The sequence below is a fragment of the Saccopteryx bilineata genome, unplaced genomic scaffold (assembly GCF_036850765.1).
Source record: "Saccopteryx bilineata isolate mSacBil1 unplaced genomic scaffold, mSacBil1_pri_phased_curated manual_scaffold_96, whole genome shotgun sequence".
NCBI lineage: Eukaryota > Metazoa > Chordata > Mammalia > Chiroptera > Emballonuridae > Saccopteryx > Saccopteryx bilineata.
The window spans coordinates 1-71,756 of record NW_027095514.1 but is presented as its reverse complement, the minus strand read 5'-3'; the positions used below and the strand labels follow the sequence as shown (position 1 = coordinate 71,756).

Genomic DNA, 71,756 nt, shown 5'->3' with positions numbered 1-71,756 from the left:
ACAAAAACAAAAAGAAACAAGAGAGAGAGAGTGTGAGAGTAGTGTTTTGGAGTATAACCTTAAAGGAGGGTGAGGATGAAGAGAAAAAAAAAAAAAAAAGCAACACTCATGGGTTATTGGAGTTCAAGAAAGGGGGAAGCATAAGATGTGGCAGAGAATAGAAGGACCAAGGTGGAGGAAATAAAGGCAAAAAAGATAGAGAAGAAAAACAACAAAATAAAAATAAAGAATTAGATGGATTCAAGTTGTAAAGTCTGTGGGTTTTTCTTGATTTTGAGAGGTTAACTTCTTCCTTTTTCTTTTCTCTCCCTCTTCCTAGTGGTGACTCTGTACCCCAGGCTCTGCCCCTGTGTCACTCTTAGGTAGGGATTGCAGTTGATGGGATTCTAATGGCAATGTCATATAATTGGCTATAGTCTTGCTGGGAAGTAAAGGCTTGTTGCGGTTTGCAGGGTCCAACGATGAGAGAGTTTGCTTTCCTGGATTCTCCCTCCTGGTCCCCCCTTTCTGAATTAGCAGCCTTTTGATCCAGCTATAAGGCTGCAACTGCTTCTTCCTGGGGAGTAAGAGGCTCAAAGAGCTGGGAAATCCCCACTCTATCCCACTCAGTGCAAGGCTTTGGGAAAGGCTCTTGACAGTCAGGGCCTCCAGTGTAATCGGCGGGGGTGGGGGTCAATTGTTATCAAGGTGACTGTTCAGCGCCTATCATTTAGTTGGACCTCTCACCCAGGCTTTCCAAACTTGTAGCCTGTTTTTGCAGGAAGAGGAGGCACTAGTCTCTGCTTGCGACTAGTGTAGTATAGACCTATTATCTGCAAGTCCTTCTTGTAGCGTTTATCCCTGAATATGGGGGCTCTATCAATCAGAACTTGCCCCCGCCCCCTTTAGCGAGAGGCACTTAAAAAATATCACGCCTCTTGTCTTGGATCGCTGAATGAGAGAGATCTTATCAATTAGAACCGAAGGTGCGCACATTTTATGGGTTAAGCTAATTTCAGTGATTGGGTCGAAGTGTGCTCCAGAGAGTATTTCAGGTGCCTACTGCGCCCCTCGCCCCAACGCTTGATTGATAGCTCCAAATGGCTGGGTAAGGTGCCCCGTTCACGGAGAGAATCTCCTGAACTAGGAAAGACAGGTTTTGGCGCCCCTCCCAGACTATGGCACGGGCGCCGCGGCTTCTCAGAGCACGCCGGTGGTCGCCGGCACGGGATGTGGCCGCTCGGGGCGCTGCGCGCGGCTTCCAGAGCACTCCGGAGGTCGCCGGCACGGATTGTGGTCGCTCGGGGCGCATGGCAGCGGCTTCCCCAGAGCACTCCGGAGGTCGCCGGCACGGATGTGCCGCTCGGGGGCGCCGCGCGCGCGGCCCCCTCAGAACGCGGTTGGGGGGGGGGGCGCGTGGCCTCTCAGAGCACGCCCGCGGCTGTGGGCACTCCCCAGGACACGGCAAGTGCGGGGGGCGTGCGGCTTCTCAGAGCAGGCTGGTGTTTGCTGGCCCTCCCCAGGACGGGGCGCGGGCAGCTGCACGCGTGGGTTGACTCACCACAGGCGTATTCCCTCCTCAGCAACAGTCCTTTTGCTTTCAGTGTGTGTGTGGAATTCTAGGATGCTCCGAAGATAAATTTTTCTGTTTCTAGTTGACAAATTTGTTGAGATTTTGGGGAGATCTGTCGGTCGCGCTGCTCACGGCGCCATCTTCGTGACGTCACTCTTCAGAGAGTTTTTAAGTTAGTTAAGAGTCAACAACCTGCTCAAACCAAAACTCAAACAGTCCTCACAAATTCTCAGGACAGTGGACCTTGAACAAGATAAATTGAAATGTGCTGGTTCACCTACACGTGGATCTGTTTTTTTCAATAAATACAGTTGGCCCTTTGTACCCTTGGGTTTAGCATCTGTGGATTCAACCAATCTCGAGAGGAAACAGTATTTTCACATTTACAACCTCAGGTAGAAAATACAGTTTGAATCCTTGGATAGGAAGGGCCAGCTGTAGTTAAGTTTGTGGGCAGTCAAAAGTTATATACAGATTTTCTATTGCGCAGGGGTCAGTACCCCTAATCCCCACGTTTTTCAAGCATCCGCTGTATTTATAATATAAATATCCCCCTGCCCACGTTGCTTCTCCACATGTTCTCATGGATATTCCCCCATTGCAATCTCAACAGGTCAGCTTAGTGCGTATCAAGCACGACAGACGAGATGATGACATCCTGACATGACTGACTTTATCTTTACAGCAAAACAACTTTACTAAAACCAACTATTTTTATGTTGTCATTAACAAGTGGATTGAAACAACCTGTTATAACCAAATGGATTGGAAATCATATTCAACCAATCTACAACAAATGGTGTTTCTTTTGTAACATGGATTCTATTCTTTCCAAGAAATGTTTTCATTGCCAATTTCAAATTCAGAGTTAAAAAAACACACAAAACTTTCCGATACTATTAACAGACCCAATCAAATCAGGTGGCCCAAACGCGATTTTGCATTCATTTCCTTGTTAAGTAAGGAATGCAAGAACTGCAGCCCATTTCATGAACATCGAAAGCTCCGTTGAAGAGTGGGGGTGTCCGCTCTGGGCCCCGGGTCCTGGCTATTCCCCAGGTGTTGGTGAGGACAGAGACGGGCTCCGTGTGAAAGGAGAGGAGCGGCGAGGGACGGAGGACAAAGGAAACCGGGAGGAACCGAGGGGGCTCATTCTAGGTACTCAGACATCTAGGTTCCGGCCTCACCTGTGCCGGTCACTCTCCATCCCTCGGCCTCACTGAGCATCAAATTCCTCGCAGAAAAATGAGGCCAATGGCGACCAGTTCTAATCCTTCCACCGGTGGTTCTAATCGTCCCGGATGCTTGATCCAGGAGTTCCCAGGTGACTCACATAGGCCCCGCCCCACTGACGTCAACCTCAGGGAGCTCCGCCCCACTGACTTCTAACAGTCACCGGCCTCAGCCCGCGCACCCGCCTCCAAGAGCGCGGGGACCCGCCGCGCGCACCCGCGGCCATGTGACCCCTGAGCGCGGGGCCGCGCCCAGGCGGCCAGGGCAGCCATGCTTGCGCATCCCGACTCCGGCCTGCCGTGGGCGCGCGCTTCTTGTGCACCGCGGGTCGCAGCTCAAAGCCCTTTCTGATGCGGGAGTGCAGGTGCGGCTGCAGGCCACGCGGGTGAGCAGCCTCCTCGCTGCACCCCCTGGGGGCGGAGGGAGGCCTAGCCCGCTTCCCTCCCAGCCGGGTCGGTCTCAGACCTGGAGAAGCAATGCGACCACGCTCACAGCAGCAGACCCGCCGCGGCGACAGCCCAGTCCGCTTCCCGGCAGCGGATTCTTTCATGACTGCTGGAAAGAACCGCGGATTTTCCCTGCACAGCTGTTACCGCATATCAGTCATGGCTGAAAGTTTTAGAAAACAAGTTATTTTCTGGATTTCTTCAAAGACAATGTTTCATGGTGCCTATCGTGAAAATAAGGCCTGCCGGAGTCGACCCCTGTCCCTGTCCTTTAAATACAAGTGTTATCCTCAGGCTCCGTTACTTGTCACTTTCCTGACAGTGATGGTACTTTCTGTTTCGTTGGGAGGATTAAATGATTCTCGAGTATATAAATCAATCCTTAAAAATACAAGAAATAGAAGTTAGACAAATACTCTTGGAGGCTTCTGTCCAACATTCAGAGAAAGTTAATAGTTTCTGGTATTTATAGGTTGTTGATTTCAAGGACATGAACAAACTTTCAAACATCAGCTTTGGTTCATGTAGAATCTGCTGAGCTGGTTTCTTGAAAGCAGAGGAAAAAGATGCAACAGAAAGTCCAGTGTCTTGATGGGTAATATGACAGGGAAAGCTTCCTAGGTGAAATCGATGACTCCAGCAGCTCCTCTGTTATTGGAAACCCACAAAATTAGTTTCTGCAGTAAAGGGGTGGGGTGAGAGGAGGACAGAGGTGGTCATGAAAGTAGCATCAGTCTTTATAGATAGAATACCTGCCTATCGTGGTTTTGGCCACAGACTTTAATAAAGTGCTGGATGTAGCTAATCCAAAAAACAATGTAATAACAGCAGCTGACATGCAGTTAATATGTCAGGCACATGTTCTCAGGTACTCATTCTGTGTTCACTTGTTTAATTTTCACAACAATACTATCAGTTAGACTTCATATTTCACAGAAAAGGGAAATAAAACATGGTTAAATCCCATAAATTCTTCAAGTCATGCAACTGAAAATGATAGAGCTGGAATTCGAACCCAAGCTGTCAGGTGAACTGAATCCTGGGTCCAGTCCTTGACCACTATGTGCCCATTACATAATGCTGCACTAATTTTTTTAATGTTAACTTAGAGTTCTCAGTATGACGAATAGAAGGCTTGACCCGATCTGGGTGTGTCAGATTATTAGAAGAAAGAAAGACCCTCTCTGCTTGTTCTCCATCTTCTCTGCAGACAAAATAAGATTGGGGTGCAGGGCACACGTTTTAATCACAGCAACAAAGTTCAGCTTATCATAGAGAAAAATTTTTTGGCAATGACAAGAATTAAATGACAAGAGACTTGGGACCTTGTGTTTTTTTTTTATTTATTTATTCAGTTTAGAGGAGTGAGAGAGAGAGAAGGGGGAGGAGCAGGAAGCATCCACTCCCAATGTGCCTTGACCAGGCAAAGCCCAGGGTTTTGAACTAGCAAGCTCAGCATTCCACGTCAATGCTTGATCCACTGAGCCACCACAGGTCAAGTAGAACTTCTGTGTTTTGATATGTGTTTTAGGGATAATATGCCTGGAGATGGAATCTGAACATATAACCTCTGAAATTCCATCCCAATTTCTCTAATATAAACTCTCAAAATTAAGGCCATCCTGAAATAATAATGACAGCATCTAACATTTATGAAGCACTCAAAATATGTCACACACTTTATGTGCATGTTACAATTTAATTCCCTATGTGAAAGGTCATTTTTACCTCTATTTTAGGAAGAAAGAAAAAAGAAAAAGCCAACGCTGAATGGTGGAACTGGTATCTGAATCTCTCTAGCTTCGAAACCTGTGTGCTTTAACCACAGTTTACTGTGGGAAATGGCCCTGGAATACTGCGTATAGGTTATTTCTGTAACAGCGTGGTGAAAAGTATATGTAGGCTTTAGAATGAAAAGGTATGTTCAGATCTTATATCTTTAAAAGATTAGTAAATTGGGGCAAATTACTCAGATATTTGAGTCCCACTTTCCTTGAGTAGAAAATAGAGATGATAATGCCTATTTTGAAGAGGACGAGTGGATAAAAAAGCTTTTGTACATATATACTATGGAATACTACTCATCCATAAGAAATGATGACATCAGATCATTTACAATAACATGGATGGACCTTGATAACATTATATGAGTCAAATAAGTAAATCAGGAAAAACTAAGAACTATGTGAATCCATACATAGATGGGACATAAAAATGAGACTCAGAGACATGAACAAGAATGTGATGACAATGGGGATGGGGGTGGGGGGAGGGGGATGGGAGAGGAAGAAGAGAGGGGTTGGGGGAGGGGAGGGACAAAAAACCAGATAGAAGGTGACAAAAGACAATTTGACTTTGAGGGAGGGGTATACAGCACAAATGTCAAAATAATCTGGAGATGTTTTCTCTCAACATATGTACCCTGATTTACTAATGTCACTGCATTATATTTAATAAATAAATAAAATAAAATTTAAAAATAAATAAATTAAAATAAAAAGGATTATTGCATTCCTTGAGACAAAGCTCCATAGCACATGTAGCACGATGTATGGCAAATAGGGACTCCATAAATGTTCCCATGGAATGAGTTGCATAGGAATTCTTAAAATCGTTCCTGCAGTAAGAGAAACTAAGAAACTTTGGTTTGCTTCAAGAAGAGTAATAGTGTAAAATCTTAGCACAAAACAAATCAATTCAGAAGTAATTGGTTAATTTTACAAAGTATTCATTCTATTCTGATTAGTGTTTTTTCCAATTTTAGTGAACATAAGAATCACCTAAGGAGGAGCCTGTTGAAAATGCATGTCCCTAGTTGCCAGCCCCACAAGGTAAGTTCAAGGTGTTTGCATTTGGACTCACAAACGCTCTTCTCTCTCAGGTGACTCTGATAAAGGTGCTTCTTCTACCACAGAACTGGAAATAGAAAATTTCTTGTGTATTCTGTTTAGCATTTTATCATAGAGAATTTCAAACATACACTGAAGCAGACAGAACAGTGTGATGAATCTGCTCCACAACCCATGGTGAATTCTGCTCCACTCACACTTTTTCCACTTGCTCCATGTTATTCTAAAGCAACTCCTACACATCATTTCACCTGTAAACATCTGCTTGATTGTCTACAATATTGCAGCATAATGTATGCAGTATAATGTAAAAAAGATAATAAACATGGCTCTTCCTAAAAATAGAAGCCATAATGTAATTATCACATCTAAAATTTAGTAGTTCCTTGTCATCACATATCTAGTCACTATTCAGATTTCAACTTGTCTCACAAATGTCATTTTTAAGGCTCTTTTAATCTATACATTTTCCCTCCTCTTTATTTTTCCCATGGCAATTTGCTTGTTAAAGAAGCTGAGTTATTTGTCCCACAGTCTAGAACAGCGGGCAGCAAACTTTCTGTTAATGGGCCAGAAAATATGTATTTTAAGTTTTGTGGACCAACAATGTGGGTTTCTTTTAAGCTTTCTGGATAACTTTGTGGTTTCTGTTTAATTTTATTATTACTTATATTATAAAAGTGTAAGAAGCATTCTTAGCTCACTAGGCCTAGTCTTCCGACCCCTGGTCCAGAGCTGTGTGTCCACTAAGATCATCACTAGCCACAATGGATATTTAAGTTAAAATTAATTAAAATTTGATGCAATTTAAAAGTTCCCATTCCCAGGTGCACTGGTCACATGTCTAGTGCTCAGAAGCCACCTGTGCTGTGGTGACAGTACTGGCATGGGCTATGGAACGTTTTCATCACCACAGACAGCTGTTGAACAGCATGCTGGGGCTCCCCCAGTCCAGATATTGCCAGTTGTATCTCTACAGTGTAGTTCACCTTGGCCCTCTGCTCTGCATTTCCTGTCAACTGGAATCCTCTAAGTTGTGTCTAGAGCTTGGTCAGATTCAGGTTGAGTTTTTTACCTTTTGGTGGTAGGGAAAATTTCTTTTTAGGCTACTAAGTATTTTAAAATATTTATCATGTATTTTATATATAATATATTTATATAATGTCTATATTTTGTATATAGATCTATTTTTTACTCAGACTATTTTTAAGAAAAATATCAGGAACAAGTAAGCTTTGCTTTGTAACAGTATTTAATGTATTAAATACTTATACTTTTTCTTATTATAAGAATAATAGTAGCCCTGGCCATTTGGCTCAGTGGTAGAGCATTGGCCTGGCGTGCAGAAGTCCCGGGTTCGATTCCCAGCCAGGGCACACAGGAGAAGCGCCCATCTGCTTCTCCACCCCTCCACTTCTACCTCCTCTCTGTATCTCTCTTCCCCTCCCACAGCCGAGGCTCCATTGGAGCAAAGATGGCCCGGGTGCTGGAAATGGCTCCTTGGCCTCTGCCCCAGGCACTAGAGTGGCTCTGGTCACAACAGAGCGACGCCCCTTGGTGGGCGTGCCGGGTGGATCCCAGTTGGGCGCGTGCAGGAGTCTGTCTGACAGTCTCTCCCCGTTTCCAGCTTCAGAAAAATACAAAAAAAAAAGAAGAATAGTAGGAACAGTAATTTTTAATATAAAATACCACATAGTGGAGGTGTTTTGAATGCCTGCTAGCCAGAACGTCCCTGTCAGGTGATTCATCTGTCTCTATAAACGCACATAGCAAAGACTATTAACCCAAGTGAACAGGCCAGTCAGTTTTTCATGGGGTCATGATAGTAGAAGGTAGCAGGGTAGAATTAAGCACATAGTCTACTTATTTCAGGTAATGGGATGAGAGTATAAGGTTGCTTTTTTGAAGATTCTAGGCATTCCTTTCAGATTGGATGATTTTTAAAAGTGAAATAAAAAGTATTTTAATTCTCTCTTCTAAAATGAACCAAAGAAGCTTACACACCACCTCAACTTTCTTCTCTTAACACTTTTACATTCATTCTGAGACTAACTGGCATCTGTAGACTTAGGGAAACTTTGGTGTCTCCCTGTATTATGTACACTTTAACTACACTCAGACTTTTTGTGTTGGACCTGAATCTATGAATTTTACTTATCTATTAATTTATTTGTTTATTTATTTATTCTTTACAGAGACAGAGAGACAGAGAGAGGGACAGACAGACAGGAATGGAGAGAGATGAGAAGTATCAGTCATTAGATTTTCATTGCGACACCTTAGTTGTTCATTGATTGCTTTCTCATATGTGCCTTGACCGTGGGCCTTCAGCAGACCAAGTAAACCCTTGCTCGAGCCAGCAACCTTGGGTCCAAGCTGGTGAGCTTTGCTCAAAGCAGATGAGCCCACGCTCAAGCTGGGAACCTCAGGGTCTCGAACTTTGGTCTTCTGCATCCCAGTCCAATGCTCTATCCACTGTGCCACCGCCTGGTCAAGCAAATCCATAAATTTTAAAAAAAATTAAAAAATGCTAACTGCTTAGATATGCTAGCTGATAATAGTTGTTTTTACTTTAATAAATGTTGTTGTTTCATCTTTGGAAGTGTTAGACATAAAACCAGCTGGTTTTAGATGCTTGATTATGATTGAATTCCACATGGAATAAACAGATTGTATATATAAATAAAATACCTAGTAACAAATGTTAGGATGAACTATTCTAAAATGCTATATTTCTCTCTTAAAATTATAATTGAATATCATTACTTTCAAGCAATAAACTAAGAAAAAAGGATAACACTAGCTTCAGCCATTTTTGAAATCATAAGTACCAAAATTTATTCTCCCTACTTCTTTAAGCTGTAATACCTTATCTTCATAAAGGGCATACCATTAAAGTGCTTTCATATATGTGATTATTTCATTTCATAGTGACTATTTTACAACTTAGTAAACTACTTCTAAGTATGTAAATAAAATAAATGTAGACTTTATTTTAATTTTTAAATGAAGAAAATAATGTTGATTTTGAGACTGTACTTAGCATGTTAAAGCATCAACACATACTATTCTTATGATTTGACACCCTGAATTAGTTAAACCTTCTACATCCTCTTAACTAACCTGATAGTCAGTCATGTTCTTTTTGACAATATTTTCCCTTCCTCCCCATAAAATGAGTTTTTAGAAAAACTCATTGTAGCCTGACCAGGCAGTGGTGCAGTGTATAGAGCAGGGGTCCCCAAACTTTTTACACAGGGGGCCAGTTCACTGTCCCTCAGACTGTTGGAGGGCCGGACTATAAAAAAAAACTATGAACAAAATCCTATGCACACTGCACATATCATATTTTAAAGTAAAAAAAAAACAAAATGGGAACAAATACAATATTTAAAATAAAGAACAAGTAAATTTAAATCAACAAACTGACCAATATTTCAATAGGAAGTATGCTCCTCTCACTGACCACCAATAAAAGAGGTGTCCTTCCAGAAGTGCAGCGGGAGCCAGATAAATGGCCTCAGGGGGCCACATGTGGCCCATGGGCTGTAGTTTGGGGACCCCTGGTATAGAGCATAGGCCTGGGATGCTGATGACCAAGTTTCAAAACCCCAAGGTTGCCAGCTTGATTGTGGTTCACCAGCTTGAGTGTTGGGTCACTGGCTTGAGGGTGGGATCATAGACCTGACCCCATGGCCTCTGGCTTGAGCAAGGGGTCTCTGGCATGGCTGTAACCCCCAGGTTAAGGCACACATGAGAAAGCAGTCATTGATCAACTAAGGTGCCACAACAAAGAATTGGTGCTTCTCATCTCCCTGTCTGTCTCTCTCACTTAAAAATAAAAAACTCATTGTATATAATATTTCCTTTGATAGTCAATAAGAAAAGATTTTTGTACAATTAAGTAACTATAAGATAATATCTAGATCACTGGCTACTTAGGTTAAAATTACTGGTCTAGATGTTGTATCAGTTTGTTTATAGGACTTGAATCTTAAAACTATCTAGTGAAATATTTCAGTTCCCCCAGAATCTTGTCAAGTTATTCTATGTTCATTACTTGTTTTGTGGTGACTTTAATATCAGCTGCATTTTTATGTCAGAAAACAAAAACCTGAAATTTTTTAAATTTACTTTAAAAAATTTTGCTTTCAAGCTCTAAGCATTTTGAGGTATATATTTAGTTTGGAGCTCAGTGGAAAATGTCAGCTTCATAATGAGAAAAAGATAAATTCTAGAAACTGGAAATTTTTGTTTTAACTATTTCATTATCCCCTTAAATATTACCATATTTTCCCAATATGGTATATGATGCACCATTTTTCTGGAAAAATTTGGGGTCTGAAAACTGGGTGCGTCTTATACAGTGCTTGTAGTTTTCTTACCTGCATTTCCTGCTTATTTGCATTTGTTATCATTTTCTGAAATTTTGGACCCCCAAATTAAGGTGTGTCTTATGCATGGAGGCATCTTATACATGGGGAAATATGGTACTTTACAACCTTACTAGTTTTTTTTTTCCTTTTGGGGTGAAATTTTGAAAAACATAATTCATTCCTCTATACTATTTCAGCTGCAACAACAACAAAAAAGCCATTGTCATTTTTTAATTTTAATAATTAATGTTAGAGAGAGGAAGGGGGAGACAGACAGACAGACAGTCAGAAACATCAATCTGTTTCTGTATGTGCCCTGAACAAGACCAAACCTATGACATTAGTGTATGGGGGTGATGCTCTAACATACTCAGCTTTCTGGTGAGAGCAAGTCATTGTCTTTTGGAAGTAAAAAAGTACTAGAGAAAAGCTGAGGTCATTAAAAAATAAAATAATAATCTAGTCTGCTGTGGTGACAACACCAGAAGTCTTTTCTTTGCTCTTAACAGTCAAGGGCATAAACACTATTTGTAATTGTTTAGCACAGAGTGGCCCCTTTTCTAACATGTACTTTTTCTTGTGCCATGGTCATAGTCCAGACTAAGAGACCTACTAAGCTCTGGGCATCCAGAATTTACCTGAGCCTGGGTCACCACTTACAAATTCTTTTGGTCACAGAACACCTTCAGGGTCCTTGTTTCCTCACTTATAAATTTTCTCAGCTTTATAGCTGAGAACATGCATTTCTAAAGGACCAAGACTTAGGCCTCATCTCTGCCTTCCGAAAAGCTGAGGTACAGGACCTCGCCACGATCAAGCAAAACTGGGACCAAAGGCATTGCTCTGCCAAATCCAATGCAGATTGGTGACACTTCAGCCACTGAGCTGCATATGCATCTGAGGCTCCCCACAATGAAAACCCAACAACCCAACTCCCTCATAGAGAGAGTGCCTAGCTAGCAAAACACTCTGGTAACAGCTGATAGATATGTGTATTCCAAACTGCCCTCTTGATGTTCCGCTTATCTGTCAGACCTCACCCTTACTGGACTATCACCCCTGAGACAAAGGAATTCCAAGAAGCTGACAAGCCACCCCAAGGAGGGGCTCCGGACACACCAGGACTTTTAATTCAACACCCACATGCTCGAAGCTCCCCAAGGAGGAGCATTCCAGACATACCAGGACTTTTGCCTCAGTATCCACTCAGGTTCTTCCAAACACTATAAAACTTGTCCCTTGTCTGTAACTGGTGCTCTTCTCCCCCAGGAGAAGTGCCCGGCAGGGTTCCTTTCTTCCTTTCAATAAAGCCAACACCAGCTGCAAGAATATTCGACCCAGATAAAGTGCAGAGATAGTGGGTCACTACTGGCATTCCCATCTTGGAAAATGGGGAGCCAGCAAATGGGTTATGGTCTGCATACTGGACTGTCTGATCAGATAAAGTTCAGAGATTGGGGGGGGTGCTGCTGCTCACACTGGTCAGGCAGCTCTACCCAAAGAAAGTACAAAGCTAGCAAAACCTTGTGGCCCAGTGTAGAGTGAGGGGGGCCATGCTGTGCATGTGCACAGGGCTGCCAAGTCCCGAGAAGGTGAAGAATGAACAAATTAAGGCTCTGTGTTCACCCAGGCTACCCTACCAGAACAAAGGGTGGATCTATTGGGGGTGAGATACAAGAAAAAAATTAGGTAACCCACCGCAGACCTTGTTTTGCCAACAGATAATTAAAACAGGACACGCAAAGCACACACCATGCAGCCCCTTTTACACCAGGTGCCTTGCCCAGATTAAATCTGCAAGGAGGCTCACACACCCCAGGTGGCCCATTCAGAACCCACACCTTCAGGCCAGGTGACAGGACAGGCACTTCATGCACCTCCTCCCAATGACAACCCAACAACCCTCAGGCTGAAACTATTCAACACACAATGTAACAAAGATAACATGTTCAAGGCTGGGCGAGATTACTAATTCCATTCAACTCAAAGGAACAAAAACTGACATAGAAAATGGGGAGACAGAAGAATATACCCCAAATGAAGGAACAAGAAAAAAACTCCAGAGAAATATCCAAATGAAATGAACATGGGTAACTGGACAGATAAAGAATTCAAGGCAAACAGTCAAAACGATGTTCAATAAACTTGAGAGTAGAATAAAGGATCTCAAGAGAGCGCTTGAACAACAAGAAAATGTAATAAGTTCATCCGGCTTCAGCGCGGACTCACAGGCTTGACCGCGGGATCATAGGCATGATCCCATGGTCACTGGTTGAGCCCAAAGGTCGGTGGATTAAAGCCCAAGTCGCTGTTTTGAGCAAAGGTTCCTCTGGCTTGGCTGGAGTCCCTGCCCTGGCCTGTCCTAGCATCCCTGTGGCTGGTCCCTTGTGTCCCCTCTCGGGGATAATCCACCGTGAGCGTCCACGCACGTGCCAAAATGCTCTCGGAAGGCCAAGCAATCTTCCTCAGCGCCGTCTCCCGCACAGGCACATAGGGGCCGGGCGTGCGGGGTGGCGGGAACAGAGACGTAGACGGGAGCCTGCAGGGCGGCGGAGGCAGCGCCGCAGGTGAGGGGGGGCAGGGAGGGGATCGGACTGGAAGCAGCTTGTACCCAACAGGACGAGAAGCGGTTCCGCCAGCCGCTGCAAGGGGTCACGAGGCCGCGTCTTCCCTCAGGCACCGGAGGTTTTCAGGGACATCCATGCCTACTTCTCTTGGGAGGGGTGGCTGCCATGGGTGACTGGGAGAAGGCATGCTGCCCCAAAGTGGAGAGGAACCAGGACGCGCTGCTGCGCAAAGGTGACGGTGTGGAGATGGGGGTGCGGGAACCGGGCTGGGGCCGTGGGGCGGCACAGGGGGCAGCGAGTGTCGGGGCTACTTCTTCAAGAGCTTCGCTTTGGTGACCACGATTTTGTTTCTCCCCAGGCCTCAGAGCCCCTAGGCCTGCTTTCATGGTTCACCGCCAGCAGGCCACTAGAACCCCAGCAGAGGACACTGAGGACTCGCATGAAGAATGGACTCGGAGGCAGCAAGGTGAGGGGTTGCAGGCATGCGCTGCCAATTTGAAACTCACCCAGGGTCAGGTCCCCAGCCTCTCAACAGCTAACCGAGGACAGAGCTTGTGTTTAGCAAACAAGTGAGATGCAAACAGTGCAATGTGCAGTAAGGGGCAATTTGATACACTGCTTCCATGTGTAAATAATTACACATATTTATGGATGTGTTCATGAACAGGAACATATAAAAGTATAAAACCATGTAAGAAATAACTCATTCAGAGCACTTGTCATCACAAAAGGAAGAGGAAGGTCTGTCAGGTGAGGAGTGTTCCAGGACAGCTCTGTCTGGCAGCCCTGGCCTCATTGCAGGCAGGAAAGGATTAATCATGATTAAGGCAGCTGGGGTTGTGGGCCAGGGTAGGGACCATTTTATCAGGCCCTGTGTCAGCCATCTCTTCAGTGTGTCTGGTTTTATGAGGATGTGGTCAGCAAGGTCCTTCCACTTTCATGGGTCTAGCACTGAAACACAGCTAAAGTAGAGATGTGATCTCTAACTTGAGCCAAATGGTTTCTGTGGTCCACAGACCTGAGGCTGTGTTCCCAAGACTGTTTGGTGCTGACCAGACTCTGATGATTAAGGAAGAGCAAGGATGGCCAAATGTGTAAAGGTGAGAGGATAAGAAGGAAAGGAGGTAAGGTGGTCACTTTACCATTAGACTGGACAAGGCCACTCTGAAACAAGAAGACAGAAAGGAGCCCTGGCCAAGTTGCATAATTCGTTAGAGAGTCATCCCCATATACCTAAGTTGTGTGTTTAATGTCCAGTCAGAGCCCATATAAGAATCAACCATTGAAGCCTGACCAGGTGGTAGCACAGAGGATAGAACATCAACCTGGGATGATGAGGACTCAGGTTCCAAACCCCAAGGTTGCAGGCTTGAGGGGGTTCACGGGCTTGAGTGCAGGGTCGCTGGCTTGAGCATAAAATTGTAGACGTGACCCCATAGTCACTGGCTTGAAGCACAAGGTTGCTGGTTTGAGCAAGAGGTCACTGACTGAGCTAGATTCCCCTGGTCAAGGCACCTATGCAAAAGCAATCAATGAACAACCAAGATGCTGCAGCTGTAAGTTGATGCTTCTCATCCCTCTCCCTTCCTGTCTGTCTGCCTATAGATAAAAAAAATAAAGAATAAAAAAAGAGTAATTAACCACTGGATGCATAAATGAGTGGAACAGCAAATCAATATTTCTCTCTCACTCTCTTCCCTCATATCTCTCTAAAATCAATAAAAAATTTAATTTATTGATTTTAGAGAGAGGAGTGAGAGAGAGAGAAAGAGAAGGTAGAGGCAGACAGGAGCAGGAAGCATCAACATGTAGTAGTTGCTTTTTGGATGTGCCTTGACAAGGCAAGCCTGGGGTTACAAACTGGTGACCTCAGTGTCCAGGTCACTGCTTTATTTACTGTGCCACTGCAAGTCTGGCAAATTTTTAAAAAAATTTTAAAAAAGACATGCCATGAACCAGCGTGGCTCCTAATAACAGTACGGAATTAAGGAAACACACTTATCAAAACAAAAATGATGGGACCGGGAGGACTCTTCAACATGCCTGGCAGTATCTGAGTGCCCCATAGCCCCAGTTTGCTTTATTATATAGCCATGTGCAAATCAAGGACCTTGATACAAAATTGCACTTCCAAGGCTAAGACAGGAATTCTCCCAAGGCAAAAAAAAGGATACATTAGTGAAATCGACCAACATCTGAAACAAACAAAAAGTCAGAGGAAGGGCATCTATATTGCTTCCAGCAACCCAAGAAAGCAAGTAGAGTGGGTACAAAAAAGCAAGCATCACAGCCAAATATAGAAATGGAGGGGGGAGAACTGATCCCTGTGCTAAGCCTCAAATCTACAATGGCTTTTTGCCATTTACAGTCCACAACATATCCCCCTTTTTTATTTTTAATTTGTGTGCTGAGATTTGCACTCATCTGATTTTCTAATTTCCCAGATTATAATTTGGAGGCATACTAAAAAAATTAGCATGCCTAATTAGTATACCCAATACTAACAAGATACCCAAATATTCTAAAACATTACAGTGATTAAAGCCTTTAAGCAAACTCTTGGCCAATACAACAAGAATCTATAAAAGAGTAGTGTCCTTAACATGTTCACCAAGTCCAAGTTGGCACCAACACCATTCCAAATTTCTGCAAATGCAACCCATCCCCAGTTCAGTCCATCAAAAGCTGTCACAAAAGCAGGAGTCCAGGAAACACATCCAGAAGTCCACATGGCACTGGAATTACTGTCACACTTCTACACTCTGCAGCTAGTGTAAAAGTCCCAGTGACAGCTGCTTCTAGCTGGTAATGCCCCAAGTAGACTGAAAAAAACATCCATAGCACACATGAAGATGGAGCTTCCGTTTCTTTAAAGTGGAAAGATGAACCCAGGGAGCCTTATACTGAAGCTTTACATCCATGGGGTGGTGAGGAGAACCTTAGTATACACTAAGATGGGTGGCAGAGGTAAATTTGTAAGTTGGCAAAAAAGGAAAAAAGGAAGGAGTGACGTCACGGAAATGGCGCCATGAGAAGCGAGTCCGACAGCTCTCCCCTAAATCACAACAAATTTATCAACTAGAAACAGAAAAATTTATCCTCGGAGCATTCCGGAGTTCCACACAAACTGAAAGCAAAAGGACTGTTATCACTTGAATCTGAGAGACGAGGGTGTGGAGGAAGCTACCGCAGCAGCTACACTCATTCAAGCCGCGAGGGAGTGCGCCTGCGGTGAGTCAGCCCATATACTTGGGAACCGTGAGCCACCGCGAGCGGCCGCTGCGAACCGCCACCGCGAGCGGCTGCCACGAGCCGCCGCGCGCGTGCCTGGTCCGGTTGAGCACCACTGACGTTCCCAGCGGCCCGCACACTGCGAGTGGGGGTCGTTGGTCACCGGTGCCCGGAGCGCCCCACTCGCGCGCGTGCCTTGGGCATTCCACGCGCCCAGGGCGCCCTGCTGGCCCGCACACCCAGGGGGCTCCATTATCCTGCGCCTGGTGCGGTCCAGCCGCCAGCAGCGGGGCGAGCGGGAGAGGCTTGGGAGATTCTCTCCGTGGGCGGGGCACCTCACCCAGCCATTCAAGCTAACAATCAAGCGTTGGGGGAGGGGCACGTGTAGGCTGCCTAAAATACGTTCGGAAGCACAGCTGCGACCCAATCACTGAAATTAGCTTAACCCATAAAATCTGCGCACCCTCGGTTCTAATTGATAAGATCTCTCTCAGTTCAGCGATCCAAGACAAGAGGCGTGATATTTTTTAGTGCCTCTCGCTAAAGGGGCGGGGGCAACTTCTGATTGATAGAGCCTCCATATTCAGGGATAAACGCTAACAAGAAGGACTTGGCAGATAATAAGGTCTATACTACACTAGTCGTAAGCAGAGACTAGTGCCTCTTCTTCCCTGCAAAAACAGGCTACAAAGTGTAAAAGCCTGGATTGAGAGGTCCAACTAAATGATAGGCGCTGAACAGTCACCTTGACAACAATTGACTCCCACCCCCACCTGATTACACTGGAGGCCCTGACTCTCAGAGCCTTTCCCAAAGCCTTGCACTGAGTGGGGATAGAGTGGGGATTTCCCAGCTCTTTGAGCCTCTTACTCCCCAGGCAGAAGCAGTTGCAGCCTTATAGCTGGATCACCAGGCTGATAATTCAGAAAGGGGGAACTAGGAGAGAGAATCCAGGAAAGCAAACTCTCTCATCGTTGGACCCTGCAAACGCCAACAAGCCTTTACTTCCAGCAAGACTAAAGCCAATTATATGACATTGCCATAGAATCCCATCAACTGCAAATCCCTACCTAAGAGTGACACAGGGGCAGAGCCTGGGGTACAGAGTCACCGACTAGGAAGAGGGAGAGAAAAGAAAAAGGAAGAAGTTAACCTCTCAAAATCAAGAAAAACCCACAGACTTTACAACTTGATCCACTAATTTTTTGTTGTTGTTGTTGTTGTTGTTTGTTTCTTCTATCTTTTTGCCTTTATTTCCTCCACCTCGGTCCTTCTATTCTCTGCCCATCTTATGCTTCCCCTTTCTTGAACTACACTACCCATGAGTGTTGCATTTTATTTTTCTTCTTCATCCTCACCCTCCTTTAAGGTTATACTCCAAAACACTTAACTCTCACTCTCTCCTCTTTTGTTTTTTTTTTGTGTGTTTTTTTTGTCTTGCTTTATTTTATTTTTTTCTCCTCCTATTTTATTTCTTCCTTCGTTTTTCTCTTTTTCTTATTTTTTCCTTTCTATTCGTTTTTTCTTTTCTCATTTTACTTTCCTCCCATGTTATCCTCAATCACGAACAAATTAGTTAATTTGGGACTCAAGGCTTTTTTTTGGCTTTATTTCTCTTTTTTGCTTTTGTTTTTATTTTTTTTTCTCTTGTTTGTTTATTTTTGTGGCATTTTGGGTCCTCCCAACCCAAGGTCTCCATTGTATTTAGTCTTCGCTCAACTTAATACAACAGATTTTCACTTATTATTTTTATTTTTTCTTCTTTATTATTCTTTTTTGGTCCTTTTTTCTGATTCCCTCTTATCCCTCTCATTATATCTCTTAGTTGACCATCACTTAAAAGCAAATCATCTTATGCTTGTCTAAGATTTTCTTCCTTTTCTTTTTTTTTTTGCATTTAGTAGGTCCCTACTCCCTTTTTTTTGCCCCTTGAACTCTTCACCCCAAATCAGGCCCTCCATTATAGGCACGATATTTCCCTGAGGAGGGGAGAGGAGGGAAAGAGAAGAGAGAAAAAAAGGGGGAAATAATAAATTATTACTGTTTTTTTTTGTGGGGTGTTTTAAAAACCTTTTTTTTTTCTTTTTACTCTTTATTAATTCTAATTAGTGCTATCAATAAGACCACCCTCAGATGCCAATAAGAAAGAGGAAATCGAATATTATGGATACAAAAGATAGAGAGGTAACACAAATAGATGTGGAAAAATCTATGGAGAAAAGACTTAACATATTGGAAGCCTTGGAGCTAAATGACAGAGAATTTAAAATAGAAATCTTAAAAATACTCAGAGATATACAAGAAAACACAGAAAGGCAATATAGGGAGATCAGAAAACAACTCAATGAACACAAAGAATATATTACCAAGGAAATTGAAACTATAAAAACAAATCAAACAGAAATGAAAAACTTAATTCATGAGCTGAAAAACGAGGTAACAAGCTTAGCTAACAGAACAGCTCAGATTGAAGATAGGATTAGTGAAATAGAAGACAAACAACTTGAGGCACAACAGAGAGAAGAAGAAAGAGACTCAAAAATAATAAAAAACGAGAAAGCCCTACAGGAATTGTCTGACTCCATCAGAAAGAATAACATAAGAATAATAGGTATATCAGAGGGAGAAGAGAAAGAAAATGGAATGGAGAATATACTCAAACTAATAATAGACGAGAACTTCCCAAGCCTGTGGAAGGAACTAAAGCCTCAAATTCAAGAAGCAAACAGAACACCAAATTTTCTTAACCCCAACAAACCCACTCCAAGGCACATCATAATAAAGATGACACAAACCAATGACAAAGAAAAAATTCTCAAGGCACTCAGGGAAAAGAAGAGTACAACATATAAAGGAAGGCCTATTAGATTATCATCAGATTTCTCAGCAGAAACTCTACAAGCTAGAAGAGAGTGGATCCCAATATTTAAAGCCCTGAAAGAGAGGAACTTTCAGCCAAGAATACTATACCCATCAAAGCTATCCTTCAAGTATGAAGGAGATATAAAAATATTCACAAATACAGAAAAGATGAGAGAATTTATCAACAGAAAGCCCCCACTCCAGGAAATACTAAGGGGGGTTTTCCAACCAGATTCAAAGAACAAAAGAAAACAACACCACAAGTAACAGCTCCACCAAGAACACAATAAAACCAAACTTAAACTGTGACAACAAAGGAAAAAAAGGGGGGAGAGGATGGAGATTAACAGTAGCAAAGGATGATGAAGTGCAGAAATACTTATAAGATAGGGTACTACAATGAATATGGTAGGTACCCTTTTCATTACTTAATGGTAACCACCCTTAAAAAAACCACCACAAAAACACTTGACTTAAAAAAGGTAGCAACAGAGGAAAGAAGTATGGAACACAAACAAACAAAAACAAATGATAGAAAAACAAAAGAGAAGAATCAAACTAGATACAAAACTAACAGAAAGCAATTTATAAAATGGCAGTAGGGAACCCACAAGTGTCAATAATTACACTAAATGTAAATGGATTAAACTTACCAATAAAAAGACACAGAGTAGAAGAATGGATTAAAAAAGAAAATCCAACTATATGCTGCCTACAAGAAACACATCTAAGCAACAAGGATAAAAACAAATTCAAAGTGAAAGGCTGGAAAACAATATTCCAAGCAAGTAACACCCAAAAAAAAGCAGGCGTAGCAATACTCATATCTAATAATGCTGACTACAAGACAGAAAAAGTACTCAGAGACAAAAATGGTCATTTCATAATGATTAAGGGGAAGTTGAATCAAGAAGACATAACAATCCTTAATATATATGCACCAAACCAAGGAGCACCAAAATATATAAGACAGCTACTTATTGACCTTAAAACAAAAACTAACAAAAATACAATCATACTTGGAGACCTCAATACACCGCTGACGGCTCTAGATCGGTCATCCAAACAGAGAATCAATAAAGATATAGTGGCCTTAAACGAAATACTAGAACACCTGGATAGGATAGACATCTACAGGACACTTCATCCCAAAGCGACAGAGTATACATTTTTCTCTAGTGTACATGGAACATTCTCAAGAATTGACCATATGTTGGGCCACAAAGACAATATCAGCAAATTTAGAAAAATTGAAATTGTACCAAGCATATTTTCTGATCATAAAGCCTTGAAACTAGAATTCAACTACAAAAAAGAGGGGGAAAAACCCACAAAAATGTGGAAACTAAACAACATACTTCTAAAAAATGAATGGGTCAAAGAAGAAATAAGCGCAGAAATCAAAAGATATATACAGACAACTGAAAATGAAAATACGACATATCAGAATCTCTGGGATGCAGCAAAAGCAGTAATAAGAGGAAAGTTCATATCACTTCAGGCCTATATGAACAAACAAGAGAGAGCCGAAGTAAACCACTTAACTTCATACCTTAAGGAACTAGAAAAAGAAGAACAAAGACAACCCAAAACCAGCCGAAGAAAGGAGATAATAAAAATCAGAGCAGAAATAAATGAAATAGAGAACAGAAAAACTATAGAAAAAAATCAATAAAACAAGGAGCTGGTTCTTTGAAAAGATCAACAAAATTGACAAACCCTTGGCAAGACTCACCAAGGAAAAAAGACACAGGACTCAAATAAATAAAATCCAAAATGAAAGAGGAGAGATCACCACAGACATCATAAATATACAAAAAATTATTGTAGAATACTATGAAAAATTATATGCCACCAAATACAACAATCTAGAAGAAATGGATAAATTTTTAGAACAATACAACCTTCCTAGACTGAGTCATGAAGAAGCAGAAAGCCTAAACAGACCAATCAGCAGGGAGGAAATAGAAAAAACTATTAAAAATCTCCCCAAAAATAAAAGTCCAGGCCCAGACGGTTATACTAGTGAATTCTATCAAACATTCAAAGAAGACTTGGTTCCTATTCTACTCAAAGTCTTCCAAAAAATTGAAGAAGAAGCAATACTTCCAAACACATTTTATGAGGCCAACATAACCATCATACCAAAACCTGGCAAGGATGGCACAAAGAAAGAAAACTACATACCAATATCTCTAATGAATACAGATGCTAAAATACTAAACAAAATACTGGCAAACCGAATACAACAACATATTAAAAAAATAATACATCATGATCAAGTGGGATTCATCCCAGAATCTCAAGGATGGTTCAACATACGCAAAACGGTTAACGTAATACACCATATCAACAAAACAAAGAACAAAAACCACATGATCTTATCAATAGATGCAGAAAAGGCTTTTGATAAAATACAACACAATTTTATGTTTAAGACTCTCAACAAAATGGGTATAGAAGGAAAATATCTCAACATGATAAAGGCCATATATGATAAACCATCAGCCAACATCCTATTAAACGGCATAAAACTGAGGACTTTCTACCTTAAATCAGGAACAAGACAGGGTTGTCCACTCTCTCCACTCTTATTCAACGTGGTGCTAGAAGTTCTGGCCAGAGCAATCAGACAAGACAAAGAAATAAAAGGCATCCATATCGGAAAAGAAGAAGTAAAGCTATCACTTTTTGCTGATGATATGATCCTATACATCGAAAACCCGAAGGACTCCACAAAAAGATTATTAGAAACAATAAACCAATACAGTATGGTCGCAGGATACAAAATTAACATACAAAAGTCCATAGTCTTTCTATATGCCAACAATGAAATATTAGAAAACGAACTCAAAAAAATAATCCCCTTCACGATTGCAACAACAAAAAAAAAATACCTAGGAATAAACATAACAAAGAACGTAAAGGACCTATATAATGAAAATTACAAAGCATTGTTAAGGGAAATCGAAAAAGATACAATGAGATGGAAAAATATTCCTTGTTCTTGGATAGGAAGAATAAATATAATCAAAATGGCTATATTACCCAAAGCAATATACAAATTTAATGCAATTCCCATCAAAATCCCTATGAGATTTTTTAAAGAAATGGAACAAAAAATCATCAGATTTATATGGAACTATAAAAAACCCCAAATAGCCAAAACAATCCTAAGGAAAAAGAATGAAGCTGGGGGCATTACAATACCTGACTTTAAACTATATTATACGGCCACGATAATCAAAACAGCATGGTATTTGCAAAAAAATAGACACTCAGACCAATGGAACAGAATAGAAAGCCCAGAAATAAAACCACATATATATGGTCAAATAATCTTTGATAAAGGGGCCAACAACACACAATGGAGAAAAGAAAGCCTCTTCAACAAATGGTGTTGGGAAAACTGGAAAGCCACATGCAAAAGAATGAAACTCGACTACAGCCTGTCCCCGTGTACTAAAATTAATTCAAAATGGATCAAAGACCTAAATATAAGACCTGAAACAATAAAGTACATAGAAGAAGACATAGGTACTAAAATCATGGACCTGGGTTTTAAAGAACATTTTATGAACTTGACTCCAATGGCAAGAGAAGTGAAGGCAAAGATAAATGAATGGGACTACATCAGAATTAAAAGTTTTTGCTCAGCAAGAGAAACTGATATCAAAATAAACAGACAGCCAACTATATGGGAACTGATATTTTCAAACGATAGCTCAGGTAAGGGCCTAATATCCAAAATTTACAAAGAACTCATAAAACTCAACAACAAACAAACAAACAATACAATAAAAAAATGGGAAGAGGACATGAACAGACACTTCTCCCAGGAAGAGATACAAATGGCCAACACATATATGAAAAGATGCTCAGCTTCATTAGTTATTAGACAAATGCAAATCAAAACTACAATGAGATACCACTTCACTCCTGTTAGATTAGCTATTATCAACAAGACGGGTAATAGCAAATGTTGGAGAGGCTGTAGAGAAAAAGGAACCCTCATTCACTGTTTGTGGGACTGTAAAGTAGTACAACCATTATGGAGGAAAGTATGGTGGTTCCTCAAAAACTGAAACTAGAACTACCTTATGACCCAGCAATCCCTCTACTGGGTATATACCCCAAAACCTCAGAAACATTGATACGTGAAGACACATGTAGCCCCATGTTCATTGCAGCACTGTTCACAGTGGCCAAGACATGGAAACAACCAAAAAGCCCTTCAATAGAAGACTGGATAAAGAAGATGTGGCACATATACACTATGGAATACTACTCAGCCATAAGAAATGATGACATCAGATCATTTACAGCAAAATGGTGGGATCTTGATAACATTATAAGGAGTGAAATAAGCAAATCAGAAAAAAACAAGAACTACATGATTCCATACATTGGTGGAACATAAAAATGAGACTAAGAGACATGGACAAGAGTGTGGTGGTTACCAAGGGTGGGGGGGAGGGAGGACATGGGAGGGAGGGAGGGAGGGAGAGAGTTAGGGGGAGGGGGAGGGGCACAGAGAACTAGATAGAGGGTGACGGAGGACAATCTGACTTTGCGCGAGGGGTTTGCAACATAATTTGATGACAAAATAACCTAGACATGTTTTCTTTGAATATATGTACCCTGATTTATTAATGTCATCCCATTACCATTAATAAAAATTTATTAAAAAAAAAAAAAAAAAGGAAAAAAGGAGTTCTAATTTAGGAGTAGGTCCCAGCCTAAAATTTGAATGGGGCATTGAGGCAGGAGGAATAAAAAAAAACTATATATTAAACAAAGCAGCAGAAAATAGGACTATCAACACCCACAACAGAGATCTTCGAGGGAAGAATAAAAAACCTGAATATTCAGGCAAGACATAGTTAAGTGGCCCTTGTGTAAATGAGATCAGTTTACCTGCTACTTGGAAGAAATACTCTAGGCTCATCCACAGTGTCATAGATGGGGCCAACAGCACTGGGCACCTTCAGCCTTCAGTGGCAAATCCTAGCATTCTGGGCAAGGTTAGGTCACAGGTGGCTGGAACAGGGCTGGAAGAGACTGAACCCTCCCTTAGAGGAGCGAGGGGGAAGCCTACCTTCCAGTGTCCCTTCTTCCTCACAGCAAAGGCATGTAAGCCTGGCAAGCTTTGGCTTAAATCATTTCCACTATTGAAGCAGGGCCCTGATGGAGTCCTAAGAGGCCCCATTGGGGAATTGGAGCCTTTTGAGGGTGTATCCCAAGAGCTAGTATTTCACCTGATCTCTTTTGGGCTTTTTCTGCCTCTTGTACCTTAAAAGACATGCTCAGAAGATCTCGCTGAGAGGTTTGAGAATCCCCATCCGCCTATATAAACCTTTTTTGTATATCTGGAGCCATTTGGAAAAAGACAAAACAGTGTTATTAGCTGGATCAAATAAAAGAGGGTAGAAGTTTGCAGGAGAAAAGGATTTGGCGTCTCCTGTTCATCAACATTCAAAAGAAAAATTTTTTTAAAGATAAGGTAGATTTGCAGGAATTCCAGGATATGACTCCCCCTTTTATATTTTTAAATTGACCTTAAATATTTGCTGGGAACACTTTAATAATACCTTGACTTTAAAGATTGTAAGAAATACCCATAATTCGAAAAGTTTGACAAAATACAGTAAATGCTTTTGCTACATATGCAGGAATATTGTCAGTTTTAATCACATCAAGAAGTCCAATAATAGAAAATGCATACAATGAGCTATATAACATGCTTAGCAGCCTCTCCTGTCCTAGCAGAGGCTACCATAAATCCAGAATAAGTATCCACTGTATCATGGACATAGGACTGTTTGCCAAATGAAGGTATATGAGTAACATCCATTTGCCAAAGTTGTCCTGGTAAGAGTCCTTGAGGGTTAACTTCAAATGAAGGGACAGATTGTAGTATAGGACACCTTGGACAGGATTTACCAATCTGTCATTCTGCTTTCTGAGAGCATTGAAACTGTTTACGTAGGGCTGCAGCATTCTGGTGATGAATAGTATGAGACTGAATTGCTCGATCTGTCATGGTTGCTCCAAATAATTTTCTTTTGGGTAGCTTGATCAACAAGGGCATTCCCTTGTGCTAAAGTTACAGGGAGCATGGAGTGAGTTCAAATATGTCCTATAAAACATGGAGCTCTATGTTGACGTACAAGTCTTTGAAGTAGGAGAAACTGCTGAAATAGTTCATCAGCAGTTGTCCCTAAGACAGCAGTCTCTATAGTGGAAACAACCATAAGTAAATATTTGCTGTCTGTATACAGATTAAAGGAGGAATATGGCAAATGCTGAAAAGCCATGATAATGGCATGTAATTCTCGTCTTTGAGCTGATTTCAAGGCAAATTATTTTAGTATAAATTTGTCCATCGATTATAAGCCTGCTATTCCTGAGCTAGACCCATCAGTAAAGACTGTAGGTGCTCTAGGAATGGGCTCATTAACAATTGTTTTAGGAAATACAAATGTAGTAATTAATGAAAATTGAACTATTTTATTAGTTGGATAGTGAGAATCAATTTGGCCTCTAAAATTTGTAAAAGCAATTTGCCATTTAGTGAAAGTTTTCCAGAGCCATTGTTGTTGATCCTTTGAAAAAGGAAAAAGCAATAATTTGAGGCTCAAAACCTATAAGCTGTAAGAGTCGCCTACACCCCTTGATAATCAAGGAGATGGCAAGGTCAAGATACAAAGATAAAACTTTTTTAGAAGTAACAGCCAAATGAATCTATTCAGTAGGACCTGAAGCTTGCCACAATAGTCCCATTGGAGTGTAACTTGAGGGACAAATTAGTAAGGCAATTGATTCTTCAGAATTTATGCATTTTAGTTGTGCTTGCTGCAAGGCTTTTTGTACAAGCTTTAAAGCTTGTTGTCCCACAGCTCTAAGTAGCTGAGCAGAAGCTGGTTTAGCAGAGCCTCTAAGAATATCAAAAAGTGGTTTCAGTTCCCCAGTAGTTAATTTTAAGGAAGGTCTAAGCCAGTTAATGTCTCCTAACAGTTTCTGGAAATTATTTAAAGTTTGCAAATGATCTGTCTTGACTTCTATTTTCTGTGGACAAATTTGTTGTTCCTCAACAATTTGTCCTAAATAAGAAAAAGGTAAAGATTGCTGTACTTTTTTAGGAGCTATATAGTCCTGATTCTTTCAAAGAATATTCTAGTTGTTGTAAAATGATCAACACAGTGTCTTTATCTGAATGAGTGATAAGAATATTATCCATATAATGAATTATGTATGCCTTAGGGTACCACCATCACACTGGAGAAAATAGCTTGAGAAATGAATTTTTGGCACAAGGTAGGACTGTTAGCCATACCTTGAAGAAAACTCTTCACTGGTATTGCTCCATTGGAGCCTAAAAATTAAATGAAGGAACACTGAATTCAATCATGCAGGTTTAAAAAAATAGTTAAAAAGGAATCCTTCAAGTCAATAATTACAAGGTGAAAATTCCATGGAATGGCAGCAGGAGAAGGGAGTCTAGCTGGAGAGGACCCATAATTTTCAGTCTTATTTATTGCTCTCAAATCTTGTAATAGTCTCCAGGTTCCTGATTTCCTTTTAATGACAAATATAGGTATATTCCATGGACTATTGGATGGTTCAATGTGCCCAAGCTGTGACTGCTCTTGTACGAATTGAGAAGCTCTCCTAAGTTTCTCCTGAGAAAGGGGCCATTGGTCTACCCATACAGGATTATCTTATTTCCAAGTAATTGGGTCTGCACAATGCCTTACTGGGGTAGCAGGAGCTACCAAGGCCCTTATGCTAAATTTTGATATCCTAATCCACACCTTCTGGTATTGGGTGCCACTTCTATGGGGGTGAGAATTCCCTGCTGTTATTTCCCTAGTCCCTTAGTGGGCAAAAATCCCTGATCAAGCATCTGAGTACTGACTAAACTATTAGGACTGACAAGTAATGCTCCCATATTTTTCAAAACATCTCTACCCCACAAATTAACTGGCAATCCAGGGAGCACATAAGGCTGAAAAAATCCAGAATGACCTTAATCATCCCAAAACTTTGTTGAGGGGATTTACTCTGCCCTATACCTTGTAATTCTGTGGCTGCTGCATGAGTGGGCCAGGAAGGAGGCCAATGTGGCTTAGCAATAACAGATATATCAGCTGCAGTATCTAAAAGTCCTTTAAATTTACACCCTTGTATTGTTAGTTCCATTTCAGGGCATTCCTGACCTATTTTTTTTAATCAATTGGAAAAATCAGAGGAGCCAAATCACCAATTTCCTTGGGGCCCTTTTGCAGGACGTGGCCTGAGAAGCAGAATTAGCATGCTTATACTATTCTTCTAACTGCCTGAATTAGCCATGAGACAAATTCCTGAAATGACTTATTAGGGCCCTGCCTAATTTTGCTCAATTCCTTTGTTTTGCCTAACTGAGTATTACTTTACACATAACAAGACAATTTACATACAAAAACCACAAGTATAACATGTAACTTTGACTAATCCTAATATTTAAATTGCTCTTTGGCTCCTAACTCTGAACATAACTCACAATGCACTAACCAAATCAGAAAGTCTTAAGCATCTACATTCTATTCTATTTAAATTTAAATGAGCGCTCCTTACAAGTTCTAAAAACATTTTATTTTTTCTAAATATTGGAGCCAGCATTTCCAATTTTGCATGCAAAAAACCCTTAATTTATGCCTTAAAAACAGACACATTTTAGACAACATTAAACAAAGACTAAACAGAGACAAGAATTAGATGAACCCAACAAACCAGAGAGAAACCCAGGATTTCAGAGCACATCCAGATTAGAAAGATGCCTGCCAGATATTAGTCTGGGCATTTTCAGACAGAGGGACTGAAGGATGTGACTAAACAAAATCTCCCCGAGAAAATTTGCTCTCGGCAGCTGCTGAAATATTTTCTATAGTCAGATCCAACACAGGTCCCCTGCCTCAACCTCCAGGCAAAGAACAAGAAAGAAACAAAATAATAGTTCAGAAAACCACAATCAAAACATTAAAAAAAATCAGACCATGACAGAAAAAGCTGCAATCTTCCTGTTACCTGAGTCTCCTTTCCATTCTCAAGAAAGTCCAAATTCCACACAAATAATTACCCCCAGAGGGACAAGCACAAGCAATCACCTTCCAGCCATTTGGGGAAGAGCCTTTGCCCTAATATTATCTAATAAACCAAGTGAAAAAGGGGCAGTAGGCCCATATTGAACACAAGCAAGTTTAAGGTCTTTCAGAGTTCTAAAAAGTACAGGTTCATGTTCTTGCACTAGTCTCCCTGTACTATCCTCTCTTTCTACAACAGGAAAATGGGTAAAGCCATCATTTATTGTTTCCCCTACATTTTGAGCCTGGTCTATAGATTGTTAGAGAGTGTATTTCCCAAATTTTGAGCTATAGACTCTGGAATCAGCCCAATAAGGGAACAGAGGAGCAGAGGGTTGAATGTAGGAAGGAATTGAGGGCAGTGAAGGCCCCACGGCTAAGGCAGCCATAGCCATGGATTTTTTTATCCCCCCTGTCATCCTCAGACTCCAAAGTTATCCTCATATTCACATCCCTCTTTTTCCAGCTCACCCTGATACTCTTTAGACAACAATTTGTCTTCATACGGAAACATTTCTGCATAAAGGTCCCTTATTTTTTACCCTATCTGTCCCATAAGCTTTTACTCTTGGCTACACTTTCCCCAAAAACTTTCTTTACTCACTGTGTGCACTTCAGTTTGGGGAGTTCCATCACCTTCATTCAGTTTTAATTTCCTTGTACTCATACTCAAGTCTTCTGTTCGGGCGCAACTTGCCGTGGACCAGCGCGGCTCCCAAGGTGCGGAATTAAGGAAACACACTTATCAAAACAAAAACGATCAGACTGGGAGGACTCTTCAACATGCCTGGCAGTATCTGAGTGCCCCATAGCCCCAGTTCGCTTTATTATATAGTCATATGCAAATCAAGGACCTTGATACAAAGTTGCACATCCAAGGCTAAGACAGGAACTTTCCCAAGGCAAAAACAGGATACATTAGTGAAATCTACCAACATCTGAAACAAACAAAAAGTCAGAGGAAGGGCATGTATATTGCTTCCAGCAACCCAAGGAAGCAAGTAGAATGGGTGAAAATACTCAACATCATAGCCAAATATGGAGATGGAGGGGGGAGAACGTAGCCTTTTGCTAAGCCTCGAATCTACAATGGCTTTTTGCAATTTATGGTCCACAACAAAGACAGAAAAAAGAAAGTGTTATATTAAAGAAATAGACTTTCTGTCCAGTTAAGTGACCTTTATTATATTTTTGACGTAAATGGCCAATTTTTTTTCTTTTTTCTTTTACTGAGAGATAGAGAAGGAGGGAGGGACAGACAAAAACAGACTGGCTGAAAGGGAGAGAAATGTAAACTATCTATTCTTCATTGCTGCTCCTTAGTTGTTCATCGATTGCTTTCTCATATGTGCCCTGACTGTGGGTTACAGCACAGTGAGTGACCCCTTGCTCAAGCCTGATACCTTGGACTTGAGCCAGCAAACATGGGGTTATGCCTATGATCCCACACTCAAGCCAGTGACCCTGTGCTCATGCTGGTGAGCCTGCACTAAAGCCTGAGTAGCCCCCACTGAAGCTGGCAGCCTCAGAGTTTCAAAACTTGATTCTTCAGCATCACACTCCATCCTGGAGAAGCAAGACGCTCTAGAAAACACTCTAGATGAAAATTCGTTAAGAAAAAATCATTTGTAGATTCCAGTTCCTCTGAGTCTTCTAAAAAGGCTAGTAATTATGGCCTAGGTGTGTGGGGTGGACTTTGGATAGGCCTGGATTTAAGCTCTACTAAATTTAGAGTGAATTTAGCACTGGACCTTTGGGCAAATCTTACAAATTATCTGAGCTCTTCAATGCTAATGTGTAAGATGAAGATACGCGCATGTATTCTTTGATAGTACTCAATTTAATTTACCTGTGTATGTATTTCTTTATTTTTTAGGTAAGATGAGGAAAGATAGTGAGGTGACTCACATATGCACTCTTACTAAGATCTACCCGGCGACCCCAATTCTCAAGTACTGAGCTGATTTTTAGAAACCTTAGGATGATGTTTTCTAGCTAACCAAGCCATCCTCAGTGCCCAGGGCTAATGATAAAACCAATTGAGCCACTGGCTGCAGGAAAGGAAGAAGGAGAGAAGGGGGAGAGGGAGGGTTGGAGAAGGAGATGGTTGCTTCTCCTATGTATTCCAATGAAAATCAAACCTGGGACATACACTAGCCAAAGCTCCATCCACTGAGCAACTGGCTAGGGCTTAAATTCAATGTAAAATAACTGACACATACACGTTGTCCAATAAATACATCTCTGATAATAGCAACCATATGCTGTTGGTGTTGTATACCTGGCCTTTTTTAAATGCCTTACATATACTGTGCCCTTAATAAATATTTTATGAATAACTAACATTTGAGAAGTTACACCTCATAATGAGAAGATCTAGAAACTAAAATTGTATTGACCATCTGTAGTCAGTGTAGAGGCTTACTATTATAGGGGCTGTCTGAGCCAATAGTTGACAAAGGAAAATACCAGAGTGTATAGAAGGACAGGTGATAATTTGATGGCAGGAGTTTGTGGGTTTTCTGACAAAATAGGGACTAACACTCCAGACTCCACCAAACTCACTCTTCTCCAACTTAGAACTCAAGAGAAAGGAGACTGAAGTAAAGATGTATAGCTTACGAGAAAGAAATAGCCACGTGTAACAAGAGATCAGTGAGCCCCAGGACAATGACTACCTCTGTAAGTGACCCTACAAAGCATGCTAACTCTTCATACAATAATGTCATCTAATCATTTGGTTCTTACAGCATTCAGTTCCCCCATGGACCTGCATTACACAATTGGGTTCAATTATGTGAGTTCCTGGGCTCTTTCTGAAGCTCTGTATGTCCAGAAACATGCACTACACCTTCCCTAATCCCTCTTGCTCTCATACCCAGATTGTGAGAAGTGTCAGAACTTCTTCATTGACAGTTGTGACGTGTATGGGCCCCCAACATTTGTAAAAGACAGTGCAGTGAATAAGGGGCATCTGAACCACACAGCCCTCACTCTGCCTCCTGGGTTGAGAATCAGACCATCGGGCATCCCTGAGGCTGGGCTTGGAGTGTGGAATGAGGCATCTGCTCTGCCAGTGGGTCTTCACTTTGGCCCTTAGGAGGGCCAAATCACAGAAGATGAAGAGGCAGGCAACAATGGATACTCCTGGCAGGTAAGAAGTATTTACCTCTTCCCCTGTCTTGTGGATTCTCACATCCGTCCCATGGCTTGGTGGGACCTGCCATTCTACATGCTAGGACATGGATGGAGACAATATGGTTAGCTCTGGGTACTAAGTGGACTTTGCAGACCATGGACCAGCTCCTGTTGAGGATCACAGGTTAAGTGGGAGCAAAGTGGTACAGACACAAATGAATGCCTCCTCCCAGCCTTGAGTTGACAGTTCAATGCAGATATGATGAATAAGAAAAATATGTGGTCACTAGTGGCAATGCATGCAAGCTGAAAGAGCTTTGTTGACAGTAGAGTAAAATAATTTTATTAACTCACCATCCAAAAAAATTCTTTATTTTTTTCCCCTGAAATGCAGATCTCCAAAGGGAGAAACTGCCATGAGTATGTGGATGGGAAGAATGAATCCTTGGCCAACTGGATGAAGTAAGGCCAAGAAGTTTCTGGGAGTCACAAAAACACTCAACCCTCTCAGGCCCATACATCTTTTCTTCTCATCATGCCTCCCTCAGTGGGCTTCCTCATTCCTCTGTTCCTCTATTTTCTCCATTCAGAGCTCTTTTAAAGCAAGAAGTATATAGAGGAAAAAAGAAGATAAAAATATAGCATATGTTCTCAAAATATAAATCTCTATGCTAGACAAAATTTAGGCACTGAAAAAAATTTTGAGGGCCTGAATTACACTTTAATTGATCTAATGAACATTATTTAAGCAAGCCCTAACTATAGTATATATTCCATATTAGACAAAGGTATTCATTACTTAAACAGATTATGTAACTTATCTTCTTATAAAGAACTAATTGCAGACATGGTGAAACAATACATTTTAGAAATGTTTAACTATAATTTTTCTATTTTTTGAGAAGTGCAGAGTGCCAGGATACCTAATCCAAGTATAGCCTACACCTGTGAGGGCAGCAAATTATCCCAGCCTCAATTCTAACTAGAGCTGAATTCTGAACCCCACAGAGCAATGATCATTGGCCACTTCCCTGAGGGGCTCTTTTATCAGAGGCTACAGAATGTGAATAAGCTATTATTGTTCTTTATGAATTTGCTAAGACAAAGAGACCTCCAAGTCCTGTTTGGTTGGCTCAGCGGTAGAGCACTGTCCCGGCCATGGAAGTCCAGGGTTTAATTCCCACCCAGGGCACAGAAAAGCACTCATCTGATTCTCTGCCCTTCCCCCTCTCCTTTATCACTATTTATCTCTTCCCTCCCACAGCCAAGGCTCCACTGGAGTGGAGTTGTCCCTGGCACTGAGGATGGCTCCATGGCCTCTGCCTCAGGTGCTAAAATGGAGCAATATCCCAGATGGGCTGATCATTGCCCCTTGGTGGTCATGCCAGGTGGATCCCGGTCAGATGCATGTGAAAATCTGTCTGCCTTCCTGCTTCTCACTTCAGTGGGCAGGTGGAGACCTGGTTTTTATGGAAACCAGGGTGAGGCATCAAATGCTACCTAAATAAAATGTGAGAATAGAGAAAGGCCTCTCAAGAAAAGATGTACTTCGCCTGACCAGGCAGTTGCACAGTGGATAGAGCATCAGACTGGGATGCCGCAGACCCAGGTTTGAGACACCGAGGTAGCCAGCTTAAATGCGGGCTCATCTGGCTTGAGCAAAAAGCTCACCAGGTTGGACCCAAGGTCGCTGGCTCAAGCAAGGGGTTACTCAGTATGCTGAAGACCTGCAGTCAAGGCACATATGAGAATGCAATCAATGAACAACTAAGGTGTCGCAATAAAAAACTTATGATTGATGCTTCTCATCTTTCTTCGTTCTTGTCTGTTTGTTCCTATCTATCCCTCTCTTTGACTCTCTCTCTCTCTCTGTCCTTGTAAAAAAAAATTAAAAAGAAAAAAAAATGGACTTGGGCTGAATATTGAATGATGTGAACTAATCTAAACAGAGTCCAACATCAAGTAGCAAGTTCTGTGATATAAAACAGAACCTGAGTTAGTTTGAAAAAGCTAGAGGTCAGTGGGTTTTATGGCCAATCAGGGTGGAGATTACGTCTGGAATTGGCTTTGGAAAATGGTATTAGGCAGGATGAGCATTGTAAGTAGGACCTAAAGATAGGAAGTCATTTGACATTGTGACAGGCTGAGACATTGAACAAAAAGTTCTCCAGGAGCACTGTGGGAGTAGGTGACATCAGAGCCCAAGTGTCAGGTGCAGAGCTGGACATGGATCTGAGAGGCAGTAGGAGCTCATCATCTTTGGGTTTCTTTTCTTTCACCTGCCTCAATCCCAGGTATGTGAACTGTGCCCGGGATGATGAAGAGCAGAACCTGGTGGCCTTTCAGTTTCACAGGCAGATTTTCTATCGAACCTGCCAGGTCATCAGGCCAAACTGTGAGCTTTTAGTCTGGTATGGTGACGAGTTTGGCCAGAAGCTGGGCATCAAGGACTGCAACAAGTGGAAGAGAGAGCTCTCAGCAGCTAGAGGTGGGCACAACCATTATTCAAAATGAAAATGAAGAGAGAACTCACCTTAGATATTTTCATGGTACACCGTAAAGTCAGTAAGATTTTGAATCAGATGCTTCAGAAATTAAAAATTCATTTCGTATGCCTTTGATTCTTAGAAAAAATATTTATATTTTTTATTTCTGATTTAATTTTTTTAAGTGAGAGGAGAAGGGAGAGACAGATTCCTTCATGTGCCCAACCAGGACCCATCCAGCGACCCCAGTCTGAGGTCCATGCTCAGACTAGCTGAGCTATCCTCAACACCTGAGGTCAACACTTGAACCAACTGAGCTATCAAGCTGATGATCAAACCAATTGAGCCACTGGCTGTGGGAGGAAAAGAGAGAGAGAGAGCAGAGCAAGAGGGAGGGAAAGATAAGCAGATCATCAATTTCCATGTGTGTCCTGACCGGGGATCAAACCCGGTACATCCACATACCAGGCCAACACTCTATTCACTGGGAAAACTGGCCAGGGCCTGTTTTCTAAGGGCCACCGCTGTCTAGCATACAGGGTAAGAGCAGAGGTCGGAGAGATGTGCAGCAGCCTGGAAATGCATGCTGGGATCCACGCTGAGACGCATGAGACCTTGCTGAGTGAGGTGGGATGGTGGTGCTGTTCTAGACCACAGGGTGGCTTATTCTCTAAGATTTTCTTTGTTAATTTTTGAAAAATACACTTCAGTGAGAAATCCTCTCAGAGATTACTTCATCTCCAAGTGAGAGAAGATTATGGATTAGGTGTAGAGGAATAAAAGTAGGAGTCAAGTATGTAAGAAGTATGGTTGGGGGATCTGGCTGGTTAGCTCAGTCACTTAAGCACCAAACTGTAATACCAAGGTTGAGCCAGGGTCAGGGCACATACAAGAAAAGACCAGTGACTGCATGCCTACATAGAAAAATGAATAAATGCTTCTCTCTTACTCTCTCTCCCCCCCTCTCTCCTTCTTCTTCTTCTTCTTCTTCTTCTTCTTCTTCTTCTTCTTCTTCTTCTTCTTCTTCTTCTTCTCTTCTTTCTTCTTCTTCTTCTTCTTCTTCTTCTTCTTCTTCTTCTTCTTCTTCTTTTCTCTTCTCCTCCTCTTCCTATTCTTCCTTTCCATCCTCCTCCTCCTCCTCTCTTTGCCTCTCTAAAAATCAATCAATTTTAAAAGAATATGATTGAGGAAATATTTTGAAACAGGACTTCACATTGTATATGAAATGGGCTGACACTGAATAAAATCAAGTATGAATATTTGATGTGAGGTTTGAGGAAGGGCATATTTTCAGTTTATCATCTGTGGAAATGTATGAGGAAAGCAATTTCTAGTTGGGGCCAGTGGTCTTTCTAAATAACTGTTTTAAAAGCTACATGTATTTAGGATAGGTCAGCATTGTTCCACAGATACAAGGGGTGAAACAGCCCCTGATGCTACTTGAAAGTCCCTCATCTGGTAATGCATATAAAGGACCTTTGATATGGGCTTTCTGGATTTCTAAAGAAGATACAGTACATAAAAATGAAAAGAGAAAATAGACTGTAAAAAACAATTTGTGAGAGACAGAGATTACACTGTCAACCCCATAAGAATGACTGATGGGACAGGTCTTAATAGACAAAACATATGACTCAGGCAGCCTTGTCAACATGTGTCCTGACCAAAATTTTCTCTTTCAGCAGAACTACAGCCAGAGATACACCAATGTCCCTCCTGCTCTCTGGCATTCTCCAGTCAGAAATTCCTCAGTCAACATGTGGGATACAATCACCCCTCTCAAATTTTTCCAGAAACATCTGCAAGAAAACACCTCCAATCAGAGGATCCCTGCCCAGAGGATCCAAATCAGCAGCAGCACCATACTGATACACACAGCTGGGATGACAAAGCTGAAGGTCAAAAGGACAAAGGAAAGTCCAAACATTTGCTTAAAAGTACCAGTCCAAGGAGGAATTCAAGGGCCTTTTTTAAAACTCCCAAGGGAAAATTGGGAAGCTCTAGTGAGCAAGAGAGAATGCTGCAGGAAGCACCCATCAGAGGCCAGAGAGTGAATTCAGTGGACACACAAAAACTGTCTATGAGAGTAGGAATTTTGAGAATTGTACCTGTCAAGTATAAAGAGTTTGGGCAAGGCTTTGATGATGGGTCACATCTCCTCAGACATCAGAGGACACACTCAGGAGAGAAGACCTATGTTTGCAGGGAGTGTAAGTGAGGCTTTTCACTGAATTCAATTCTCCTGAGACACCAGAGGACACACTCAAGAGAGAAGCCCTATGTTTGCAGGGAGTGTGAGCAAGGCTTTTCACAAAAGTCAGCTCTCCTCAGACACCAAAGGACACACTCAGGGGAGAAGCCCTATGTTTGCAGGGAGTGTGAGAGAGGCTTCACACGGAAGTCATATCTCCTATACACCAGAGGACACACTCAGGGGAGAAGCCATATGTTTGCAGGGAGTGTGAGCGAGACTTTTCACAGAAGTCAGCTCTCCTCAGACACCAAAGGACACACTCAGGGGAGAAGCCCTATGTTTGCAGGGAGTGTGAGCGAGGCTTCACACAGAAGTCATCTCTCCTCACACATCAGAGGACACACTCGGGGGAGAAGCCCTATGTTTTCAGGGAGTGTGAGCGAGGCTTCATACAGAAATCAAATCTCCTAATACACCAGAGGACACACTCAGGGGAGAAGCTTTATGTTTGCAGGGAGTGTAAGCAAGGCTTTTCACTGAAGTCAACACTCCTCAGACACCAGAGGACACACTCAAGAGAGAAGCCCTATGTTTGCAGGGAGTGTCAGCAAGGCTTTACACAGAAGTCAACTCTCACTTGACTATCACTAATCTCCTACTATTATAGCATTGCTGTAGATCTTACCCTTTATATTCATCAAAGTCTGCTTTATATATTTAGGTGCTCCTATATTAGGTGCATAGATATTTATGATGGTTATATCTTCCTGTTTGATTACTCCCTTTATAATTATATAGTAAATTTCTTTATCTCTTACTATAGTCTTTGTTTTAAAGTCCATTTTGTCTGACATTAGTTTTGCCACCACAGTTTTTTTTCATTTTCATTTGCATGAAATATTTTTTTCCATCCTTTTACCTTCAGTCTATGTGCATCTTTTGTTTTAAGGTGTGTCTCTTTGTTGTTTTTGTTTGTTTTGTATTTTTCTGTAGTTGGAAAATGGGAGGCAGTCAGACTCCTACATGTGCCCGACCGGGATACACGTGGCATGCCCACCAGGGGGCTAAGGCATGTCTCTTGTAGACAGCATATGTACAGGTCCTGTTTTCTTTTCCATGCAGCTATCCTATGTCTTTGATTGGATTATTTAATCCATTTACATTTAAGGTTATTATTGATAAGTAGTTGTTTAGTGCCATTTTATTCTTTAAAGCTGTATTTATTCTTTGCTATATTCTTTTCCCACTTTAATCTGTTTACAACAGACCCCTTAACATTTCCTGCAACACTGGTTTGGTTGTAATGAATTCCTAATTTTTTAAAAAAATATTCTCTCTTGCCTTTTATTTGTTTTTATTTTTTTCAATTTTTTTAATCTTTTATTTTTATTGAAATCAGAGACAGGAAGGGGGGTAAGAGGGAGACAGAAGCATCAATCTGTCTCTGTATGTGCCCCAGCCAAGGACCGGACCAGCCACCTCTGCATTGCAAGACAATTCTGCTGCCAAGTGAGCCATCCAGCCAGGGCCTAATTTTTGTTTTTGTTTTTGGGGTTTTTTTTGTTTTTTGTCTGGGAAGCTTTTTATTTTTCCTTCAATTTTAAATGATAGCCTTGCTGGATAAAGTAGTCTTGGTTGTAGGCTCTTGTTCTGCATTACTTTGAGTATTTCTTGCCATTCCCTTTTGGCCTCAAATGTTTCTGTTGAGAATTTAGATGTAATTGTTTTGGGGGCTCCTTTGTAGGTGATAGCCTTCTTTTCATTAGCAGCTTTTAATATTTTCTTTTTATCGCTTAGCTTTGGCATTTTAATTATAATGTGGCTTGGTGTAGGTCTTTTTGGGTTTCTCTTTAATGGAGTTCTCTGTGCTTCTTGAACTTGTGAAATTCTTGGTTGCATCAATTTAGGGAGGTTTTCAGCTATGACTTGATTGAATAAATTTTTTATCCCTAGTGTAAGGTCAGTGGATAGAGGGCTGGGCACGTGGGAACTTAGGCTCTGGGAAATTTGGCTAGGACCGCCCACAGTCAAGCACGCCAAAAAGAAACTTTCTAGGACTCCTTGGAAACAAAGACGATTGACTGTCAGCCAGTAAGATTTCTCTACATCATATTAGCCCGACTGCCCTAGTGGGACCCTTTTTTTAAATATACCCACGCGGTCTGTCCATGTGCGATTTTTTCCTGACCCTCCATCTTGCACACCAGTGAGTCTCGTCCGGGGAACGCTTTGTACTGAATAAAGCCTTTTGAACTTACCACACTTGGTGGCTCTGAGACTTGTTCCTTCCTTCTCGGCGGGGAAAAATACCTTACATTTTGGTGCCGAAAACCCAGGAGGAGTCAGAAGTCTGCAAGGACCACTCCTCTTCCCTTCCCTCCGAGAAAGAACCAGGACCTTCGACCTCCCACCCACTTCAGTGCACGGTGTGGTAAGTTCCCCACCTCCAGCCTCCCCTCGCCTCAGTTCTCTCCTCCGAGAATCCCTGTCCGAAACCACAGCTGCGTCAGGGACTTCTCTTCCAACAGAGTGCATTTGCTTTAGAGACGTCCGGAGCATTTCCACTCTACCTTTTCCGTCCGTGGCCCGACCGTGAGTTTTAGCATGCTAATACTCAAGTCTGACCACTCCGAGAACTGAGGGTGATTATGGGGGCAAAGGGATCCAAATATGACTCTAAAACACCCCTGGTGTGCCTAATCCGGAATCTCTCAAACATTGATCGGTCCTTGAAAAAGAAGAAACTGATTTTCTTCTGTAGCATAGCCTGGCCACAATACCCGCTAAATAACCAGACCAGGTGGCCTCAGGAAGGGACTTTCGATTTTAACATCCTTACTGATTTACGGAATTATTGTCAGGAGGCTGGGAAGTGGTCAGAAATTTCTTATATTCAGGAGTTTTGGCATCTGCGTTCTCGTCCTAAACTCTGTGCCGGTTGCTCTACACCACACATTCTTTTGGCAAGAGAAACCTCAGCTAAACCCTCCGCTCCAGATTCCTCCTCCTTTTCTGACTCCCCTGAGGAACTCTCTTCCCCTCCTGCAAGACTTCCTCGGCTCCCTCGGTCCCATCGAACTCCTCCCCCCTCTTCGCTAGATCCTGCTTTCCCACCTCCAAATGATGCTCTCTCTCTCTCTCCTCTCCAGTCAGCACTCACACCTGATCTCACTCCAGGCCACAAGAGGAAGCCAACCTCCTATGCCCTCTCCATGAGGTGGACAGAGCAGGAGTTGTTCGGGTTCATGTGCCTTTCTCCCTCTCTGATCTGTCTGCAATTGAAAAGCGCTTGGGCTCTTACTCTTCTAATCCTACCAACTATGCCAAGGAATTCCAATATCTCACTCAGGCATATGACCTCACTTGGCATGATCTCTATGTTATTATATCTTCTACCCTTACCCCCGATGAATGGGACCGAATCTCGATGGCAGCGCGAGCTCATGCAGATAAGGTCCACGCCTCAAACCCTCAAGTGCCGGTGGGCCCAGAGGTGTTCCCTGACACGGACCCCAACTGGAATTACCAGGCGGAACAAACAGGTAGGAGACGACGAGACCAAATGATTGAATGTCTGGTAGCTGGAATGCAGGATGCAGCACAAAAGGTAGTTAACTATGACAAGTTAAGGAAAATTACTCAGGGACCTGAGGAAAATCCAGCTCTCTTCTTAAATCGCCTCACTGACACTATGGTCCTCCACACTCATTTAGACCCTACCTCCAATGCCGGGGCCACTGTATTAGCTACTCACTTTATTTCCCAGTCTGCCCTGGACATTCGGAGGAAACTTAAAAAGGCAGAAGAGGGCCCCCAGACCCCTATCAGAGACCTGATGAACATGGCATTTAAGGATTTAACAGTCGAGAGGAACAGGCCGAGGCTGAACGCCAGGCCCGCATGCAGCAGAAAGTATCATTTCAAACCCAGGCTCTTGTGGCAGCCCTAAGGCCAGAGCAACAAGGGCAAGGCACAGAGGGTGCTCGACCTAGGTCCGGGCCACCAAGAGGATCCCCACCAGGAGCTTGCTTTAAGTGTGGCAAGGAGGGTCATTGGTCCCGGCAGTGCCCCTGCCCGAGGCTGCCCATTAAGCCCTGCCCTAACTGCAAGCAGCCTGGTCACTGGCAGAGCGATTGTCCCCTTTTGTCAGCAGGCTCATCCTTGACATCTCGACGTGGAGGACAGGCCACTCAGATGGGAGACCAGGCCAGCCAGGTGGGGCCATCATTTGAATTCCTAAGCCTCGCAGACGACTGATGCGGCCCGGAATCAGAGACCCTCATTGCTCTCTCTGAGCCACGGGTGATGCTACAGGTAGCGGGTAAGTCCATATCATTTCTTGTGGACACGGAGGCTACCTTCTCTGTATTGCCTACATACTCTGGACTTCTAGTTCCCTCACAGGTCTCGGTTATGGGAGTGGGCGGGACCGTTTCTCCTCCTCTTCACACACCACCTCTGACATGCAGTTTGGATGGAATTCCCTTTTCACACTCATTCTTAGTCATGCCATCATTCCCTGTACCCCTTCTGGGTCGAGACATTCTACACAGTCTCGAGGCCACTATGCAGCTGACAGCATCTTCTCACTTACTCCTACTACTCCTGACTAGAGACTCTTCCACTACCACAGATCACTCTAACCTGGTCACACCTCCTATTCCACCGGATGTTGTCAACCCTCAGGTCTGGGACACTTCTACCCCTGTGATAGCAACCCACCACCCACCTGTACACATTCGCTTAAAGAATCCCTCCCAATTTCCATCTAGGCCCCAATTCCCTATTTCAGCAAGTCACCGCCAAGGCCTTAAACCCATAATTACCTGCCTCTTAAACCAAGGCTTACTCATTCCCACGGACTCTCCCTGCAATACCCCCATCCTTTCTGTTCGAAAACCTTCAGGAGCTTATCGCCTCGTCCAGGACTTACACCTAATCAACGAGGCAGTAGTTCCCCTCCATCCAGTAGTCCCTAATCCTTACACATTACTGTCACACATTCCATCAGACACCACTCACTTCACAGTCCTAGGTCTCAAGGATGCCTTCTTTACCATTCCTCTACACCCTGACTCTTACTTTCTGTTTGCCTTTACTTGGACTGATCCGGACACTAATGCAGCCCAGCAGCTTACATGGACCGTCCTGCCCCAGGGGTTCAGAGACAGCCCACATTTGTTTGGACAAGCGCTGGCTCGGGATTTAGCTGCATGCGATCTCGAGACTAGTACTCTTTTACAATATGTAGATGACCTACTTCTCTGCAGTCCCTCCCTGTCTGCCTCAAGAAGACACACAGCTACCCTTCTTAACTTTCTTTCCATGAAGGGATATTGTGTCTCCCCTACTACGGTTCAACTTCACTTTCAGTGTGTAGTCTATCTGGGCATTGCCTTGACACCCTATATCGAACTCAGACCATCCACAGTCTCCAACCACCTACCACCACTGATCAGATTCTTTCTTTCCTTGGTCTAATAGGATTTTTTAGACATTGGACTCCCAATTTTGCTCTCTTAGCCAAACCCCTCTATGAGGCTGCAAAGGATACTCTTACGGGACCTCTCACATGCCCTAACACCATCAAAAGGGCTTTCTGTACCCTTCGAGATGCCCTCATCTCCTCTCCCCCTCTTGCTTTACCCGAATCCAGGTGCCCCTTCCATCTTTTCACTGATGAAAAGCACGGTAATGCTGTTGGCATGTTAATTCAACCTGTGGGGCCTACATACGGCCCTGTGGCATATCTCTCTAAACAACTGGACACCACCATCAAAGGCTGGCAGCCCTGCCTCCAGGTACTGGGTGCAGCAGCTGAACTCACCAAGGAGGCTACTAAGCTCACCCTTTCTCAACCCATCACTGTATTCTCCTCCCACAGGCTCAATGACCTCCTTTCACACAAATCTCTTTCTCTGTTAAGTCCTTCCCACCTACAAGAATTTCACCTCTTGTTCATCAAAAACCCTTCAATCACTCTTTTACCCTCTCTGAGACTCAACCCAGCCACTTTATTGCCAGTTCCAGTGACACTTCCGGAACCCACCCACTCTTGTACGGAACTAATAGATTTCCTCAACAGGCCTCGAGATGGATTATCAGATTCTCCTTTAAAAGATCCAGATCTAATACTCTTTGTAGATGGAAGCTCTGTACAGGGACCCAATGGATGATGATGGGCAGCCTATGCAGTGGTCACCACCTCCTCCACCCTAGAAGCTCAAAAGCTGCCAGAGGGCACCACCTTTCAGAAAGCAGAACTGATTGCTCTCACGCGGGCACTCACTCTGGCCCATGGAAAATGCGTAACTATATATACTGACTCTAAATATGCTTTTCTTATCACCCACAGCCACTCTGCCCTCTGGAAGGAAAGGGGCTTCCTCACTACCAGGGGCTCCCCCATAATCAAGGCTACCCTCATTTCTAAACTTTTGCAGGCATTACAGCTTCCCGCTGAGGTGGCTGTGGTACATTGTAGGGGCCATCAAACCTCTCAGGACCCAGTGGCCTTGGGAAATGCTCAGGCCAACGCGACAGCTCAAAACCTCACCCTGGGAGCCTCCCGATCTCCTCTCATGTTTCTCTCCACCTCCTTGAAACCTTCCTACATTCCTGAGGAAGAACAGACCCTCCTCAAAAAGGGTGGAGACGTGTGCAACCAGAGATGGATATTTCTTGGAGATAGAATTGCCTTACCAAAAGAACAGGCTGAAACTCTCCTTTCTGACATCCACTGTTCCTTACACATAGGGCCAAAAGCTCTCTATCGGTTCTTACAACCACTCTTTTTCTTCCCAGGCCTCCAGCAGACTATCAAAAAGGTGCACACAGCATGTGCTGTCTGTTCCAAAACCTCTACACAAGGGGAACTCTGCCCTCACTTCCCTACTCATCAGCTGAGGGGGCATGTGCCAGGCCAGGATTGGCAGATTGGCAGATTCACTCATATGCCCCCTCACAAAAAACTCCGTTATCTCTTAACCTTTGTTGACACCTTTTCAGGATGGATAGAAGCCTTTCTAACTTCTTGAGAAACAGCAGATACCATTGCCTCCATTCTTATTGAAAATATCATCCCGCGGTTTGGACTGCCGACTACCATCCAGTCAGACAACGACCCGGCCTTCACTGCCCAAATAGTCCAGCAGATTGCCACCTCTCTCAACATCACCTGGAAACTCCACATACCCTATCATCCTCAATCATCGGGTAAAGTGGAGAGGGCCCATGGCATCCTGAAGGGTCAGCTAACTAAACTTTCCATCGAGATCAGGCTCTCCTGGCCAAACCTCCTTCCCCTGGCACTCACCAGAATCAGGGCAACCCCGCAAAACCTCACTGGACTTAGCCCCTTTGAGCTGGTTTATGATAAGCCATTCCTAATCAATCACAGCTTACCTGTCAACCCCCCTCCTCTTGCCGCGTACCTCCCCTTTCTGTCTTTACTTCGCCATCTTCTTAGGGAACACGTGGACCGCACCCTTCCTCCCATAGGGGGTCCAGATGAAACACAGCCAGCGGTCCCCCTCCAACCAGGAGACAGCATTTTTCTAAGGGAGCTCCAGCCTGGCTCCCTGCAGCCCAGATAGATGGGACCCCATATGGTAATACTGACTATTCCTACTGCAGCTAAGCTCCTAGGGCAAACACCTTGGTATCATGTCTCTCTCCTCAAGCTTGCTTTCATACAGGATTGCTGGGAGTCAGAACCACTGGGCCTTACTCGTCTGTGGCTCACAAAAAAATTGGGCCATGCAGACCCTCCTGTTGCTCCTGTCCCTCCCACCAGGAACCTGCCTCCAGAGTGAGCTGAAGCAGGGAGCAATGCTGTTCAGTAAGACTGGCCTGATAAAAGAAGCTTTAATCTGAACTGTCTGCAAGAAAAAAATTAAGCAAAATTCTCTCCTCTTACAACCTGCTTAACTCCTAATAGCAGCCACCTATTCTTACCTGGGATGCCCCTATCCTACCTAAATCTTCTAATTATCAGTGTATAACTCATATTTGTCTCTCTTTTTAAAAAAATTCTTACAGAACTGCACCAACGAAGTTCCTCAACTCATGGTCAAACAGATGTTCCTCTGGACACCCCTCAAAACCACCACCTTCCGATCTCCCCCTTCCCACGATGCCCCTATTCAGCAGGAAGTAGCCAGATGAATAAGCGGCACCCCTTATTAAAACAAAAAGATAGGAATGTAAGGTCGGTGGATAGAGGGCTGGTCACGTGGGAACTTAGGCTGCGGGAACTTTGGCTAGGACCGCCCACAGTCAAGCGCGCCAAAAAGAAACTTCCTAGGACTCCTTGGAAACAAAGGCGATTGACTGTCAGCCAGTAAGATTTCTCTATGTCATATTAGCCCGAATGCCCTAGAGGGACCCTTTTTTTAAATATACCCACGCGGTCTGTCCATGTGCGATTTTTTCCTGACCCTCCATCTTGCATGCCAGTAAGTCTCATCTGGAGAACGCTTTGTACTGAATAAAGCCTTTTGAACTTACCACACTTGGTGGCTCCGAGACATGTTCCTTCCTTCTTGGTGGGGAAAAATACACCTAGTTCTTTCTCTTCTACTTTAGGAACCCCTATGATGCAAATGTTATTTCTCTTCATGTTATCACAGAGCTCTCTTAGAGTTACCTCAGACTTTGAGTCTATTTTCTTTTTTCTGATCTGCTTCTGTGCCTTCATTATCATGTTTTCTAACTTGCTGATTCAACCATCAACTTCATCCATTCTGCTTTTAATTCCTTTTATTGTGTTCTTCATTTCTGATATTGTATATGTCACTTACAACTGATTCATTTTTAATATTTCAATGTTTTATTTATACTTTCTATCTCTTTATTTAGGTGTTCATAATGACCATCCATTGTTGTTCTAAGATCCCCAAGCATCCTAACAATCATTATTCTAAACTCTGTATTTGGCAGTGTGGTTTTTTCCATATCACTCAGTTTCTTTTCTGGAGATTTCTTTTGTGGTTTCATTTGGATTGCACTTTTCTATCTTCTCATTATATCTGTGTGTTGTTTGTAGAGCTGGTTGAGTCTAGGTTTGGTGTTGTCTGCCTTCAATATTTATTTTTGTTATTTCTAGGTCTTCTTGGGTTGTTATCAGCTATTGTTTGTAATCCACTGTCAGGTTTGTCTTTTCTAGTCGAGCCAATTTGAAGTCTTGATTTGTTTATTTTCTTCTGAGTTATCTTGGTTGTAGTCTTGTTTACTGATCTCACCAAGGGGCTTATTTGAAACTGTTCTTGTTTTCCAGATTTGGTTTTTCGCACTGATTGTTCCTAAATTAATTTGTAATCCAGTTTGGTGGTGTGACCTGGGAGTCTGTGCATTTGCCTACTCCACTGCCATCTTCTGGTCTCTTTAGAACAAATATTCCTTGACAAGCCAATGAATTCCTAAGCCCCTTTGATACTGTTTGTTCACTGTATCTGCCATTCTCCAAGCACCAGGTGAAATAAGAAATGGCCATTCACCAATAAGCAAAAAATATCATAGATTTTTAACACAGCACTAACCATAACTTTCTATGAAGATGGAAGAAATTTAAGAAATTTAATTTTTTAAGTGAGAGAAAGGATGATAGATTTCTTAATGTGCCCCAACCAGGATTCACCCAACTACCCCAGTCTGAGGTCCATACTCAGACTAGCTGAGTGATCCTCAGCACCTGAGTTCAACACTTGAACCAACTGAACTATCGAGCTGATGATCAAACGAATCAAGCCACTGGCTGTGCAAGAGAAAGAGAGAGAGAAAGGGGAAATGGAGGGGAAAAGAAGCAGATAGTCGCTTTTCATGTGTGCAGTGATCAGAGTTTGAACCTGGGAAGTCCACATGCCAGGTCAAACCTCTATCCACTTGGAAAACAAGCATTGGCCTGTTTTCTGTGGGCCACCTTTGTATAGCATATAGGGTAAAAGCATAGGTTCAATAGATGCCCAGAAGCCTGGAATGCAGTGCTGTGATCTGAGCTGAGATGCTGGAAACTTTCCTGAGTGAGGTGGGATGATGGTGCTGTTCTTGCCTATAGGGTGGCTCATTCTTTAAGATTTGCTTTATTAATTTTTGGAGAATACAGTTCAATGGGAATCCTTTCAGAGATTACTTAATCTCCAAGAGAGAGAGGAGTATGGATTAGCTGGAGAGGGATAGAATCAGGCATGCAAGAAGTATGATTGTTGGTCCTGGCTGGTTAGCTCAGTTGGTTAGAGCTGCAACCTGTAATACCAAGGTTGAGCCTGTGGCAGGGCACATATGAGAAATGACCAATGACTGAATGTCTAGGTAGAACAATAAATAAATACCTCTCTCTCTTTTTTCTTCTTTTATTTTCTCCTTCTCTTCTTCCTCTTTTTCTTCTTCCTCCTCCTCCTTTTTTGCTCAAAAATGAATCAATTTTTAAAAAGTATGGTTGGGGAAATATTTTGAAAATGGATTTTTCATTGTTTATGAAATGGGCTGACACTGAATATAATCAAGTATGAATATTTGATGTGAAGCTTGAGGAAGGAAATATTGTTAGTTTTCATCTGTCAAAACTATAATGGAAGCAATTCCTAGTTGGATTCAGTGGTCATTATAAAGGACTGTGTTAAAAGCTACATGTACATAGAAAATGTCACCATACAGGGGGTGAAAGAGCCTCTGATGCTACTTGACAGTACCTCATCTGGCAAGGCATAAAAAAACCCTTGGCTTGGGATTTCTGGATTTCTAAAGAAGATATAGTACATAAAAATCAAAATAGAAAAGAAACTGTAAAATAAACTTTGTGAGGGAGAGAGAGAATATATTGTCAACCCCATAAGAATGACTCATGGGACAGGTCTTAACAAAACATAAGACCCAGGCAGCCTTGTCAATATCTGTCCTGACCAAAATTTCTTTTTCAACAGAACCACAGCCAGAGATACACCCATGTTCTTCCTTCTCTCTGACCTTCTCCAGTCAGAACTTTCTCAGTCAACATATGGGATGCAATCATCTCTCTGATATTCTCCCCAGAACAAGAAAACACCTCCAATCAAAGGATCTTTACCCAGAGGATAAAAATCAGCAGCAGCCTCATACTGATACACAAAACGGGAATAAAAGAGCTGAAGGTCAAAAGGTCAAAGAAAAGTCCAAACATTTGATTAAAAGAAACAGGATGAGGAGGATTTTAAGGGCTTTTTTCAAACCTCCAAAAGGACACATGGGAAGCCCTACTGAGCAAGAGAGAATAATACAGAAAGCACCAAGCAGAGGCCAGAAAGTGAATTCAGTGGACACAGAAAAACTGTCTATGAGAGTAGTAATGTTGACAAATGAAGCTATCAAGTATGGAGATTATCTGCAAGGCTTTGATGATGGGTCACATCTCCTCAAAAACCAGAGAACACACTCAGGTGAGAAGAATTATGTTTGCAGGCAGTGTGAGCGAGGCCTTTCAAAAAGGTCAGACCTTCTCAGCACCAGAGGACACACTCAGGGAAGAAGCCCAATATTTGCAAGGAGTGTGAACAAGTCTTTTAACTGAAGTCACATCTTCTCAGACAGCAGAGAACACAATCTGAGGAGAACCCCTACGTTTGCAAGGAGAGTGAGTGAGGATTTTTTTCTTTTTTTAAGATTTTATTTATTCATTATAGAGAGGAGAGAGAGAGAGAGAGAGAGAGAATGGGGGAGGAGCAGAAGCATCAACTCCCATATGTGCCTTGACCAGGCAAGCCCAGGGTTTTGAACTGGCAACCTCAGCATTTCCAGGTTGACACTTTATCCACTGCACCACCATAGGTTAGGCAAGAGCAAGGATTTTCACAGAAGTCAACTCTCTTCATACACCAGAAAACACACTCAGGGCAGAAGCCTTATGTTTGCAGGGAGTGTGAACAAGGCTTTACGGAAAAGTCAGATCTCTGAATACACCAGAGAACACACTCAGGAGTGAAATCCTATGTCTGCAGGGAGTGTTTGCGAGGCTTTACACAAAAGTCACATCTTCTTACACACCAAAGAACACACTCAGGGGAGAAGCCCTATGTTTGCAGGGAGTGTGAACAAGGGTTTACATGAAAGTCATATCTCCTAATACACCAGAGAACACACTCAGGGGAGAAACCTTATGTATGCAAGGAGTGTGAGTGAGGCTTTACACAAAAGTCAAATCTCCTAAGACACCAGAGAATACACTCAGGGGAGAAGCCCTATGTTTGCAGCGAGTGTGAGCGAGGCTTTTCACTGAAATCAACTCTCCTCACACACCAGAGGATACACTCAGGGGAGAAGCCTTATGTTTGCAGGGAGTGTGAACAAAGCTTTTCAATGAAATCAAATCTCCTCTCACACCAGAGAACACACTCAGGAGAGAAGCCACATGTTTGCAAGGAGTGTGAGCGAGGTTTTTCACTGAAATCAACTCTCCTCACTCACCAGAGAATACACTCAGGAGAGAAGCCATATGTTTGCAGGGAGTGTGAGCGATGCTTCACATGGAAGTCTGTTCTTCTGAGACACCTGAACACACACTCAGGGGAGAAACCCTATGTTTTCAGGGTGTGTGAGCAATGCTTTTCACTGAAAGCAACCCTCCTCACACACCAGAGAACACACTCAGGAGAGAAGCCCTATGTTTGCAGGGAGTGTGAGTGAGGCTTTTCAAGGAAGGCACATCTCCTCACAAACCAGAGAACACACTCAGGGGAGAAGCCCTATGTTTGCAGAAAGTGTGAGTGATGCTTTACACAAAAGTCATATCTCATCACGCACCAGAGAACACACTCAGGGGAGAAGCCCTATGTTTGCAAGAAATGTGAATGAGGCTTTTCCCAGAAGTCACACCTTCTCAGACACAATAGAAGACACTCAGTGTAGAAGTGCTATAATTGCAGTGAATGTGAGTGAGGTTTTTCACAGAAGTCAACTCTCCTCAGACTCCAGAGGACACACTCAAGGGAGAAGCCCTTTGTTTACAAGTAGAGTGAGTGAATCATTAGCATTAAATTGTATCTCCACATTTATAGCTCTTACACAGGTCATAACCCAGCTCTGAGAGGACTTCATAGGAAGTTTACTGACCCCTTATTCTCATAAGATTTTAATTAGTATAGAAGTAACTAAACAACTTCTTCACTTTCCTGACAAAAGATGAGCTCAAAAAATAGTTCCTCAATTGATATGGGAATGTCAACAGCAATATTCTCCTGTTTTAATAAATCTTCATAAAACTATGATGCCCACATACCTCATTCTTCCCTTCCCCATCACTGAAAGCAGAGAGTTCCCAAAGAGCCACAGAGAACTCACACTGTCAAGCACAGAAACTCAACCCCTAAATCATGGAAATCTGGAGTCAATTTACATAGATTACTTCCTAGGGAGAGGGATTTGAGACAGACTCACCAGGGAAAGGGATTTTCTTCACTGCCGGGAAGTAGAGGCTTCTCTCCTTGTAGGCTCACCACCCTCCTCCCTTGGCTTTTCTTGGCTTCCATCCTGGTTTTCTCTGACCTCTGTATTCTCTGGTGAAAACCAGGAAGGAATATGTGCATGTGCATGTGCATGTTCGTGTCCCTGGCTCAGACTGGGCAGCTAGTCTCTCTCACTTTCTTCTCATTGTTTCTTCAGAATGAGAATCTTATGGTGGACACCACATGAACTCTAGATCATTGCATAGTGGGTTTCAGTCTAAGCTTTGCCTTCACCAGCTTTGTGACCTAAGGCAGGATTCTCAACTCCTCTTTGCCTGTTTTTTAATATATGAAATGTAAATGGTGCCTGAGCAAGCAGTGGTGCAGTGCATAGAACATTGGAATGGGATGTAGATGACCCAGGTTCAAAACACCAAGGTTGTTGGTTTGAGCACAGGTTCCCCAGCTTGAGTGTAGGGTTGCATGATTGAGGATGGAATCATAGATATGATCTTATGGTCACTGTCTTGAAGTTCAACGTTGCTGGCTTAAGCAAGGAGTCACTTGTGCTTCAGTCTCCTGCTCAAGGCACATATGAGAGACAATCAATGAAAAACTAAGGTGCTCTCACAAAGAATTAATGCTTCTTATCTCATTTCCTTCCTGTTTGTCACAATATGTCCCTTTCTTTGTCTCTCTAAAATAATTTTTGGTTTTTTGTCTCCACACTCTAAAATGAATAAAATAAAATAAAATAACTAGGCCTGACATGTGGTGGCGCACTGGATAAAGCATCTACTTGGATTGCTGAGATTGCTGGTTCAAAACCCTGGGCTTGCCTGGTCAAGGCACAGATGGAAGTTGATGCTTCCTGCTCCTCCCCCTTTATCTCTCTCTCTCTCTCTCTCTCTCTCCTCTATTAAATGAATAAAATAATTTTTTAAAAAAAAATAAAGTAAAATGAATAAATTCTCCAGATCCATGCATATATGGAAGTTGATACTTTCTTCTCTTCCCTCTTCTCTCTCTCTATCTCCACTCTCTAAAATAAATGTTAAAAATAAATAAAATAAAATTGCTATACAATCAGTCTGCAGGATTGGAGATCTTCATTTCAAATGTTTGGAGTCATTTTGGCTCAGATAAACTCCTTAAATCTCCCAGCTTCCATGTTTCTTATTTGACAAGACCAAGTACCTAACCTTGTAAAAATAAACTCTGCCTGATATATGATTACAAAATGGTAAATTCAGACTACTATATTATGGCACTCACATCTGTTAGAACTGCTAAAATTTAAATATGAGCGTACCAATGTCCTCATGTATTCATTAAATCCTAGATGTCACCTGACTAAGCATTCAGCCTATAACTTTGGTATATTAGAATGACACTCTAATTAAGCTTCCTGGCCAGTTCATAACCATGGATTTTATCCAACTCTCATATAAAGATAGAAAATACCTTTTTCAGAACAAGTAGATTACCACAAAAAAAGAAAACCAGTAGAGAGAAAACTTAGTTAACATAAACAGGTAAATGGATCACCTGAGGAAGGAGGTGCAGACCCCCTCTTCACTGAGGAGGAAAAAACAAGAAGAATGCAAGAGAAGAGAGCCTGCATGGGTAACTGAGTCAGACATTTCTAGATTAACTACTTTCTATATAGTTCTTTGAAAAGGTTCCTGGGACCATTTGCTACACAGAGCAAGGAAGATAGAACTTATCTGAAACCCTTTTTTCTTTTTTCCAAAGCTATTAAGAAACCATGTTTACATACCTTAATTAAAAATTCCAAAACTGAGATGACGTCAGAGTAATGGCGGAGTAGGAAGCGATACCGATAAATCTCCCCCAAAACTCAACAAGATCTTCAACCAGAAACAGAAAAACCTATACTTGGAGCTTCCAGATTCTTCGCAATACACCCAAAGGTATGATTGAGTGAAAAATTGGCTAAATATATAACCAAACCCCGAAGGAAATAGGGAGTAAGAAATGCTCCACCTTCCTCACTAACCTAAACAGGGCGGCTTTCTCTGGTAACTGTGAATATAGAAACTGAGGCGAGCAAAGGGGGTGAATAGATCCAGGCCGCCGCAGCAAAAATGGCCGAACCAGGCTGTGGCTCAGAGATCCAAGCCGAGGAAAATCTGATCCTGTGGCAACCCGGGCAATACAAGCTAACACTCGCGCCAAACCCAAACAAAGAAAGACAAGCGGAGCAGCCATTTTACCCGGTCTCCTGGTCGGTGCGCAGTGAGTGGAAGAGAGATTTCTTCCTAAGCCGCGGAAGTGGGTGCCCATGTTGCCCCACGGAGAGGCAGGGTCAGAGGCCTTTCTGTGGGCTGAGGGCAGAGTCTCTGGGCAGCCCCAGCGCCCTGGGAAAGCCACGCACGGGAGGGAGTGAGAACTAATCCCAACGGTGGAGATTTTCCGTGCTGGAGGGTGTTTCACTCAGAGGGAACCGCGGCCGGCCTCATATCCTGGTTTGCGCGCGCAGATAAGGAGTGAGCGATTCCTCCGAGTGCCTCGGCAGTGCGCGCCCGTGTTATCGCACAGAGGGGCAGAGTCAGGGGCCTTTGTGTGGGCCAAAGCGGAATCTCGGGCCGCCCCAGCGCCTTGCAAAAGCCGCACACGGGGACGGAGCGAGACTCAATTCCAACGCTGCAACTTTTCCCTGCGGTAGGGGGTTTCACTCAGAGCGTGAGACTGCTGGCCGGATATCCTGGTTGCAGACAGTGAGTGAGAGTTTCCTCCAAGCGCCCCGGAAGTGGGCGCCCGCTTGTGTTACCGGATAGAGTGGCAGAGCCAGAGGTCTTCGAGTGGGCGGAAAGCCCGCCTGATTATGCTAGCAGCTCTGACTGACTGAGCCTTACCCAGAGCCCTGTGCTGAGTGGAAATAGAGTGGGGAGTTGCCAGCAATTTGAGCCTCTTACTATCCAGGCAGAGGCAGCAGCAACCCCATACCTGGACTATCAGGCTACTAATTGAGGAAGGAAAGACTAGGAGAAAGGCTCCAGGAACACGGACTCTCTCACTGTCGGAGCCTATAAATGCTAATGAGCCTCGACTCCCAACGAGAATAAAGCACAATACATGACATTGCCATAGAGACTTATCAACTGCAAACCTCTACCTGAGCGTGCCAAAGGGGCAGAACCCGGGGTACAGAGTCACCGACCAGGAAGAGGGAGAGAAAAGAAAAAGCAAGAAGATAAACTCTCAAAATCAAGAATAATCTGCAGACTTTATAACCTATCCCATTTTATTATATTTGTTCGTTTGTTTCTCTTATCTTCATTCTTGAGACTTTTTTATCCTCCTCCAATTTGGCCGATTAACTCTCTACCGGTCTTACTCTCTCCTCTCCTTGAACTACACTACCCATAAGTGTTACATCTCCCATTATCATTTCTCTTCTCTTCCTTTCTCTCTATGAGGGTTGCACTCCAAAACCCTTAACTCTCTCTCTCTCTCTCCTTTCTTTTTTCTTCTTTTAGTGGTTCCCTCTTTTTTTCTCTCTCTCTCTTTCTTTTCTCCCTCTATATTAGTTTCTTCCTTTCTCCTTTACATCTCCTCTCATTCAAACCTCAATAACAAACAAATTATCTTATCTGGGACTCAAACCTATGTTTGTGGCATTTTGGGGGGTTTTTACTTCACCTTTTTAACTCACTAGCAGTGCTCCCATCCCTGGCTCTCCATATTATCTAGTTCTTGTTCCACTAAATACAATAGTAAGTTTTTAATTTGTCCCCCCATTTTTCCATTTTCCTCTTATTCCTCTCATCATAACTCTTAGAAAACCAACACCTAAAAGCAAATCATTTTATTCTTGACCCAAATTTTTTCCTTATTTGCTTTTTGTGGGTCCATACGCTCTTTTTTTTTTCTTTTTTCTTTTTTTTTTTCCTTTTATTTTCTTTTTTTTCTTTCTCTCTTTTTTGCCCCTTTATTACTTTTCCCCAATTCAGGCCCTCCATCACAGGCATTGTTTGTTATAACTCACAGTCCACCACAAGATTTTCTCAAGAAAGAGGGGAGAGGAGAAAAGAGGAAAAAAAGAGGGGGGGAATAATTTCCTTTTTTAAAAAATTTTTATTTTATTTTATTTTTCTTTATTTCATTATTAATTTTTTAAAAAAAAACTTTTCGATTTGTTATTTTTTTATTTTTTTTAACTTTTTATTCTTTATTAAATCTCATTAATACTATCAACAAAACCACCCTCAGATGCCATTAAGGAAGAGAAAATCGAATATCATGGATACAAAAGAAAGAGAGGTAACACAGCTAGATGAGGAAAAATCTATGGAGAAAAAATTTAATATATTGGAAACCTTGGAGCTAAATGACAGAGAATTCAAGATAGAAATCCTAAAAATCCTCCGAGATATACAAGAAAACACAGAAAGGCAATATAGGGAGCTCAGAAAACAACTCCATGAACACAAAGAATATATGTCCAAGGAAATTGAAACTATAAAAACAAATCAAACAGAGATGAAAAACTCAATTCACGAGCTGAAAAACGAAGTAACAAGCTTAGCTAATAGAACAGGTCAGATAGAAGAGAGGATTAGTGAAATAGAAGACAAGCAACTTGAGGCACAACAGAGAGAAGAAGAAAGAGACTCAAAAATTAAAAAAATGAGATAGCCCTACAAGAATTATCTGACTCCATCAAAAAGAATAACATAAGAATAATAGGTATATCAGAGGGAGAAGAGAGAGAAAATGGAATGGAGAACATACTTAAACAAATAATTGATGAGAACTTCCCAAGCCTGTGGAAAGAACTAAAGCCTCAAGTTCAAGAAGCAAACAGAACTCCAAGTTTTCTTAACCCCAACAAACCTACTCCAAGGCATATCATAATGAAATTGACACAAACCAACAGCAAAGAAAAAATTCTCAAGGCAGCCAGGGAAAAGAAGAATACAACATATAAAGGAAGGCCCATTAGATTATTATCAGATTTCTCAGCAGAAACTCTACAAGCTAGAAGAGAGTGGACCCCAATATTTAAAGTCCTGAAAGAGAGGAACTTTCAGCCACGAATACTATACCCATCAAAGCTATCCTTCAAATACGAAGGAGAAATAAAAACATTCACAGATACAGAAAAGATGAGGGAATTTATCATCAGAAAACCCCCACTCCAGGAATTACTAAAGGGGGTTCTCCAATCAGATACAAAGAACAAAAAAAAAACAGAGCCACAAGTAAAAGCTCCAAGAAGAACACAATAAAACCAAATTTAAACTGTGACAACAACAAAAAGAAAGAGGGGGAGAAGACGGAGATTAACAGTAGCAAAGGACGATGGAGTGCAAAAGTACTCACAAAATAGTTCGCTACAATGAACAGGGTAGGGACCCTTTTCATTACTCAAAGGTAACCACCATTGAAAAAACCACCACAGAAGCACATGAGATAAAAAAGATAGCAACAGAGGAAAGATGTATGGAATACAACCAAATAAAAACAAAAGATAGAAAAACGAAAGAGAAGGATCAAACAAGACACAAAACTAACAGAAAGCAAGATATAAAATGGCAATAGGGAACTCACAAGTATCAATAATTACACTAAATGTAAATGGACTAAACTCACCAATAAAAAGGCACAGAGTAGCAGAATGGATTAAAAAAGAAAATCCAACTGTATGCTGCCTACAGGAAACTCATCTAAGTAACAAGGATAAAAACAAATTCAAAGTGAAAGGCTGGAAAACAATACTCCAAGCAAATAACATCCAAAAAAAAGCAGGTGTAGCAATACTCATATCGGATAATGCTGACTACAAGACAGGAAAAGTACTTAGAGACAAAAATGGCCATTTCATAATGGCTAAGGGGACACTGAATCAAGAAGACATAACAATTCTTAATATATATGCACCAAACCAAGGAGCACCAAAATATATAAGACAGCTACTTATTGATCTTAAAACAAAAACTGACAAAAATACAATCATACTTGGAGACCTCAATACACCGCTGACGGCTCTAGATCGGTCATCCAAACAGAGAATCAACAAAGACATAGTGGCCTTAAACAAAACACTAGAGCACCTGGATATGATAGACATCTACAGGACATTTCATCCCAAAGTGACTGAGTATACATTTTTCTCCAGTGTACATGGATCATTCTCAAGAATTGACCATATGTTGGGCCACAAAAACAATATCAGCAAATTCAGAAAAATTGAAGTTGTACCAAGCATATTTTCTGATCATAAAGCCTTGAAACTAGAATTCAACTGCAAAAAAGAGGAAAAAAATCCCACAAAAATGTGGAAACTAAACAACATACTTTTAAAAAATGAATGGGTCAAAGAAGAAATAAGTGCAGAGATCAAAAGATATATACAGACTAATGAAAATGACAATACGACATATCAGAATCTATGGGATGCAGCAAAAGCAGTGATAAGAGGGAAGTTCATATCGCTTCAGGCATATATGAACAAACAAGAGAGAGCCCAAGTGAACCACTTAACTTCCCACCTTAAGGAACTAGAAAAAGAAGAACAAAGACAACCCAAAACCAGCCGAAGAAAGGAGATAATAAAAATCAGAGCAGAAATAAATGAATTAGAGAACAGAAAAACTATAGAAAAAATTAATAGAACAAGGAGCTGGTTCTTTGAAAAGATCAACAAAATTGACAAACCCTTGGCAAGACTTACCAAGGAAAAAAGAGAAAGAACTCATATAAACAAAATCCAAAATGAAAGAGGAGAAATCACCACGGACACCGTAGATATACAAAGAATTATTGTAGAATACTATGAAAAACTTTATGCCACTAAATTCAACAACCTAGAAGAAATGGATAAATTCCTAGAACAATACAACCTTCCTAGACTGAGTCAAGAAGAAGCAGAAAGCCTAAACAGACCTATCAGTAGAGAAGAAATAGAAAAAACCATTAAAAACCTCCCCAAAAATAAAAGTCCAGGCCCTGACGGCTATACCAGCGAATTTTATCAAACATTCAAAGAAGACTTGGTTCCTATTCTACTCAAAGTCTTCCAAAAAATTGAAGAAGAAGCAATACTTCCAAACACATTTTATGAGGCCAACATAACCCTCATCCCAAAACCAGGCAAGGATGGCACAAAAAAAGAAAACTACAGACCAATATCTCTAATGAATACAGATGCTAAAATACTAAACAAAATACTAGCAAATCGAATACAACAACATATTAAAAAAATAATACATCATGATCAAGTGGGATTCATCCCAGAATCTCAAGGATGGTTCAACATACGTAAAACGGTTAATGTAATACACCATATCAACAAAACAAAGAACAAAAACCACATGATCTTATCAATAGACGCAGAAAAGGCTTTCGATAAAATACAACACAATTTTATGTTTAAGACTCTCAACAAAATGGGTATAGAAGGAAAATATCTCAACATGATAAAGGCCATATATGATAAACCATCAGCTAACATCATATTAAATGGCACTAAACTGAAGGCTTTCCCCCTTAAATCAGGAACAAGACAGGGTTGTCCACTCTCTCCACTCTTATTTAATGTGGTACTAGAGGTTCTAGCCAGAGCAATCAGACAAGACAAAGAAATAAAAGGCATCCATATCGGAAAAGAAGAAGTAAAGGTATCACTTTTTGCAGATGATATGATCCTATACATCGAAAACCCCAAAGCATCCACAAAAAGACTACTAGAAACAATAAGCCAATACAGTAAGGTCGCAGGATACAAAATTAACATACAGAAGTCAATAGCCTTTCTATATGCCAACAATGAAACAACTGAGAAGGAACTCAAAAGAATAATCCCCTTCACGATTGCAACAAAAAAAATAAAATACTTAGGAATAAACATAACAAAGAATGTAAAGGACTTATATAATGAAAACTATAAACCATTGTTAAGGGAAATCGAAAAAGATATAATGAGATGGAAGAATATACCTTGTTCTTGGCTAGGAAGAATAAATATAATCAAGATGGCTATATTACCCAAAGCAATATACAAATTTAATGCAATTCCCATCAAAATTCCAATGACATTTTTTAAAGAAATAGAGCAAAAAATCATCAGATTTATATGGAACTATAAAAAACCCCGAATAGCCAAAGCAATCCTAAAGAAAAAGAATGAAGCTGGGGGCATAACAATACCTGACTTCAAACTCTATTATAGGGCCACGACAATCAAAACAGCATGGTATTGGCAGAAAAATAGACACTCAGACCAATGGAACAGAATAGAAAGTCCAGAAATAAAACCACATATATATAGTCAAATAATTTTTGATAAAGGGGCCAAAAACACACAATGGAGAAAAGAAAGCCTCTTCAATAAATGGTGCTGGGAAAACTGGAAAGCCACATGCAAAAGAATGAAACTGGACTACAGTCTCTCCCCCTGTACAAAAATTAACTCAAAATGGATCAAAGATCTAAACATAAGACCTGAAACAATTAAGTACATAGAAGAAGACATAGGTACTCAACTCATGGACCTGGGTTTTAAAGAGCATTTTATGAATTTGACTCCAATGGCAAGAGAAGTGAAGGCAAAAATTAATGAATGGGACTACATCAGACTAAGAAGTTTTTGCTCAGCAAGGGAAACTGATAACAAAATAAACAGAAAGCCAACTAAATGGGAAATGATATTTTCAAACAACAGCTCAGATAAGGGCCTAATATCCAAAATATACAAAGAACTCATAAAACTCAACAACAAACAAACAAACAATCCAATAAAAAAATGGGAAGAGGATATGAACAGACACTTCTCCCAGGAAGAAATACAAATGGCCAACAGATATATGAAAAGATGCTCATCTTCTTTAGCTATTAGAGAAATGCAAATCAAAACGGCAATGAGATACCACCTCACACCTGTTCGATTAGCTGTTATTAGCAAGTCAGGTAATAGCAAATGTTGGAGAGGCTGTGGAGAAAAAGGAACCCTCATACACTGTTGGTGGGAATGTAAAGTAGTACAACCATTATGGAAGAAAGTATGGTGGTTCCTCAAAAAACTGAAAATAGAACTACCTTATGACCCAGCAATCCCTCTACTGGGTATATATCCCCAAAACTCAGAAACATTGATACGTAAAGACACATGCAGCCCCATGTTTATTGCAGCATTGTTCACAGTGGCCAGGACATGGAAACAACCAAAAAGCCCATCAATAGATGACTGGATAAAGAAGATGTGGCACATATACACTATGGAATACTACTCAGCCATAAGAAATGATGACATCGGAACATTTACAGCAAAATGGTGGGATCTTGATAACATGATACGAAGCGAAATAAGTAAATCAGAAAAAAACAGGAACTGTATTATTCCATACGTAGGTGGGACATAATAGTGAAACTAAGAGACATTGATAAGAGTGTGGTGGTTTAGGGGGGGGGAGGGGGAATGGCAGAGGGATAGGGGGTGGGAGGGGCACAAAGAAAACAAGATAGAAGGTGACAGAGGACAATCTGACTTTGGGTGGTGGGTATGCAACATAATTGAACGACAAGATAACCTGGACTTGTTATCTTTGAATATATATATCCTGATTTATTGATGTCACCCCATTAAAAAAATAAAATTATAAAAAAAAAAGAAAAAAAAATTCCAAAACTTATTCTCTAATTCAACCTAAATTCACCCTCTCATCCTGGAGTCATGAGAGTGACATGTACCTCTAGACAAAGGGATCACGAGCCCCTTGCATGAATATTTGTATTCTGTAAAAGGTATATAAGATGTAAGAAATCTAACTTCATGGAGCACGCATTTGAATTCCTCTTTGGGGATCATGCTGCTCCACCAGATAAATAAATTCTGCTTTTTTCATCAAGTTTTCTGAGCGTTTTTGTCTTGCCTTGACTCCTGCAATACAACCACTGACAGATAATGCACTGTAACCACCCCTGTTTCTCCTTACTGCCACCAAGGGGTTCCAAAAATGCACACGGTCTAACAGCAAAGACACAGACTGAGGACATATTTAAAAGGGACCATATTGCAGTATAAAGCAAGTGACAACAAACTTTAAAGATTTAAAATTATATAACCTGTTTCCACCTCTCATAACAGCTGACCTTGATATCTTTATTAACAGATAAACCAGGAAGTTTTTTTTTACTTACACTATAAAATACAATTTTAAATATTCTGTAACATACATGGTAATTAGAATTCTAAAATAATTTTATCTACTGAAGGAAAATAATTTTAAAAAACCTATGGTGCCCTGAACAGATGGCTCAGTGCATGGAGTGTCCCCCTGTGTGCCAAGGTTTTGGTTTTGTCACAGGTCCCAGGACTAAAGAGAAGTGACCAAGAAATAATTTTATGCTTCTCTCTCTCAAATTAATTTAAAAAAATATAAAAATGTAATGCAAAAATTTGTGATACACCTGCAATATACCTAGTGCATTTCTCTCAATAGAAAGGCAGAAAACAAAGAAAAAAGAAAAAACTAAAAATCGCAGATATCTCTTCAAACCATATTTCTATTTTTCACCTAGAAAAGACTACTTTTTTTACCATCAACAATCTAATTCTGCACCTTACAGTGTTTCCTGCTCATTTCTGCCTCCCATAGTGCCTCTCCTACACTGGAACCATTTTTTCTATCAGTTTCCCAAAACATGACCAGCAGTACCTTGGAAAATCTCCTCCCAAACCTGAAGCAGAGGGATGATGGGATGACGGACATCTCAGAACACAATGGAGTACTCTACTGTGCCATCAAGCCTACAAATATTGGAACATTTTATCAAATATGACTAAATGGAACCTTGAGACTTCTCCCTGGAGCAGTATCCTGAGTTTTCTAGAATAGAATCTCCCATTAGTTTTGCTCTGTTTTCCCATACAACATCATTACTGAACAGACACCAGAGTCTTTAGACAAATCAGGGCCCCATGGATCATAGACAACTCAAACTGAGCAATGGACCAACTGCCTAATCAAAAAGGAGACTCAGCACCGAACACCAAACATTGCTCTACAGACCCCATCGAGACTATGACACAACAATGCCAGAAACTGACATGGCACCTTGAACACCAGAGTCCATACATCATGTCCTAAAACTGGAGTTGCTTGTGGCCCCACATTGGAACTCGGAAATGAGGTAACATGCAAGGGGTTCTGAGTTGCACAACAGAATACAGATTCAACAACAAACCCTGGAGATAGACTCTCTTTTTCCATCAGTATCTACTTTCCTGCCAATGTGAACATAAAAACCATTACTGAACAGAGAGATCTTAGACAGAATCAGGACCCCAAAGACTCTAGATGACTGAAGCTGAGCATTGGACTGACTTCCAAACCAAAAAGAAAACTTGGCACTGATCTCCAAACACTGGTCCACAGAACCAACTGAGACTAGGAAACACCAATGCCAGAAACTGACATGGTACCTTAGACACCAGAGTTTATATGTCATGCCATAGAACTGTAGCTTCTTGTTGGCCCCACTCTGAAACTCAGATATAAGGCTAGAAAAAAAATACCTCAGACACTGGATGCACAACAGAATAGAGATTTGGCCACAGACCCTGGAGACAGACTTCTGATGTGTAACCAAGACCCCATAACCAAACTTCAGACATGGAACCAAGTGCCTGACCCCACTTGCCGCATGACAGATGCAGAAGCTCAATCTGATACTTACAATGCAAACAGAGCCAGGACTTTATAAAGGAAATATCATAGCTCCCTATGTTCAACCAGGAAGCTAAAATATATATTTCACTACCAGTGTAAATGTAGAAGAAAGAAACATAACTCACAGCAATACCACATTCTACCATACCCCCAAAAATAAAATGAGTAACTGACAGAGGAAAAAGAAACAATGCTTACCCTTAGTTGGCACATGTCCATGATCTCAGCTGCACACGACTCTCCAGGAGTTAGTGCCATAGCCATTCATGTCACAGGACAACTCATCAACACTGTAGTTGATAAAATTTAAAAATATCCTCATACTTTGAAAGTTCTAGCAGCTGGGCTAATAATCAGGTAAAATAATGAGATGGACAAGAAATATTCAACATATAATACATGCTCAAGGAAAATTTGCATTCCCAAGAATACAAGAAAATGAGGTTATATTGTATATATAAGACATTTCAAAAATCTTACTAACAGAATTTTAGATTTTGGGGGAAAATGTTATACATTGATTATAGAGAAATGTGAGGAGACAGAGAGAAAAGGAGGAAAGGAGAAAGCATTACCTCAGAGAAGTTTCCTCCCATGTGTGCCTTTACCCAACAACCCTAGAGTTTTATTTATTTTTTATTTATTTTTTTTGTTTGTTTGTTTTGTATTTTTCTGAAGCTGGAAACGGGGAGAGACAGTCAGACAGACTCCCGCATGCGCCCGACCGGGATCCACCCTGCATGCCCACCAGGCGGCGATGCTCTGCCCACCAGGGGGCAATGCTCTACCCCACTGGGGCATCGCTCTGCTGAAACCAGAGCCACTCTAGCGCCTGGGGCAGAGGCCAAAGAGCCATACCCAGCACACGGGCCATCTTTGCTCCAGTGGAGCCTCGCTGCAGGAGGGGAAGAGAGAGACAGAGAGGAAGGAGAGGGGGAGGGGTGGAGAAGCAGATGGGCGCAAGCATTAATCATCAGTTTTTTCATTGTGACACCTTAGTTGTTCATTGATTGCTTTCTCATATGTGCCTTGACCATAGGCCTTCAGCAGAGCAAGTGACCCCTTGCTTGAACTGGCGGCATTTGGTCCAGGCTAGTGAGTTTTGCTCAAAACAGATAAGCCTGTGCTCAAGCTGTCGACCTCAAGGTCTCAAACCTGGGTCCTCTGCATCCCAGTTCAACACTCTATCCACTGTGCCACCACATGGTCAGGCCAGAATTTTGGATTCTTAAAGGTGACATGGACAGGCCCTGGCCAGTTGGCTCAGAAGTAGAGTGTTGACTAGGCATGTGGAAATTCTGGATTCAATTTTCAGTCAGGACACACAGGAGAAATGCCCATCTGCTTCTCCACCCTTTCCCTTCTCCTTTCTCTTTATCTGTCTCTTCCCCTCTTGCAGTCAAGGCTCCATTTGAGCAGAGTTGGCCCGGCTTCTGAGGACAGCTCCATGGCCTCCACTTAAGGCACTAGAATGGCTTTGGTTGCAGCAGAGCAACACCCCAGATGAGCATAGCATTGGCTCCCAGTGGGCATGCTGGTTGGATCTCAGTTGGGCACATGCAGGAGTCTATCTGTCTGCCTCCCCCCTGCTTCTCAGTTCATAAAAAAAAGTGACATGGATAACATGCACCTAATTTGAGAACATGTAACAAACCTGACAGATTAGATTTGTTGGGAAACACAAAACCTATTAAACACAAGAAATAAGGTAAGGTGTCAACAAGCTGTTCCTTGGAGTCTTCATGTTAACAACAAGGTGATTGTACTTAAGTTCTTTTCTAAAACTACCATGGGCACAGAGTGAAAACAGAGTAGCACGCTGCAAACATATTGAAAAGGGACAACAAAGCAACAGAAAGCAATATCTAACCAGCTTTCAGGTTTGAAAGAATATAAAATGTGTGTTTGGTTTTCAGGGCCATAAACCTGAAATATAGGTTGAAAGAGAGACAGAGAGGGACAGACAGGCAGAAAGGGAGAAAGCTAAGACGCATCAATTCATCATTGCAGCTCCTTAGTTTTTAATTGATTGCTTTCTCATATGGGCCTTGAGTGGAGGCCTACAGCAAAGCAAGTGACCCCTTTTTCAAGCCAGAGATCTTTGGCTTCAAGCCAGTGACCATTGGGCTCAAGTCAGCAACCATGGGGTCATGTTTATAATTACAAGCTCAAGCCCATGACTTTGCACTCAAGATTCTAAGCTCCTGCTCAAGCTGGATGAGCCTGCACTCAAGCTTGAGACCTCAGGGTTTAAAACCTGGGTCCTCTGCATTTTAGTACGATGCTGTATCCACTGCGCCACTGCCTGGTCTGGCTAAAAATATTAATAAAAGAGACACATGAGCTCCTTATGCTTTAAGGAATAAATGATATTTTCTAAATAACCCCTCCAAACACATCACAATTAGAAATATAAAATAACTTCAAATTAATGATTAAATACTACATTAAAGAAAGCCTATGGGGCACTGGCCATGTAGCTCACTGCATACAGCACTGTACCAAACACCAACGTGACAAGTGTGAGCCCCATTGTTGGCACTTACAAGGACCAACCAATGAGCACCTAACTAAATGGAACAACTACATGGAACAATGAGCATGCTTCTCTCTCTCTCTCTCTCTCAAGTCAATAAAATAATTAAAATCCTAGAAAAAATTGAGTAATAAATCTGCAATGTGCCTCACACTTTTCTCTTAGGAGAAAGGTAGAAGAAATGGCAAACAAACAAACAAATTAACAAAAAACTCAGATCTCTTTTAGGACCATGTTTGTATTTTTTGGCTGGGACTAATTTTTTCTTGCTGTAAACCATCTCAGGTCTGTACCTCCCAGAGTTTTCCACCCACTTTTGACTCCCATGGTGCCTCTCCTACAATGCAACTATTTACCTCTTGCTTCCCCAAAACACCTGGTGGCAGTGCCTTAGGGAAACCCCTACCAAACCTGAGCCAGAGGGCTAAGGGGACAATGGACTTCTCAGGACACAATGGTTTCCTCTAATGTGCCATGAGGCCTATGAATACTGGAGCCTTCTATCAGATTAAACTAAATGGAACCGTGAGGCTTCTCCCTAGAGCAGGCATTCCAAGTTCCATAAAATATAGTGTCCAACTCTCTTCTCTCTCTTTCCCCATCCATATCTACCTTCCTGCCAACATGAACACAACAAGCATTACTGAATAAGCATAAGAATCCATAAAAAATTTTAGCTCACAAGGATTAAGAAGGAGAATGTTACAGTAATATAATATTATAGTAATTAAACACATAGAAATATAGAAAGTATAGAAGATATATAAAAATGTTAGAATATAATATTAAAAGCTTCTAAGATAAGTGAATAACCTATACCCTTTGGGTAGAAGCTAATCTAGTGTATAGGGATATGATAAGCTAGACCATGCCCTTATCTCAGGGCCCAGTTAGTATGTGTGTGTGAAATTATATATAGAAAAAAAGAGCTCTCCGCAAAAAACTCCTTAAACCTGGCTTAATGTGACTATTTTGTAGATTAACAAAGAAAGCTCTCTGCAAGGAAATCCCAAAAAGTGGTTTGATATGATAATCCAGTGATTAACACCTGTTAGAAGGTGTATGCCAGAAAGGGTAGTAAAGCCAATGGGTCCCCAGCTGCAGTTAGTCGTCCAGACTCCAAAATTGAATGTGGAGTGTCCATGCTGGCTTCTCTAAACAAGGACAGCTAGACAAGCACGCTGATGGTGCCCCATTAAGCTGTACACAGGTATGCCATGTGATCTGTGAGTAATGAACTGCCTGTATGATTCTTACAATTAACTTTTGTGTTGCCCATGTCTTTCCTTTGGTGGTGATTGGTCTCTGTACCACTAAGTAGAATCCATATATCCCCCTCAAGAGTAGTCTCAAAGAGGCTACCAGCTTTGCTGTTAAGCAGAAGTGTCACACGTTATGGGGAAGTCAAATCTGGTATCCCTGAGCTACTTAAAGCTTAGAATCTACTGTGACAGGAGAGCACTTCTCTAGGAAGCCAGTGTCTCTTTGAGGCCGATGTGGACAAAAAAGGGACCTCATGCTGAACTGACAAGCTCTGGGGAGGCTTGCATAGTAGCCTTACAAACTCATAGACCTAAAATAACGACACAGGATGGTCTGAAATTGAAACTTTCTAACTAAAAGCAAGCAGTTTGTGGTGGGTAGTATAGAGAGGTATTTTTCTCTAACAAAGGTCAAAGGCTTACTTTATGTGAGCCTGTCTGTTGTCTTTTGCATCTACAATAATGTACCTGATAATGGCACCAGGAAAACTCAGGTCCAAGAGGCCTTCTCAGGCGAGAATAAATTCAGGAAGAAAATAGGTTGCAGTGTTCAAGCAAAGCAAGCAGTTTCTTAAGCAAAGTTGTGCACTTTGCACAAGACACGAATGGGCAAATCAACTCATCTAAGCACCACTACCTGTTGGGATCTTAGAGATCATATACTTTTTAACTTCCAAGGTTGCCTTTCACTGATATTCTGACTAACATACAGTATTTCAAGGCTGTTTGAACATTTGCTGATTTTGTTCTGGCAGACAGTGTGATTGCTGACACCCCCCCCTCCTTCAGTTGGTGAGATAAAACCCCTCTGTTTTCTCTCCCCTTTTTCTGTCCTGATGCCTGTCTATCCTATCTAAAAATAGCATGTCTTTGAAATATAAAGGTAATATTTTCCTGCAATCCTCAGAGCAAGCATATCAGCAAAGCAGAATCCAACAATTCTTATTGTTGTTATTATCACGGTCCTTGTTAGCTATCTTATTCCTGCCCACATAAAAGAAATTTCAGTATATACATTTTTACTTTTCATCAGTGCCACAGATTTCTGACTTTTATGTTCTCGTTCTCGGCCTCCCTAATCTATCCAAATCAATTTCATGTAACTCCCGTTTTCAACTTTGATTCTGATGTACAAAATGTAAGAATCCAGAAAAGACCAGAGTAACAGGCTTTATTGAAAGGAAGAAAGCAACTGTTCCAGGCACTTTTCCAGGGAGAAGGGCACTGGTACCAGACTACGAGGTGAATTTTATAGGGCTTGGGAGAGCCTTAAGCAAGTATTGAGTCAGAAGTTCTAGTATGTTCCCTTCTGCGGTTTTACGGTTTTGACTTTATGGAATGATTCTCCTTGAGGCGGTTGACCAGCATCCTGGAACTCTTCTGCCTCAGGGGTGATGGTTCAGTAACTCAGGGTGAGGTCACATAGCCAGGCGAACAACTAAAGGGCAGTTGGAAGTTTTAGTAAATTCATATATCTATCATTTCTCAACTCTGTGGTATGATAAAAAGGAAAATAAGTGGGGGAAAAAAAAGGGTATGAGGTTCAAAAAGGAGGTTTGTCACGGACCGACTATCTTCTGGAGCTACTTCTTGCTCTAGTTAGAAGCCTCCTTCATGGACCTCTCCATGGGGCAGTTGGAGTATGGGTTGTAAAAGCACTTCATTAAAGGTAATTCTGGAGATTTCTTTCATTTGGGCCTGCAGAATTTGATAAAAAAAGGGGGGGCAAGCAGTAAAATTAGGCAAAGATTAGAATTGGTCCTATAATTGGTGCTAGCATTGAGAACAAGGTTTTTTTTTTACTATTGTTCAAAGTAGGAGTTAATTTATAGGTTTGCTGATATAGGGTTTCAGATTTTTCTGTTTTGTGAAGGCAGGTTTTAGGGTTGGTGTGTAGGGTTAGGTAAATTTTTCCAATTTTCTGATTGGTGAATGTCTGCATGCGGTTCTGTAGAGAGTAGTGAACCAACATAAGAGGCAGGGTCCAAAATTTAGAAAAATAAATAAGAGAATGAGTGGAGCAATAAAAGGCAAGAGTCAAGACACACAGTTTGTGTGAAACCACTGATTCCATGACTGGTTTCTCTTTTATAAATTCACTGAGCTTCAGAGAGAGAGAGAGAGAGAGAAAGTGGGAATAAGTCAAGGTAGTGAGCAGTCCCCATGCCACTAGACCTATTTTTATAGAAATTCTTAAAGCAACAAGAGGAGGAATCACCTGTATAGCTCGTTTGGTTCTTAGATTGATGGGTAGTGTACTAGGAATTGGAAGAGGCTCTTGTGGTGGGATTAGTTTGATAATTTGGGTGAGATAGATTAGGGTACATGTTTCTGTCCAATTAGTAGGAAGACATATATAGGTGTTGGTCCCACAAAAGTAGAAAGTCCGTGATTGGGTGAGGCAGGCTGAAAGGAGAATAGAGAATAGAAGAACAGGTCCTTGCCGGTTGGCTCAGTGGTAGAGCGTCGGCCTGGCATGCAGGAGTCCCAGGTTTGATTTCTGGCCAGGGCACACAGGAGAAGTGCCCATCTGCTTCTCCACCCCTCCCCCTCTCCTTCCTCTCTGTCTCTCTCTTCCCCTCCCAGAGCGAGGCTCCATTGGAGCAAAGATGGCCTGGGTGCTGGGGATGGCTCCTTGGCCTTTTCCCCAGGCGCTAGAGTGGCTCTGGTCACAACAAAGTGATGCCCCGGATGGGCAGAGTGTTGCCCCCGGTGGGCGTGCCAGGTGGATCCCGGTCGGGCGCATGCGGGAGTCTGTCTGACTGTCTCTACCTGTTTCCAGCTTCAGAAAAATACAAAAAAAAAAAAAAAAAAAACAAAGACAAAAAAAATCCAGAGAATAGAAGGACAAGGGGTCAGTTTTGTTTCTCTGTTTCTGAGTTCCAGATGGTCAGGGTGGAGGAAAGAGCTATTCCAATAAGTGGGGAGATTAGAGGATTGTTAACTGGGGTGACTAATTAAACATTCTTCAGAAACCAAATCTCTGACTGTTTAAATTCGTTTTTCTTGATACAAACTTCCTACAACCTGCACAAATCTTCTACAACTTATATAAATCTTCAACTTTCATAAACTTTCTTATTCAGAAATAACTGGTTTTTATAACAATTTCCTTTTTCTTTCAAAATTATTTTCATACCTTATACCTTCTATTATCAAAAGCACACAATTTTCTTTCTAGTTAGAACTCTTGACTTAAACATTTTTTTTAAATAATTTTATTTTTTTAATGGGGTGACATCAATAAATCAGGATACATATATTCAAAGATAACAAGTCCAGGGTATCTTGTCATTCAATCATGTTGCATACCCATCACCCAAAGTCAGATTGTCCTCCGTCACCCTCTATCTTGTTCTCTCTGTGCCCCTCCCCCTCCCCCTTTCCCTCTCCCATTCCCGCTTCCCCCCCCCATAACCACCACACCCTTATCAATGTCTCTCAGTTTCACTTTTATGTCCCACCTACGTATGGAATAATGCAGTTCCTGTTTTTTTCTGATTTACTTATTTCGCTTCGTATCATGTTATCAAGATCCCACCATTTTGCTGTAAATGTTCCGATGTCATGATTTCTTATGGCTGAGTAGTATTCCATAGTGTATATGTGCCACATCTTCTTTATCCAGTCATCTATTGACGGGTTTTTTGGTTGTTTCCATGTCCTGGCCACTGTGAAAAATGCTGCAATAAACATGGGGCTTCATGTCTTTACGTAACAATGTTTCTGAGTTTTGGGGGTATATACCAGTAGAGGGATTGCTGGGTCATAAGGTAGTTCTATTTTCACTTTTTTGAGGAACCACCATACTTTCTTCCATAATGGTTGTACTACTTCACATTCCCACCAACAGTGGATGAGGGTTCCTTTTTCTCCACAGCCTCTCCAACATTTGCTATTACCTGACTTGCTAATAATAGCTAATCGAACAGGTGTGAGGTGGTATCTCATTGCCGTTTTGATTTGCATTTCTCTAATAGCTAAAGAAGATGAGCATCTTTTCATATATCTGTTGGCCATTTGTATTTCTTCCTGGGAGAAGTGTCTGTTCATATCCTCTTCCCATTTTTTTATGGGATTGTTTGTTTGTTTGTTGTTGAGTTTTATGAGTTCTTTGTATATTTTGGATATTAGGCCCTTATCTGAGCTGTTGTTTGAAAATATCATTTCCCATTTAGTTGGCTTTCTGTTTATTTTCTTATCAGTTTCTCTTGCTGAGCAAAAACTTCTTAGTCTGATGTAGTCCCATTCATTAATATTTGCCTTTACTTCTCTTGCCATTGGAGTCAAATTCATAAAACGCTCTTTAAAACCCAGGTCCATGAGTTGAGTACCTATGTCTTCTTCTTTGTACTTAATTGTTTCAGGTCTTATGTTTAGATCTTTGATCCATTTTGAGTTAATTTTTGTACAGGGGGAGAGACTGTAGTCCAGTTTCATTCTTTTGCATGTGGCTTTCCAGTTTTCCCAGCACCATTTATTGAAGAGGCTTTCTTTTCTCCATTGTGTGTTCTTGGCCCCTTTATCAAAAATTATTTGACTATATATATGTGGTTTTATTTCTGGACTTTCTATTCTGTTCCATTGGTCTGAGTGTCTATTTTTCTGCCAATACCATGCTGTTTTGATTGTCGTGGCCCTATAATATAGTTTGAAGTCAGGTATTGTAATGCCCCCAGCTTCATTCTTTTTCTTTAGGATTGCTTTGGCTATTCGGGGTTTTTTATAGTTCCATATAAATCTGATGATTTTTTGCTCTATTTCTTTAAAAAACGTCATTGCAAGTTTGATGGGAATTGCATTAAATTTGTATATTGCTTTGGGTAATATAGCCATCTTGATTATATTTATTCTTCCTAGCCAAGAACAAGGTATATTCTTCCATCTCATTATATCTTTTCAATTTCCCTTAAAAATGGTTTATAGTTTTCATTATATAAGTCCTTTACATTCTTTGTTATGTTTATTCCTAAGTATTTTATTTTTTTTGTTGCAATCGTGAAGGGGATTATTCTTTTGAGTTTGTTCTGAATTGTTTCATTGTTGGCATATAGAAAGGCTATTGACTTCTGTATGTTAATTTTGTATCCTGCGACCTTACTGTATTGGCTTATTGTTTCTAGTAGTCTTTTTGTGGATTCTTTGGGGTTTTCGATGTATAGGATCATATCATCTGCAAAAAGTGATACCTTTACTTCTTCTTTTCCGATATGGATGCCTTTTATTTCTTTGTCTTGTCTGATTTCTGTGGCGAGAACCTCTAGTACCACATTAAATAAGAGTGGAGAGAGTGGACAACCCTGTCTTGTTCCTGATTTAAGGGGGAAAGCCTTCAGTTTAGTGTCATTTAATATGATGTTAGCTGATGGTTTATCATATATGGCCTTTATCATGTTGAGATATTTTCCTTCTATACCCATTTTGTTGTGAGTCTTAAACATAAAATTGTGTTGTATTTTATCGAAAGCCTTTTCTGCGTATATTGATAAGATCATGTGGTTTTTGTTCTTTGTTTTGTTGATATGGTGTATTATGTTAACCGTTTTACGTATGTTGAACCATCCTTGAGATTCTGGGATGAATCCCACTTGATCATGATGTATTATTTTTTTAATATGTTGTTGTATTCGATTTGCTAGTATTTTGTTTAGTATTTTAGCATCTGTATTCATTAGAGATATTGGTCTGTAGTTTTCTTTTTTTGTGCCATCCTTGCCTGGTTTTGGTATAAGGGTTATGTTGGCCTCATAAAATGTGTTTGGAAGTATTGCTTCTTCTTCAATTTTTTGGAAGACTTTGAGTAGAATAGGAACCAAGTCTTCTTTGAATGTTTGATAAAATTCGCTGGTATAGCCGTCAGGGCCTGGACTTTTATTATTGGGGAGGTTTTTAATGGTTTTTTCTCTTTCTTCTCTACTGATAGGTCTGTTTAGGCTTTCTGTTTCTTTTTGACTCAGTCTAGGAAGGTTGTATTGTTCTAGGAATTTATCCATTTCTTCTAGGTGGTTGAATTTAGTGGCATAAAATTTTTCGTAGTATTCTACAATAATTCTTTGTATACCTACGGTGTCCGTGGTGATTTCCCCTCTTTCATTTTGGATTTTGTTTATATGAGTTCTTTCTCTTTTTTCCTTGGTAAGTCTTGCCAAGGGTTTGTCAATTTTGTTGATCTTTTCAAAGAACCAGCTCCTTGTTCTATTAATTTTTTCTATAGTTTTTCTGTACTCTAATTCATTTATTTCTGCTCTGATTTTTATTGTCTCCTTTCTTCGGCTAGTTTTGGGTTGTCTTTGTTCTTCTTTTTCTAGTTCCTTAAGGTGGGAAGTTAAGTGGTTCACTTGGGCTCTCTCTTGTTTGTTCATATATGCCTGAAGTGATATGAACTTCCCTCTTATCAATGCTTTTGCTGCATCCCATAGATTCTGATATGTCGTATTGTCATTTTCATTAGTCTGTATATATCTTTTGATCTCTGCACTTATTTCTTCTTTGACCCATTCATTTTTTAAAAGTATGTTGTTTAGTTTCCACATTTTTGTGGGATTTTTTTCCTCTTTTTTGCAGTTGAATTCTAGTTTCAAAGCTTTATGATCAGAAAATATGCTTGGTACAACTTCAATTTTTCTGAATTTGCTGATGTTGTTTTTGTGGCCCAACATCTTGAGAATGATCCATGTACACTGGAGAAAAATGTATACTCAGTCACTTTGGGATGAAATGTCCTGTAGATGTCTATCATATCCAGGTGCTCTAGTGTTTTGTTTAAGGCCACTATGTCTTTGTTGATTCTCTGT

At 41.5% G+C, this 71,756-nt stretch overlaps 1 pseudogene; it reads left to right on the top strand.

Annotated features, from left to right (window-relative positions):
- Window positions 1-13,188: 13,188 nt before the first annotated feature.
- LOC136318375 (histone-lysine N-methyltransferase PRDM9-like) lies at window positions 13,189-48,534 on the top strand (annotated as a pseudogene).
- The last annotated feature ends 23,222 nt before the right edge of the window (window positions 48,535-71,756 follow it).